Source organism: Haliotis rubra, unplaced genomic scaffold (genome assembly GCF_003918875.1).
Source record: "Haliotis rubra isolate DU_JTF1 unplaced genomic scaffold, ASM391887v1 Scf469, whole genome shotgun sequence".
NCBI classification, from domain to species: Eukaryota; Metazoa; Mollusca; class Gastropoda; order Lepetellida; family Haliotidae; genus Haliotis; species Haliotis rubra.
Window position 1 is genome coordinate 815,281 of NW_025767156.1, and position 72,089 is coordinate 887,369.

The window sequence follows — 72,089 nt, forward strand, 5'->3', positions numbered from 1 at the left end:
TTGCCTGACACGTTTATTGTTGTAAATGCCACGCACAAGTCGGAACATTAGATTACATTCTAAAAGTAGGGGGAGGGAGATCGGGAACAGTTTGTCTATTACATTCAAGGAATACCATGGGTTATTTGAACAATAAATTTCGAATTTCCAGTCAGAACTGAACTGGCAAGTCGGTTCATGAGAAGGCGGGAATAATGGTGTCTGTTTTTGGCTTCATGGCCGATAGTATTCAGGCAAATAGTTATCCAATACAACACACTCTAACTTGTAACCCACTCTGTTATATGAATATACTCCATGGCTTGAGATGAGTCAGTCCGGTACATACATATATCATATGGCTTCTAATTTACTGTGATGTCTAAACTTAAGCGCACGCATATCAGTACATAGAGGCGACAACCGGGTCTACGGAGTGAGAAACGAAGCATATCACCACAAGACTGACCCCATAGCCCCAATCGAGGAGTGAGCACCTTTCTCAGTGACAAGAGGGGCGGTGGAGTAGCCTAGTGGTTAAAGCGTTCGCTCGTCACGCCGAAGACCCGGGTTCGAATCCCCACATGGGTACATTGTGTGAAGCTCATTTCTGGTGTCCCGCGCCGTGATATTGCTGGAATATTGCTAAAAGCGGCGTAAAAACCAAACTCACTCACTCACTCAGTGACAAGAACTCATCCACATATTGTATAAGTTCCATGTTAGTTACAAGAGAGTAATGTTTACCTAGGTGTATCTCACGAAGTTCTTGCCTTATGACATCTCAGCCAACCAGATAAGGTCGAACTGAAGTGGCCAGAGATCAGCAGTGCTCATAGTGGGGAGATGTGGCGATATACAGATAAGACAGCAATATTGCTGTACCTATACCACAGTTAGATCGTGGGAGAGGTGACCCATATACAGGAATGAAACTGATCAGTACACTGTATAACATCCTGAATGGCGCCTACTCAAGAAATTAATTTGAATTTGTTCCCGGAATCTCTGAAACTGACATCTCACAAATTGAGTATACATTTATGCTTTTGCTGTCAAATTATCTGAGTCATTATGTTACGGTACAAAACATTTCAACAGACATCTTGGGAATCATAAAACGTTTCTCATAGAAACGATTCCTCTTCAGTCAGTAAATGAAAACCGTTGAAACAGCATAAACCTCAATTTCAGAAACCTTTATTTTATTCTTTTTTAAATCAGAAATAAAATATATACAAAGATCGTTTGACATGCTGAGTATAATACATTCTTCTTTGATATCTCAACACTTAAAGTACACCAATGAAAGATGTGAAACTTAATTATCTCTTCTTCTTTACATATTTGTCCAGATAACATTTAGACATTTCATTGAATGTCTGCGAGTAATTTTCAGTCATATTATCAGTTGACTAGACGGTTTAGTCATTTCATGGAACCACTGACCCTTTTTGAAATTTCACGAGCTGACTGAAAGTTTTAGACATTTTTACGTTGAAACGGCTTATACAATTTACCTGTAACGTATACATGTCTGGACTCATACTAGTGGTAGCCTAATCTGTCATACAGGTCCTGAAACAAATAGATCAATGCTGCCCATGCAAGTCTGAAATATACTTCAAGTCCAGATTACTTTATAGAGGAAGAAAGTCAGGAAGAAAGTCTCTGGGCTCCTTTTCATATATTTTATTAACATAATTTATCTGTAAAATATGTCCATGTCAGAGAGAAGATGCTAGTCTAGTATTAGCCAACCACGTAGCTCTTAATATGGATACCCCCATAAGGCAAGGTATACTAACCCCGGAGACTACGGTTATAACAACAATGCCCTAGACCAAACACAAATCGCTAAATCCATCAGCTCAGTATAAGCGTGTTCGTTATAAACGCTGTTTAGTGTAAGGGCACTTTAACGTTGGTGAGTGAGTGAGTTTAGTTTTACTCCGATTTTAGCAATATTCCAGCAATATCACGGCGGCACTTTAAGTACCCAAAGGCCTCTCAAAACTCTATAGTTCTATCCTGTAAAAATGCACCACACGTCTTCGCGAAATAGACGTTTCAGCATTTGCACAAACACACATTGTGAACTTATCAATAACGATTAACCTTCTTGGGTGTGGGCGTCTCTAGCCAGCGAGTTAGTGCATGACCCTAATTCTATAGAAAGAAACATGATCGTCATACATTAGATTCGACATTCAACAAGACTGCAATTGCCTCCGATGGCTGTCCCGGGCGGTTTTCATATAACTTCTACAGACATTGCCCAACGTAGGGACGCAGTTAGACAGGACAGATATATAATCATTGACCCACATCACCCTGCGCTCGGTCGAAGCTAATCATGATCCCTGTTCACGTATAAGTGAATTGTGTTCTGGCACAGGTAGGAGATTCTTTCTGGTGGAGCATCATGTCTTCATTAGATTTTGCCTGTAGCTTTGGGGAGTCTTCTTGCCTGAATCTGCGGAGAAAAACCAAAGGAAATATATTTAGCCCAGTGTCAAGTTAACCTGATCAACTGCCAATAATATGACCCATGTCTGCGACGTACGTTTGTTTCAGGTTTTAAATAGTTCACTGAAATCATTTTGTTGCGTGCTTATGACTGCAATGCAGTTTGTTCTCAGTGGTCCAGTTTACATGGTTTTAACTTGAAGTGACCAAGAAAATATTTCAGCTGTATCCATTTATGGTCACGTTCTCAACGGTTCACCGTCGCACATACCTGTGGAGATCCGGTTAAAAATTGGTCTTCAGTTACCCATGCTTGTCACAAGAGGACACAATGATTTGGTTGCTGCATATGAACTTATTGAATATATCTATGCCAATCACTGGTTCGGTTGTCTCAGACTCGAGTATTTACAGATCACCGTCATATAGCTAGAAAGTGTCTGACCCTGGCATTAAATATAAAAAAACTAATGAGCTGAAGCATACTCACTCTTGATTACGTTCCCAACGATTCCCAACAATTACATGTTCATACCCATATTGTAATAAACAGGGCCTCAAACTTATTGCTTGTCAGAAGGTCAGACTTGGTAACTTTCTTAACAAAATCCTTTTACAGCCTAAAAGTCTCCTCAACTGGTTAAAGCGTGGATGTACCTTTTAAGACAATTTTATAATGTCCACAACAAACGATTTCGCTGTTAGAGAGCTCCAATGCTCAGATCTTACCAGTGACTCCCAGTTAGTCTCCGTGAGCTGATGTGTGAGGTATGAACCAACGAAAGGTGACACAGATGATCATGTGTCATACTTAATACTACGCTCAGTTACTTGTTTACACGCTCACATTATTTTCTGACCGCAGTGAAATGGATTCAAATGTATAAATTCAAATGGAGTCTTCTCAATTACCAAACAGACACTGCATTGTGACAGTGTGACAGTTTGTTTGAGATTTGAAATCCGAAAATCGTCTGGATTTTTATCAGAGTAAGACCATGTTTCCAAACTCAGAAAAAATATTGACGGAAACGGAAACAGTATTTACTATACATAAACAGTTACCTAGTATGTTTATCAAAGTAAATGGTTTGTCGTTCTTTCAAACCGGTGTGGGTTCATGATAGCGTCCCAGTGTGCTTCTTGAGAGAATTCACGTACAGTACTATGAAGCAGTACTGATAAGTACAATTTAATATCTAAATCGTCAGTTATGCATCCCCCTACCCGTACCCCCTCCCCACCCCTCCACCCAAACACACACGCCAGAGGGGACTGTTCGCTGTTATGAAAGTGAGACCTAAACACCATTATTTCAAAAGTTTACAAAGTACTTCATACAGTAACCGAAAACAAATCATAATTGAACTTCTATATAACGGTACTTCGTTACACGCAGTTTCAATAGCATGGACACAAAAAGAAAAATGTCGTTATGTGCGAGTACGTTATAAACGCAGTCACCGTAATGCATGATGTTACCGGACAACACTGGAATTGATACACGTTTCATGGCGACAGTTCCTCTTCAGTCAGTAAATGAGAAGCGTTAAAACTGCATAAACCACAATTTAAGTAAAGAACCTTTATTAAAAAGACATTTCAGATATGCGATAAGCACCACCGGCATGCCAAACGTATCGTTTAGGGCGATGCTTAGGTGCGATTTATAAAGATGGCATTGCCCTTGGAAACCGTTCTTGTACCTCTCCGTATCTAATGTCACTTTCTGTCTCTTTAACAGGTTCCACGGCGACAGCACAGGATATGGTGCGACTCAGGAGGGATATATTCTCAAATTATAGTCGTGGAATTGTGCCTGTTCATAACCAAAGCGAATCAGCCCAAGTTCATATGGACTTTTTTCTCATTATGATCCACGAATTGGTAAGCTTGGCATCTTGTCTCAGATTAATGGCTATCCGATTGATAATTCATAGAACCGGCTTTCTCCCCGTGTTTTTACATTACCGTAAATCGTTTCTGTCACTGCTGATGATTCCACATCATTCAAAACAAACGTCACCAAAACCAGCCATCCTTGTTCCCTTAATATATTTTTCTGCTTCTATTCGCACCAGCGCAATTTATGGCGAATTATTCTATGCATGTAAAGCGTTTATGATTGAGGTGCCATGGTCAGGGAAACTTTTGTGGATTTTCCGTGATGATTTCAAATTGCAACTATGAGGGAGATATTACCGTGTCAACTAGTGATGCTGAGTGAGAATATTTTGCCTTCAATATTGACCAGTGGTGACATCGTTCTCGAAATCATCTTGAAAATGTCAACACTGACAATAATACCTAGTTTCAACAGGAGTTAATGCGATAACAAATTGTATTGACCACGTCATATCAATTTATAAACGAGGACAATCTGTCACCAATAACGTAGACACAACACGTTTTGGTATTCACTGCTCTTCATATTGAAATGAAAATGTATGTTTTCAGTCAGTCTCTATTAGTGCATGTAACGGATGTTTGCTGGTATGGCATTGTGGAGTTGAGCTACTTCTTTTGGACCAGTGAAGATCCGGGCTAAAATTGGTCTTCAGTAACCCATGCGTGTTACTAGGCGACTAACGTGATTGGGTGGTCAGACTAGCTGACTAGGTTCAAATATGCCATCGTATTCCAATTGTGTAGATGGATGCTTATGCTTGTTGGTCACTGGATTGTCTGGCCCAGACTCGATCATTTACAGACGGAGGCAATATAGCTGGAATATTGCTGAGTGCTGCTTTAAACACACAAACAAAACACCCACCTCACATACACATAATAGCCTATCTTCTTCTAAGCTGTCATTCACCTGATGTAGGAGTAAAAACACACTCCAAAACGCGTTATTCTTATTACATATAAATTGAAATCCATAAATTTCCATTTCATGTGTATCACTTCTAAATGTCATTTAAAGACGTTACTCCGATGATCATGTATCAATTTAATTCTGTTTGTAAGATGAAGCTGCGCAGTCCCAGATCATACAAGTAAAACCGTATATATTAGGATATGGCGTTGTTTTTACAGTAATGTGAGCAATTCAATTTTACCACAAGACAAGTATAGCTTACAGTAAAGGGGAGTGGGAGTGACATTGTTGTGTGATAGATTGTGAAGAAAAGAAGTCGTTGCGAACATATTTAACTATTAGCTCAAAAAAACTCCAATACAAGACATATTTTTCATTTAGCTTAATGTTTTTACCACAGAGGTTAAACATTAAAAAAATGTCCATTAATTATACTTTTATGCATTAGTTTTGACCAAGAGAATGGTTTTCGTAATGCCTCCCCGTTACAGAATATCAGAAGCGCATCCATCCAAACTGAATCCAGCACAGGTATCTCCTTTTCAAATTCTAGAAACATGGGTGTGTTTTGTTTGTTTGGCTTTTTTAAAAATAAAACTCTATCTCAGTAAAAGTTAATTATTCTGAATACAGATCGGCGGCCATAATGAATGTGTTGAAACGGTGATCTCTCGGTATCCCGTACCCTCGTCATTACCGGACTCCCTAATCTGGACAGATGTTATTAAGGACAACGTACCCGTGAGCGGTAGAGTTACCATTGTATTTGCATGGTAGTCTATATGCACTACTGCCTTTGTAAAACATGTCTCGTCACTATATGGCTGAAATATTGCCGAGGTGACGTTAAATTTTAACTCACTCACTCACTACTGCCTTAAAGTTCATTGCCCTTTCACGCCTGAGCAACCAGTGTGTTCCCCTTGTATTTATGCATAAACAAATGACTGTACATTCCCTTTACATTTTCAGGATATGAAAAATCAAGTGCTTACAGCAAGTGGATGGTTAAAAATAGTAAGTACGATTTTCAAATGATAGAGTTAGTATGTATATACTGTCTAAGTACTGTTCCAACAAGCATCCATGGGCCCTAGTATGGTGATCTACCTTCAGTTGTTGGCGATCTATAGCCGGTATTTTATATTGTATTGTCTTCTTTGATTAGAATATTTTAACTTTGCTCGCTAGTTTTATATTTATATCTGTGATTCTCTAGTCTTTTTACTGTCCATCGTCGACAGGTTTAAATCTTCAAAATGTTTCCACTTTTTATTGTATGGACTGTTTTCGTCACGATATGGCTGAGATATTGTTGAATATAACTCACTCACTCCAACAAGCATACAACGTGTTCTTTAAGCTTTGAAGTAAACATAAAACCGACAAAAAATCTATTGTCATACGGAAACTGAACTAATTTTTGTGTCAATTTTCGGATTCCAACTATATTGTGACCATGTGTACATGAATCACTATCAAATAGGCATGATACCAGGTGAGAGCATCCTGTCCCACACAAACACACGCATGTGCGCGTCATACTTTCATCTGAATAGACACAAGAACATATGTTACTAGTAAAAATGGAAATATCGTTGAACATCATCTCTCTCTCTCAAATCTGGTGAATATGAAAAGTTAAAACCTCTCAGCGAAATATATACACAGAACTTAGATAAGCACCCCCCGACATATCTCACGATTGAATGAGCCCCAATCGTAACCCTTGGAGCAAATCTGGGACATGATTGGTCGTCGTCATTTGTAACAAAGGTATCCTCCTGTACAGAACCTGGCCCAACTGGAATCTGCTTTACACGAGGAATGGCGTGGACTGCCCTTTCAGAGTATCAGGAGGCAGGCAGGGATATGAGGAGGAGCATGCTGACTGTTATACAGTCACATGGAGGTTATACTCGGTATTGACCTTGAATCGTGTAAGACACAGAAAGTGACATTTTGAATGTTCACATTCACCAATAAATTCAACATTAAACATTCCAGGGCCATACATATGGTTTTTTGGCAATTATCATCATAAAATCAACATGGATCCCAATCATGTTGTCGTCTTTTGATGAGTCAAAGGATCACATGGTTCAGAAAACCTCATGTTTTTCAATGGTGGACACCACGATAAGTACGTGTTGAAAACCTACCATTGCAAAAATACAGGGGTGCTTAATTAAGGTCTTTGTGTATATAAATACAATATTGCATGCAATTTAAATATACCAACAACCATCAGTATCTACTTCTGGGAGCACTTTAAAAGATCCATGTAAGATAATATTCAATTAGCTCTTTGGTGGGGATAGTTTTTCATCAGAAACTATCTGGTTCAACATTTCATTGTATTCACAACACAAATCAATACAAATAACAAATAAAATCGTCATTTTTACCCTGACAGTAAGAAATATCAACAATATAGCCTTACAACAGAGTTTGTGCGGTAGCCTTGTGGTTGACCCGTTCGCTTGTCAGGCCGAAGACCCAGGTTCGATTCCACCTTGGGTACAATGTGGGAAGCTAATTTCTGCTGTCCCCCGTTGTGATATAAAAGGAATATTGATAAAAGCGGCGTTATACCACACTCACTCACTCACCCACTCACGCACTAACAACAAAAAGATAGAGTTAAACTGGTCAACTTGACATGGTCGAACCTGCTGGCGAGGTACCAACTTTATGAATCATCACGATAATGTTTTTTAGGGGACGAGGGTCTGTCTAACAACTGACAGAAGTTTGTTTCATCCCACAATGAGCCTCTGGACTGTTCCATTAATGTCCTTGAGTACCAATGTGTAATATTCGCATTTCAAAACACAAAAGTAATTCTACTGATGCGTGTCTATCCATCACGCCATTGCGTCAGATCCACGACGTGTCCAACAAATGAAACGGAAGGATAAAGGAAACAGTTTCTTTGATGTTCGGAAACACATTCAGTACATGTGCATCCTATGCGTTATGACATTAATTTCATATATATTTCATCAGTTTGAATTTCACAAAGAGAATAGTTGGCTTATCTTGTTCCTTGCTCAAGGGCCCTGACAATGTAGATACATTTACGAATGAAAGCGACGAGTGAAACTGGAATATTCGTCTGGATTCGCGAAAAGATAAACACTTTCTTACGAGTGTGAGCGAGTAGACTAAAACGCCATTTTCAATTATATTCACATTAAGATGCATCGGCTTATTGTGGGAGTAAACCCGAAGTGATGCAGTTTCTGACGGTTACCGATCTATTTTGACTGGACAATAATAGATCTTATTGCACGCATTTACAGGGTGAAAAAATCCATACATAGATCTGTTCACCCAGCAGAAAATGGGTACCCGGTGGGATAAGTCATGTGACTATTAACCTTCTAGCGCCTCACGGGCAGCTTGGGTTATCCGGGGTAACAATGTGCTTTGATTGTTAGCGCTATGAGCATTCACCTAGTTTATGGCGTTTGACGCAATATAAATGCACATATTATCATTATTAAACAACGGAATAATTCTGTTTGAATAGGAAAATACTTCCAGTATTAATATTTTTAGGGAAAATATAAAAAAACTATTTCAGACAAATATAGTATGAATCACTAAATATAATATCTATGGTATATCAATATATGTCTGTTGTGAATGATGTCTTACTCTCATCAATAATGATTGTGTTTTAAGTTGCACGGTGATAAGTGCATACAGTATCACAGTTATTGCAAATAAACATGCAATATTTTCAGTTAGTAAATCCACAGCCAGCCCTGTGATAAGATCTCTGAATGAAAGCTCTGAAAATTAACCGTGACATGTAATTGAATTCGATATATATTTAAGGATTGAGATTGCCTCAGCGATGACAGATATTGAGCAACAGAATACAGCTATGTCACTGAACAAATATATTAATTAATCACCAATATAGATATGTATACATTTTAATCCTTTGTGGGTGGGTGTATATTTATTTGTTCCTTTCGTGAGTTTATATGTAAGTATGATCGTTAACGCTGCACGTAGCAATATTTCATACCGCTTGTAAGCAGCACGATTCGGTTCAGGATCAATTAAACGAGTGATTGATGATATCAAAACGATCCATTTCGTTTACACGTTACAAGGAATTCCCAAATCTGATCACCAAGTCCATTTAGTTGCATTTTACGATCTGCGTGGACTGTTTGGGGCAAATTACAACACATACATGACAATTAATGCAATATTTCGTAAACGCAGAGTGTTCGATTCGCTCCATGATTCGCTTTCATTCAAAATGAAATACTGTCGATAGGAGGTATTTGCGAAATGCGTATTGTATTCAGCACTATTGGTGGTACCGTTACAATTATATGCAAAGGCAAGTCAATTGTGCGACTGGAAAATGCACACATACCAAAAGTCAAACTAGCTAATTCCATGAGACACAATATTTTTCATTGGAAACTAAAATTTAGAAAAAGTCCCCTATGCCTACGATAGAACGTTTCGAAGGTTTCCCTGAGTTCCTGCAGGCTGTGATCCTGATCGGCATCTAAGCATGAGTCTTAGAAATCTACACTGAACCGCTGGATCCTAACAGGGTCGATACTGTTAAAACAGAAAGTAAGCCCACACACGAGCTGTCCATATTCATTCTGAAGACACATCTAATCAGCATCCCCGTTATGGCTAGCCAACACGGATTTTCTCCCTAACAACATGATGTGATTTACTTCATCCCCTTCAAATCCCGCTGCCTGTTTTAATACTCGTTGGGATAGGTCCTATCAGACGAATGCATGGATCAGAAGGTCGACTCTGTGACTTGTTTCGTTTTGTGTCATCCCTGATGGCGTGCTCATGACATCAACCACTGGTTCTTTCTAGCACTTTTATATTTTTGATATTTACAGGGCTAGATCATATGTCCACGGCAAACATATTCCTCAGTTTTCACTAAATAAGCATGAAAAGGATATCTTATTTAACACGAAACAATTCTTATCAAGTAAGGAAAATAAAAACTATTGTTATCCTATAGCTACCAAATAAAATATTTAGAGCAGATCACGAAAGTGACTTTTCATACTGGATTGATACCTGAAGAAATCGTACTCCACTTTCCAAGGACCATCATTGTGACTCAACTATGTGAAGATGGTCCTCGGTGTTTATCCAGCCATTATTGTAGATACTGCGCTCTAGCTGTACTTGAGATTGCTCCTTGATCCCGGTAATTACAGGGGGTAGGCACTGTTCAGAAAATTATCATCATTAGCATACGTTAATGTGAGTGCCGTAAGTTGAAACACTCAATCTTTTGCTCCTTCAAATAAACGACTTCCTCCTTTATAATCGTCGTTTTTATTTTGTTTCTTTTTGTCCGTCAAAAACTTCCTGGTCCTTAAAGAAAAACATCACTGCATGTCGTTGTCCTTCGTTTGATGATGAAAGAAGACGTTGCTTTGCAGATTCGAAGTACATTCTACCAGTTTTATATTGCCCTCCACATGAATACATCATAATATATTTTTTGATACTGATATTTTGTTAGTGGCTATTTCTACTCAATCGGCATGTATTAGAGGACGTATATTACCTTGTCATTAACGTTTCAGTATAGCAGTACATTGTTTTGTCTTCCACAGGAATACATCATATACCAATTGTGGATATTGATGTTTTGTTAAAAGATGTTTCTTCTGAATCGGCACGTAATAGAGGAGTATACTCCTTGTCGTTTTAATACAACAGTAAATTGTTTTGTAAAATATATTTTCGACTGTAATCGTGTAAACCAACATAGTCCAGATACTTAGCGACCTATGACCAAACCTGAGAATGTGATGCGTTAACTTAAAAGTGTCAAACATATTTCATAAAACATAATCCTAAGAAATACATGTATTCAATAAACGGGGGCCATGGTACAACCCCTACTGTACGATACTGCTTCGCTGGATCACTACAAAGATTTAAGCCCAACAGGTGTCATTATGGAGCAATGACATTGTGTGCATATCATTGTTTACAGCAGTAATCGCCAGGAACAGGTGTCCGGATTAGCAGTGAACGGCCTTGAGAGGTTTCAATCTAAACAGACAATTAAAAAACATGACAAAAGTCCTTGTTCTGACTGCATCATACACCTGCGTCTACGAATCGCTGTAAAGGTATACAAGGTGTTCTCGTTAAGGTTAGGACATCCGTCACAAACACATTCAAACCTTGTCAACAGTTCATCTCCAATAACAAGCGAACATGAGGCACACGTCAAAATAGGGAATAAGTTCAGATATACGTCAAATAGTCACACCTCTACCAAGAACGTTTACTATGGTATTGCATGTCCTGAACAAACAACCTTTACGTCGTATAACGTATGAAATCTCTGCCGACAGAGCATTCGATTTGACTTGTTAAAAGTTGGGAACTGTTGCCACCTAAGTCTGACTCTGGAATATTGCTCGACATTCAGGGCATAAAGGTCCGACAACGATCTTACATCAGCTTTTACAGAATGGTGGACTCGACAAGTCTTGACGCTAGCGACAAACATGATGGCAACTTGTGATGTACCTATTTCAGAGGGTAAGCCAGACACTCAATCTGAACAACAGTGTCTTTCAAGAAGACAACTCCGCCCACCTTCTGGCGTGTTGACTCTATTCATAAAATAAACAACTTGTAACAAATTCACCCCATTACTCTCAGACCAAACAGAATTACTTAATCGCTAACTGGCTGAGAACAATAGGATCTTCAACCCACAGACGTACTCCCCGGAGACTATTGATTGTGAGGACCTTTCCTGAGGACTCCCCCACAAATTCTTCAGTCCATCCTCGAATTATAACAGACAGCTCCATGCACCCTGAGGACTCTGAGGAAGGACATTGGTTATTGTTTTAGTCACGTCTCTTAGTGGCACCTTGAGTCGCTCCTCAATTAATTCCTCCCTCCGCCTTTGGCACCATGGATATATAGTCCCCTTTTCCAAAAGTCAATAACTGTCAACTGTTCTCTGTGCAAATTGGTACTGTCCTCAAGAAAAGTTTAAGATTGAAATTCGTGAACATGTGCCACCCCGAAGGCAATTTCTTCTTGCCGTTGGTATAGTGTTAGCGTTAGCGAATGGATGTATACTCCTTGCTTAAAAACTCGATTAATGTTGGGCTTTTTCCTCAGTATCCTAATATATCCTATTTATGTGTTGTTCGATATGGATTCGACACACCCGTATAATCTCATCGCCAGGTATTGCTAATTGGGAAGAAAAAACATTTCATTATTTTTGCAAATCACATACCAATCCTTCACAATGTCAATCTGGATAGGATTTACAGCCTCGTCAGTTCACCGTGATGGTCGACAACATCGTTGTGTCGTTATGGTGATTTTGTAGAACGACATCGACTTAAGTAGTTTTCTGATAACCACGGCTTTTCATGGTATATCAGAATGGCAGCGTCCATTCTTCTAACGGAGCTATCATTAAATTCTTGATAACATCGCCTACAGGCCTAGGCCATGCATGATGAAAACAAGTTTTGGTCAACTGAAATGTATTTTAAAGTCATGAGAAATTATCGGTCATGTTCAAGACTAACAACCTCCCATCTGTTATTCTTCATTTTAGTTTAATGACAATATGTTTGATGACAAAACCACGCACAAAGCTTGGGCTAGAATGAGTAGAAAACGTGTATTTTGACGCTTAAAAAATATCTGCTTATTTGTGCAATTCAGAGGCCCAAGATAATTTTGTCATAAAACGATCGTGCTGTCTTTCCGAAACAAATCAGATTTTGTCAAACCTTCTTGTACACATTGAAAAGTTCACATTTGTTTTCTATCAATGATTATTTCAAACATCAAATTTCAAAACGGACTCTTTTGAAGGTCATTCAAATGAAAACCAGTCTGACCTAAGTCTTATTATGTTCAATGGCTCAGAAAGTTTGCTAAAACCTACTCTTCCAACTGTCAATCACATATAATATATAAAAATATTTTATATATATTTTAGTGGCTCATAACACACAACGCAGGTTATAGAAAGGTCGAAATATATCAATATTTCAACAATGCCATTTCTATGTTGATCTTTAAGCATGTTATCCATCTTAAACATTAATAATACTATACGTAAGTAATGATTCAGGAATATCCTATTCTATGAACACATCAGGCTTTGAAGGAATCTATCACTCGCCTAATTCGATTAAAACATGTCAATATAAGGTATAAAGTATTAGAAGACACAATGTCTGTTATCCGAGACAGTTACCATCGAGCGGCGAAATAATAGCGAAGACAAAAACTTGTTTATGGGAAACATTTGGAGGACGCTGCTCCAGACTATTTGATTTACGTGCAAGACAGTGTCGTTCCGTGATGTATGACTCTCTCCCGAAAGTGAGGCGCAATTGTAATTTTCTTAATATTTCTGCTACTTGTGAGAAACGTTTAGAAGAAGCATCTTGGTGTAACCCAGTACGACGGAGGAGGAAGATAGCTTCAAGCCTTTTCAACAATAAATCTAAAATTGGAATCGTGATATCAAGGTTTCGCCAGAGACCCCTGGAATGACAGAAATGGAATTAGTTTTAACTCAAGGATAGACTTCTGTTTGTCAATCCGTTATTTACTGGAGATTGTTTTCTTTCAGCTCGTAAACCTGATTGATGACTTGAGTTATTATTTTATATATTTTTTTGCATTGGCTTATGAAGACTTTCCAAACTTTGTAACTATGGCACTGAGCTATTGTACTTATGGACAGGGGTGGCCACTTGTCTAAGGGGCTGCCATTCGTTCTGTTGGTTACGTTCCTTGGTAACCACAGAGACCTCTGGGTTTGAATCCCGGGTTGAGCTGATTATGCGTTTGTGAGCACCATACTCTTTGATATTGATCCAAATTGTATACCTGCAACACTCCACACTTCCAGCCCCACATCAGACTGACACGCCATGTGAAAACGTAAAAGCTGTACAATACTGGTTTCTTATCTAGTTGAAACAATGAAATTTTGAACATTAATAGATAAATCTTAACATGCGTTGTGTTGCATTTACTACCTTATGTCTACTTACAGGAATGGCTAGACCAGTTCCTTACCTGGAACGAGACTGACTATGGTGGCATTGATGAAGTCATCGTGTTCCAGAGAGAAGTCTGGCTTCCAGATTTATTTGTAGAGAACACGTAAGTATCCTGCTCACTGTGGGCGTCACTACACGCCGATGTGTCAAGCATCGCAAAAATACGATAGGACACACAGTTTAAATGTGCATGAAATTATTTATATTGTAAACATGTATCGATTAAGAAATAAGTATTTTCTATTTTACTCTCATAACAAAATGGATTACGTCCCCCTTCACAAAACAGTTGCCACATGTTCCTCCGTCCGATTGCATGGATCCAAACGAACAAGCCTACCTTGGAACCATGCTGCAATATATCTTAAGAAGCTTAACGCAACGTTATTCATTCACTATAGGTACAACACAGTATGGCTGATAACAATACCTTCTTGTTCATCGGACCTACTGGACTGTGGAGATATTAAAAATAAACAACACAAATGAAAGGGCAAAATTTATTAACGTCAACTTCTTTGTTATGAGGAACAGGAGTATATTCTTACTCCTCCATCAGGTGAATGATGAAGCAGTAAGAATATACTCCGAAACTTAGTGTTCCTCATAATAGTGAGTGAGTGAGTGAGTTAAAATTTAAAGTCACATCGGCAATATTTCAGCCATATTGTGACTAAAACTAATTCTAAATTCATAATGCATACATATAATATATAAAACCCTGTCAACGAAGGACAGTAAAATTACTAGGTTATCACAATTTAGGTAAAACTAGTTAGCATATATCTTTAAAAGTAGAATTATATTTGGACAATACAATATAAAAATGGGCCAACAACTGAAGGTAGATCACCATACTAGGAACCATGGGGACTTACATTACTTTTGCTATCTGCATGGACCCTAGCTGGGTTTACACCATCCCTTCAGCCGCTGGCGATTGTAGGAAAATTTAGCCAACAGTTAAAATAACAAAAATACTACGTTTAAAATGTGATAATTTATATTTTACTTTGAAAGTTTTGGGGCTTACGTACCCTCTCTTCCTCATAATAAAGAAGTTGACATCCATAAATTTACACCTTTTAGGCATACAACTTCTATAATCCGTTCAAAGACATTAAACGCAAGCGTGTGTCTCTGTCACTGAAACAAATGTAGTTTTTATTAATTTTATATATATATTGCATGGTTTTCGTAGCCTTTGACAGAACGTTTTCTACGTATACAGGCGCGTGTCGAGAGTCAGGTGAGATGAAACGTGATCGCGGTCATGAATAAGAACTAAAGAAGTCACTTGCATGCGTCATTGTGGGTGTGTGCGTGCGGTTGGGGACGGGAGGGAGGAGTGTTGTTTATTTCACTTATTATTTTTATTTTGTTTGTTTTCTTTGTTTGTGGTGTTTATGTTGGGTTTTATATATATGTGTGTACAAATGTAGTCCGAAACAGTGAAATAGGACATCCGGGTATACACATCCCTATTTTAATAGTGACGAACATATTGTCGTAAATTCGACACATCCGAGTTCCAGACAAGGGGTTCGACTGAAAAACGTGACACACATATTGTCATAAGTTCGACACATCCGAGTTCCAGACAAGGGGTTCGACTGTATATAAATGTAGATAGTGATACGGTGTACAAATAATCTGTCACACTTTCAAATGAATCATTTAGAGATGTATCCATAATGTTTCTAAAAATGCTGTGTCACTAACTACCGGTTAAAATATGTAAGGCCAGACCAGTATTTCTTTTGCAGGTTAAGTTTGTAAGCTTAATGGATTATCAGGTAATATCGAATCAATAAGTTCGTTAGACATACAGTCTACTGAAAGGTCAAAGGACACTATCATGACACTTCTTATACAACGCTGAGATTGGCTGATTTGGTTAAAATTCCCATGCGCGTCGATATAAATTACTAAATAATTGGTCGCATATCAAAATAATATTCAGCCCAAAGCGTTATGAAATACACTCATAGTGTTGTATGTAAATAGAGTCGTAATGGTGACCATTAAGTGTAATTGAAATGAATTACTTGCCATTTATTGCCGGACATGGAGTCCAGATAACGGAGCAAAACAATCGCAGAACATAGACATGAGTCAACCGATTTGTAAAATGTCTGGTATTTTGGCACACGCCATTTCTATAGATTACGAAACAGTCCATTCGACAAAAATTACTACCTCGTGAAATCAGTAATTAAGACAGAGTGTAAATTGCATTCGCTTGTGCCGCAAGTAGATAATGGCTGGCCTTTGTTATTGTGGTCAAAGTGACACCAATGACCGCTGGAATGAATTGGTCAGTTAATGGTCTCGACCACTAGAAAGACCATTGTATAATTACCGTCTATTGAATACTGGGTCATTGCTTCCGTTTGTAGGGTCGTCATTTCCCGTTGTTCTATACAGTCTTGTTATGGATGCAACCACATTACGTCCAGCGGACAATAATTCATTGCCGCAATGGCATCAGTGAGCCATTAATATGACCAGTCTACACTATGTAGAGTCACGGAAAGCCCCACTGTCATAAACATGGATGCGATGAAGCCGAGGATTTGCTCACATAATTGCATCTTAAGATTCCGTACACGATTCACTATGATTCCATTTTACGTTATAGAATAACGGCAACATTTTCACAGAAATATGTTTAATTACACGCAAAACTATAAATAAACCCATTCTTGTGTTAAAAGTACATACTCACGTTTACATATATGAATAGGTGATAAATATTACCATTTATGTATTCATTCAAGAAATTGGTACACGATTCACCATGATGCCATTTTATGATGCCATAAAAGAAAATATCGGCTTCATTTTCAAAAAGAATATACTTAATTGTGCACGTTCAACTGGCTGCAAAACTAAACATAAACCCATGCTTGTGTTAAAAGTAAATGTTCTAGTTTACATAGATGACTAAGTGATAACTATTACCGTGTATAGAAACATTGCAGAGATTGGTAATCATGACTAGTTATACACACATACTTACATACATAACACTTTCAATAGTATCAGTTAGCTTGTATCTCTTTAGTATAAGGTGTATAAATGAATCTCTACATAATTCCATATTAAGGCTCCCTTTAATAAGTGAATTAGTTGCATTAAGCAACATTTTGAACTTATATAATTTATTTGAAGCCACAGTGTTTTGGTCATATCATGGCTTGTTATAAATAGCTTGTCGTAGGAGTACATTCTTGATTCGGACAAGAGCACGCATAACTTCGGTGCTAGATGGACTAATACAGCTTCAAGCTTCGAGTCCACATCCTTGAAATGTGTTTATACATGTACCAAATATTTGAGATTGTTTAAACATCCACAGTAGAAATCTGGTGTATGTGCTCTAGGGAAAAGATGTGTGTGTGTTCTGCGTACAATACATATGAAAACTTAATTTCAATTCTTGTATGCCGATATAAAGTTTGAAATATCTGTGAAACTGAAATTCAACCCTAACAGTTGACATTAGTAACGTCCTTTCACGCTGACAGTTGAAAGATACAAAGTTCTTGACTATTTATCTATGTTACTGCCTTGTATACTTCCGTTTACATATGTAAATGTATTGTCGATGTCCGTTCATATGTACAACATTCTCATCCACAGAGTTCACATATATAACTCTCATGTCCGTCAAGATATATGTTATTACTTCCTTGTTCATGACATATATACATTTTGTGTCCAAGACATAAAAAACCTATCTGTCCCATGACTTATATAACGTAATTGTCCGTACACTGGACATATATCACCTCCTTGTTTGATGACAAATATAATATCCTTGACCGTTTACATATATAACTTTCTTGTCCTTGACACAAATACATTCTCCTTGTCCTGACCTTGCTGCGTCCAGTGATATTTGTAACTTCCTTGTCCTTCCAGTTGACATGTATAACTTCCTTGTCCATCCAGTTGACATGTATAACTTCTTGGTCCATAAAGTTGACTAATATAACTTCCTTGTCTACTGACATATATAGAATGCATTTATACTTAACATATATGAATTTCCCATATGTAAAAACCTCCTTTCCAAATAGTTGACATAGATAACTCCCTTGTCTTTTGACATATATAATGTCCTTGTACATACAGTTGACTCATAAAAGGTCCTTGTTCCAATGACATTAAATCCATAAGTAGACTATGTCACTATGTTACTTTGTACGTATCAACGTTGGCATCCGCGACGGAGTAATGATATATATTTACATTTAAACATATTACATTGAGAAAAAACAAATGGATAAGGAACAAATGACACAAACACATACATACATACATACATACATACATACATACATACATACATACATACCATACATACATACAGACAGACAGACAGACAGACAGACAGACAGACAGACAGACAGACAGACAGACATACATACATACATACATACATACATACATACATACAGTCAAATCCCGATGAGTCGAATCGCTGGGGACCAAGTAATACATTCGACTTATCGATGTATTCGAGACATAGGTATGTCTATGAGGGTAGAAAAAAAGATGATCCAGTCCTAATTCCTCCACCTAAGCATTTGTTTACCTAATGATTTCCCTATCACTAATAGGGGCACCTTATCAGTTCCAGTCTGATTAGCACAGACAGTGATTTCCGTAAAATCACTAATCTGCCTTTTGAACTTTTGTACATACATACATACATACATACATACACAGTACGGCACACGGTATAATTAGATTCATACTGCGTACATTTCCTACAAATATTTCATGCATTAAAGTCAGTTTATAAAAATATATTAGTGATTAAGATATTTGGAAGTTTTAGTGAAGCTCAAGCAACTCATGTTACTGCATCACGACTGCATTATGGGTACACGCCATAGCTCTATTAATACACGTTGGTATAAGCGATGGAAGAATGATATATTATGATCGTTAAGCACAAATGCCAAAGAAGTAATTTGTCCTGGATTATGTCCCGATATAGTTTACGAAAACCATAATACGTTCATGTCTCCAATATACACATCCATTATCCCGCGTTATATATCTTCATGATAATGTCACGTATTTCCAGTCATGTCTCAAATGTTACATATTGATATTGCTGATAAATTTCAGCTTTGGGAATTTGAGACCAGGTTGCATCGATATATCAAACCAGTCTGCATTTTGTGAATAGCCTTTCGAAAGTTTAAATCTATTTACATTTATCCAATTAAAAAAAATGCCGATTTTTAACCATTTACAAAATAGTAATAGACTGAAGTGTTAAAGAAAGTAGCCACATGTTTTGTATGAATGCAAACGAAAAAGGTAATTTCTATTGCTGTAAATCGATGAATATATTGAAGTATTCTCTCACAGAATGATCACACTAAAACTGTCTTCTTTGATTGGCATTCTAGAAGTTGAGTAGATGAAGAATGAGGAATATCTTTATGGATATACAACTTCTTTATTCAGTATAGGCGACGTTTCGTCTAAGCGATGCTTGACAACCACATTAGAATAGTCCTCATTCTTCACTAAAACTGTCCTTTGTACAGTGATATCATGTAAAAAAGTGATAGAAAGCATTTTTAAATCATGTATTAGATTGAAGCCTTTTATATCATTCCAGAGCACAGAATTACCGTGAACTTGGGAACGATGCCATGCTGATAAGCGTCCACCGTGATGGCCTCATAGTCTGGGAGCCCGGAATCGTTGTTGAAACAAGCTGTGCGGTTAATATAGGAAAATACCCATTCGACTCTCAAATTTGTGATATTCGATTCTTGACTTGGATGCATACAAACAGAACACTACGGGTAGACCCAGGTCACGATGAAATTCACCTTGAAGCTACCCTGCCAAATGGCGAATGGGATATCACTAATACAAGAGCAGAACGCTATGCATACCCATCGACGTACCGTAATGGTACAGAACATACTGGCGTTACATTCCAAGTGCACCTCCGTAGGAAGAGGACCTTCTATATATTGAATACGATTATCCCAGTGGTAATGTTGTCCCTGCTGAATGTACTGGTATTCATTTTACCTGCTGATTGCGGAGAACGTATGGCGTTGGCCGTCACCGTGCTGCTGTCGTTTACCGTCTACCTGGGGATAATAAGTGACGTTATGCCAAAGACATCGGAAAGTTTGTCACTTCTGGGTACGTATAAACAACTTATGCTTATGCTTCAGTGTTGTTATGTTTGATGTCTGTCTGCAGTATCTGAGCTATATTTGTAATATGTCACTGACGGCCAAACGTGATTAGTGAACTATCTACGTCAAAGAACGTTGTACATAATACGATGACACACTCTGAAGTGCCGGGCATCCAGATACCAATGTTAGGCAGTTCTTAAACATGAATATAATATAATTTGTTCATTGGTCACGAGGGGGGCATGGGTTGATGTACCCTCGATGTTTGTTTAACATAAACAAACATCGAGGGTACATCAACCCACGGGCCCCGAGGGACCAGTGAACAACGTATTTATCTTACCGAACACCTTAATGTTAATTTTGAATTGTTTAAAGCACGGGCACAAATCTTTTTGTAGCCATCGTTAGATTTTGCTGAAAAGAAAAGACAGATTTAGAGTTATCTCCCTTCCACCGATTTGCAATCGCAAAACATCGGTAATTTCCGTACATCATACGTGATTCAATGTTATTCAAGCTAAAGAATGACTACCACGAAGTACCAAATGAGTTACCATTGAAAGCGGGGTACATTGAAATGTTACTCGCTTGTAAGCGGGGTACATTGAAAATAATAGAAGAGCGCTCAGCCAATCAGAAAGTGACATTTATGTGCGAGGTAAGATAAGTATGTAAGATAAGTATGTATTTATGTATGTATGTATGTATGTATGTATGTATGTATGTATGTATGTATGTATGTATGTATGTATGTATGTATGTATGTATGTGTGTGTGTGTGTGTGTGTGTGTGTGTGTATGTATGTATGTATGTATGTATGTATGTATGTATGTATGTATGCATGCATGCATGCATGGATGCATGGATGTATGTATGTATGCATGCATGTATGTATGTATGTATGTCAGCAGCCATATAGCTGGAATATTGCGTCCAGCGTTAAATATCAAACCAACAAACGTAATCGGGACTCATTATTTTATAATGCGATGACACATAATCTACTTTTGATACCCATGTAAGACAGCTCTTAAGTATATACAACACGAGGCACCAAAGAACAACTTTAACCAGGGTCACCCGTGAAGATCAGGTTAGAATTGATCTTCAGTAACCCATGCTTGTCGTAAGAGGCGACTGACGGGATCGGGTGGTCAGACTCTCTGACTTGGTTGACACATGTCATCGGTTCCCAATTGCGCAGATCGATGCCCATGCTGTTGATCACTGGCCTGCCTGGTCCAGACTCGGTTATTTACAGACCGGCGCCATTTAGCTGGAATATTGCTGAGTGTGGCGTAAAACTAAACTCACTCTTACTCACTCTAACCAGGTTCCTGGACAGCGGAGATTTCAAATTAACGAGACTCAGCTGTACAGAGGGAAACCCCGTTAATTTGAAAGCCATTGTTTCGGTCGACTGCAGTATTACGGATGGGATTTGTCCTCACCGAAATATGCAAATTTAAAATATTTAATGGTAACTGCATTGTGCAGATTAACGACATTTCAGTGTATAAAATGTATAATTTGATACCTGATCGTAAGATGATGCTGTTTGCCGCATCAGCAACTATCGCCGGTCATACTCTCATTACGTCAGTTAAACCTACGGGTATTAAATCTCTGGTGCTGACACCACCAGGGCCTTAATTGGGACAAGGCAGCCTTCGAACCCCAGGGCACTGGAGAGATTTAACTCCCGTCAGGCATTGCGACAAGTTAAACATGGAGATGACACAACTTTATGGCTTATCAACTTATTTATTTTCACAATAACGACGTTTCGGTATAGATTCGTATACCGTTTTCAAGCATATGGGGGAAAACGATATAAGAATCTGTACCGAAACGTTGATCATCCTTAACATTTTGTCATCTCTATACCACCAACTTCTAGAATGTCACTCAAACAAATGAGACCGCCTCCGTGGTGTAGTGGTTAGAGCGTCCGCCCGGAGAGCGGATGGTCGCGGGTTCGATCCCCGACCGCGTTATACCAAAAGACGTTAAAATAAGGTACTTGTTGGTCCCTGCGTGGCGCTCGGCATTACTGGGTACAACAAGGACTGGTCGGCTCGGAGTCAGTATACTGTGTCTGAGTGGGGTATTCATGCTTCACTGCGGCGTGGTATCTCAGTGAGCTAGCACTATAAAAACAGCTTAAGTGTGGGCTAGTACAAGCAGCCGCACATACACATACACACGCATGCACGTCGTCATATGAGCGAAATATTCTCAAGCACGACGTTAAACCCAATTTCACCTCACCTCACCTCAAACAAATGAAATGACATGTTAGACTTTTCTATTTCAATTACGTAGTCATTATGTATCCAATAACCTATAACCTGGAAATATGTATTGTAAGCTGATATTTTCTTCTGAATCCTAGTTCTGAGCTCACACGAGGTAGTATCAAGAATATGTTAAGATATAACATTTCATCTCGCTGCCTTGCTATTGTCAGCGATATTGACTAACTCAGGTATGCATTTACGGTTGATGTGCGATTGACAATTGTCATTTTATATATTTCAGCTGTATATTTGACTTCACTCCTCTCAATGAGTACATTGTCAGTGTTATGTGCGGGGGTAGTGCTGAACATTCATCATAAGGATCCCAAGACGCCGATCCCGGCATCAGTAAAGTATATCCTTGGTGGACAGCATCGACGGTCAGTCATCCGAGATAAGATGATAGAAGCAGATGCACAGCTTAATGAAGGGATTATCATACACACCCACAGGCGTTACACAGAGGATATGAACGACTGCAAGTGCAAAGAAAACGGTGAAAGTGAACCCAACAATAGTGAAAAAGTTCTTCCACACGAATGTCAAAGACTCGTCAAAGAAGTTGAGGAGATGAAGTCACACGAGATATCATGGCACGACATTGGGAAGTCCTTGGACGGAGCATTATTCTGGCTGTTCTTTATCGTTACAAACACAATAACATGTATAATATTAACGCTGTTTGTTAGCTAGTTGTTTTTGGATTATTTTTCTGTTGAATTTATTCCATGCAATATTCCACACTTGAGCTTGTGTTTCAATACGATGGAAGGTCTGTGGTATGTGCTGACAGAGCTTTCTCAGAAAAGGAGGACTGGATATGGGATCGCATAGGACTTCTGTGGAACACTTTGTGAATATTTACCTTCCTGTATATAGCAGAAGGGGCTCAAGACCTGCGGATGTTTTGGAGGTTCCATTGGTAAGTTAGAAGGAGAATCGCCACACTGATGAAGTGATTCAACAATCCACATTTGAAACGCAAGTGATACCTACAAGACATTAAGAGCGTTTTGGGCTAGCCAGATCCCTAGGATGATGGAGGATTCAATGTACATACAGTCGCAAATAGGGCCAGGTGACTTGAGACCATTATAATTACGAGGTATCTAGTTTCACTACAGTTGATCAATAAAACCATTTCTCTTATAAAATACAATGTTACAGTTCGATGAAACATTTCAGGTTAAATGTTCTCATTATTGAAATATAAATGATGTTTTTAGCAAGCTGTTCCAGTTAAATTGATTTCTTATGAATCCGGGAAAATTATTGCGTGATAAATATGTGTGTCTTCTGCAATTATCTATCAGTCAGTAATAAATAACATGTTGGTTTAATAAACCTGCAAGCATAATGTTTCATAAATATTACACTGATAACGTCTACAGAACGGATAAAAGTGTGTAGCCATGTGTATATTATAAGTTGTTCACTGGTCACGCGGGGGGGATGGGTTGAAGGGCGAGTGGCGAGTGGAACGAAGGGCGAGTGGAACATAAAAAAACATCGAGGGTACATCAACCCATGGGCCCCTCGTGACCAGTGAACAACGTATTTATCTTACCGAACACCTTTATGTTAATTTTGAATTGTTTGAAGCACGGGTTTAGAGTTATCTCCCTTTCCATCGATTTGCATTCAGCGGGGTACATTGAAAATAATAGAAAAGTGCTCAGCCAATCAGAAAGCGACATTTATGTGTGCGGTAAGATAAATAATAATGATGTTAACACATTTACCAGTTACACTTACTACGACTTCAAGAGCAGTTTCTGTAAAAGATAATTTAGAAGCACATTTGATTCCTTTTATTGGTCTTATTGGACTTTTACAGTGAATCATTGTCACTCGTTTACAATAACTTCTTCGTCCTCCCAACAAGATCTTCTCATCAATCAATCAATCGTTTGAAGCATGTTTGTGAAAAACGGTTTATCTTAGAGGGTGTTGAAGCTGCAATCCATTAAGAGGATTGTACATTGTATTGATACAGAAGGCCACAATAGCTGCAAGTTCACTTCAACGGTAGTCGTGTATAGCTGCCAAAGGTTCAGTTCTGTTCTCAAATTCGATAAATTGCGAAAAACGAGTATCTTTCAAACTTTGATAAGAAAAGTAGATTTCTTTCTTTTTTCAAGAATCTCATTACATATCGACTGCTTTCTCCAATATCCCTAACAACACAGTTTGAAATCGACAATGCCGGAACATCAAGGCAATAGACAAGAACAGATCATTTTATGAAGCCATTGAAACTACAATGAAGAATCAACATAGTAAAAAGTATTTTGTCAGTACCTTCGGTGTTTTTCTCTGACCCTTTCAAACTCATAGACAGAATAAAAGCAATCTCTGAGGTTTCTGTATAAAATCTATGAAAGTCATGTAAGTCGAGCCACTAAGGTTTGCTTCTGAAAGAAGGCCACCCCTGGTTGAATACCTTGGATTGATGAATTGCATTGAAAAGTGTTATTGAATGTTTCTAACGTCCAGGGAAAATCTTAATTGAACGTTTTTACAGCCAATAAAGAATGTCTAAAAGAGCAAATACTGTTTTTACGGGAGCGCGCAGGATTGATCGGTGGGCTTCGTGTTCATGAATTGACTTAGGAGACTGCGTTTGAAGGCGGACGATTTGTTAGGAAGTGATTCTTCTTATTCCCGTGATTATGTCTACGGATTAAACAGTCATTAGTTTCGAGGATGCAGAGTTTAACGCAACATTTTCTTGTACTGATTAAACATCATGAGATCATCAAAGTATTTTATCATTTTAGGTGATAAATATTTGAATTCTTTGATTACAGTTTGATGATCATAGAAATTTTTACATTTTCTATTTCAACATTACTTTGACTTTAAATGTTATTTTTAACACCTACATTTTTATGTTCACATAATTATTATCCATTCACATTTTGTCTTACTCTTTCAGGCGCACAAATCTGCATTTCATAGCCAGTATGCTCTGTTACCATGATCACTTAAGATGAACGCGTTCTTGTCGAAGGATATCTTTATATATCCGAAGCAATAAATGCAAGCATGAGGGTGGATTAAGCCTTCAGCTACCTCAACAATGACCTCTATTTTATACAACAATCACAGCACACAACCTGTATATTATATTTTGCACAATGGCATCAAACGTCTTAAAACTGGAAATACGTTGTAATTTGGGGGGTTAAAAGACTGGATTTTCCTTTGTTGAAAGTTTTTACAATGCTGATTTTCCATGAATTCTAAAGGAGTCGACATTATTAAACGTAAAATGTGAAAGGTCTGCCAATTTTAAGTTCAAAACACTTAACTCCATTCTCCGAGTGTTTTAACTTTACAATTTTCCTGAGGGGTTTGTCCGATCAGGCCAAATTAGGCAAATATAATTCCTATCAAACAAACCTTCTCCATGCATTATTTATTAAATAAGTTTTATTATTGGTAGTAATTTATACGACTAAAAGAACACGACCCATACATCAAAAAGCACCATTCCATTGACAAGTGACTTCGAAGTACTAGAATGGTGCTTGCTGATGGCTTTAAGTGTATATATGAATAATATTTGTGTTTGATCATTTACAATATAAACCAGGCAAAACTAACACTGATCTAAGAACTAACAGCAATCTGAAGAAATATTTTGAAACAGTTAGAGTAAAATGGTAGTTCAATTTGGGATTAAAACAATGTCATGTCGAAATTGTGATTGTAGTGCCAAAACAACAGCAAGTATAATCCTGCCAATAGTTGAGGGAAGGTAGGTTTTAAGTTTCTGGCTGCTTATACTAGTGAGCCATTCATTCCACCTTTTCTATTATATTTGCTATACACCTTTCTGTTAGGGCTGATCCTGTTTACAAACACAAACTCCTTATATAGCCGGAAACGGAGAATGGACTCCTTCAAAAAAGATTCCTTTGATTTATGAAAAGGAGTCGTCGTTTTTGTTTACATATTTATCGCGTAGATTCTTATAAATAGTACACTGCGAGTATTATTTTACCGCTTTTAGCTATATTTCAGCCACACCCAAACTATTCTTCACAAACAATACCCATGTGGGATCTTTAGCCAAAAGTACTACATGTGTATATACCGACAAATTTGCCATAGACACGCTTTTCTTGTGCAAGCTTGAGCGACTATGCTTGTTTATGATACATTTTATTTCATTGGAACACACCAAAATAATGTGGAAGTTTACGAGAGTGTATGAGTGAGTGTGATTCCGTGATACCTTTAGCAATATTCTGGCAATAACATGACCTGAAACATAACCAGATGGCTTCATACATTTAAAAGAATCGAAATGATTAATTTGTGAAGAGCAAACGCTTTCATATAACCATTGCCACTATAATTATTAAAAAATAGCGTATGACACTGACACATTTTCTATGAAACCTTGTATAACATAACACGTCTCTCCTCTCTAATTTAGCTACATTGCAATGTATTTCAAAGCATCTGAACATAAGCAGAAATATGGGAAAGGATTTGGGTTTTTTTATTTGATCATACAAATATTTTTCAGTATACGGACTAGTAAGGAGTATGATTTTTTGTTCCATTGGATTCTTGCTATGGAAGTGATTAAACGTATAACTCAAAGACCATAGGCTTTACGTTAAGATAGGACACCATTTGGTCCAACCGTGCACATAACTCGACACTGTTAAACTACAGAGAATAATCTACAGTGATAAGATGAAGATGCAATGCAGATTCCAGTTACATGGTGAATGATGTGTAAAATGTTCTCCTTTACTAACCATTGTCTGCAGATTACATCAAAGTGTCCCGAGAACGATCTTTACACGGCTATAGAGCCATCAAGAACCAACGCTGGTTTCAGATGCAGCCTTTATAGGAGTGCTGATTAATGTACAGAAAAAGGACGCCATCATGACGCCCAGATAAAACTGCAGAATCACGCATGGAGTTACTTTAATTGCGAACAGCGGAGACAATCGGCCAATCATGAAGTCGAGTTGAGATCACATGACCTGTGCATATCACCATGGCATAAATGACCAGTGATTAAACACAATCTACTTCGTGGATACTTTCATGTGCTGTTTGATCATTTTGTAATTTTGGTTACCATAAAAGGCATTATTTCGAATTTCTCATTACAAAGATCCAGACAGGCACATTGATAGCAATTTTAACGTTTTAGGTGTAACCCTGCTTCCCAAATCTCTAAATTCCTGTCTATCGTGAGAGTGCATTTATAATGCAGTTACAGAAACAGATTTTGTCTGATTACGCACAATATGAACTCTCGTTTAAGGACAACTTCATATTATATTAACGCAGATTAAATACGTTTAAATTGCAAAAACAGGTATATTTCCTAATTACAACTGTGAGACTAAACGAGAAGAATCAAAACCAGCTTGCAGAATGTACTTTTGTGGCTGACAAATTCTGTTTTCAATTGTTTAAAGTACATGTATTTGGTTTCAAGCAGGGTATTAAATGGCGGTGTCTTACTGTCTAGTAAAGCAATGTTATTTAGACGAACGTAAGATTTGTTTGTTTATTTTGTAGATACTAAAATGCTAAAGGTAAAAGTATCATATCCAGACAAGAATATCCATAAAGATTTATGCTGTTCATATTTCACAGTAACTTCGTATCACAAGACACGATGTAATCTTAACGCAACCTTAAGGATTCTCACATAACCTACATTTCTACTACGTTATGTACTTTGGGCGAGCTACAGCCAAATGATATACAATATAAATTTTCACAAATGCTAGTCTTATGTTTGTGTTAAACCTTTCGTTGATCTTTGGCAAACAGATACATTTAATGAGAATTTTATGTTTGAATATTAATTTTAAGCTACCACAATATTTCTGTCAACAACAGTGACATCTGAAATCAAGCAGGATTAGAAAGCAGGTGTTTGTCGACGATTGTTTCGGGGAAGCCAAATACTGAAACTAATCAGTTACTCTTAAGGTAATTTTAATGTCAACAATTGTATGTAAGGTTGTTCATCAACATCGAAATGTGTGTTTCTGTAGTTCCAAGAACGGGTTTACACAGTGCACCAGTTGCATAGGAAACAACGTCACCTTATCTGAAAATACCTCTGAAAATACTGTACATGGGTTTTATATTGATGTGAATACTTGGACGTGCACTTGGTAATGGTTTTCATAATTTTTCATTAACTACATGCTATCACCATATCAAATTGTTTGTAAATAAACATCATGACATCATGAATGTGTTGTTTGTTGTGTAAAGACATTTCCTTTCCAATATGCTTCATTGTATTGGAGTGCATTATGTTTGGTGAGCGTTTCAGGAAAGCTATGAACATTAATGAATATATGTTGGGGTACATTCATGAGCTACCACGGAAATATATTTTCACAATTACGTAATAACGTGAGTATTGAGTAATCAGCCTTATCCCAGCAATCTGAAACTCATCGAGTCTGGGCCAGCACATCTGTTGCTGCATCAGAAGCAACGCTCCAAGCAGCAAGCCACAGGGCTACCAGATACATTTTAATCGATTCTAGACTGTACCCTTAAAGTCTCTTTACAGTAAAGAGTCTGCTGGTCTGACAGGCCCGTGACAAGTTCGATGTCCGATGTCACATTCGAAATGATCCCAATGATTCATAAACTGGAAGTAGGAGTGACGAAAATTACAGCTTTTCCCATGTTATACGTCACATAAATGGAAATTATTTCAGGTCATTGATGACTATGGAGTTGGGCGTGTCAAAAACATACGATCTCGAGTTCGAATCCCTGATTTGCCATCTTTATGTTCCATGCAATTACCATATTTGTTGCCATCCAAGACCTGCGTCGCTTTGAGCTGTACTCCAACATGAAGCTGACACACCGTGATATTACTGAGATATTGTTCAAATGGCGTTAAATCCTGCTCACTCAGTCACGTAATATAGCAACTCGTTTCCATTACTCGGATCAAGCTAAGGATACATCTGTAACGTTAACCTACTAACTACTCCAGCCTGGAACATTATATTTTTGGTAAGTTTTTCAAGAAAGCTGTCAACAATGAAGGATTTATATTAGTTATACGGACAGAGTCGTTATCTGAAAAGGACAACGATGGAAATATAGTTTCACAATAGCGTAAAAAGCTATGCAATGACTATATTTTTGGTTTACGGTGCAGTCAGCTTTATCACAGCATTCTGCAAATGATATGTAAGACTAATAAGATATTGTTTAAATGGCGTTAAGTCAAACTCATTCAGTCACGTAATATGAGAACTAGTTTCGTTTATTTGAATAAAGAATAGTGGAATGTCAGCCCGCTGAGTGTTACAGTCTAGAATGATCATCCGGTACTCAATTGGAGTGTAAAACGCCAACGATAGAGTAACATCAGTGTCGGTTTTCTAGCGAAACAGGATTCCATTGGGCGTATAAGGAATAGTATTGAACACCATATGGATGGCCCAACAAACACTTGTGTTCGCGAGATGTGCAAGTTCTGACCCCTAACACACGCCTACCACAACATGCAGGAATCTATCTTCTTGATCGTGACGGTCGTGAAAGAGGTTACAGAGCCGAACCGTCATGGGCAGCTATTTTTTTAAATATTATCACAGCTCAGATCCACAAAATTCAGCCAACGATGCTGCAGTTCCTGGGTCCGAATGGTATAGCAGACCTCCTCCTGGTTAAAAACTTCACCAGAAATGACGACATCATCATTCGCATGCAGTTTTGGAGGAGGAGAAAATCTAATGGAACCTTTTGTGGGCTTGAACAACAAGTTGGTGTGTAACGGCGTGTCAAACGCTTATATCAAGAACGGCCCACGTCAAAACGGTTGTATACGTTCAGCAATTGAGTCCTATCCTGGAGCACGGATATGATGCTGACATACCAAAATCATAATAAGTACGAATCAGGAAATATTCGAACACACGAACAGCATATCCAACTACAAGAAAGGGAGACAACCATGCGTGTCAGGATGAAGAACGCTCAAAGTGACCTTCTGGATAGCGGCCTTTCAGCAATTTGTTCCATTCAATGCACGACAAATTATGATTGTTTTGTTGTTGACAAACTAAGATAATAATAATTCAGGATTCGATCTCACGATCAGCAGATCCTGCACCGAGAATTGGATGCAACCAAGTACATCGATAACAGCTCCATATACTTGGCAACCCGTGTCCTCAAATTCAATAGATACAATGCTAGCTAACAATGACGACGGTGAATCCAGACAGAATCTTATACAGCTTAGACAAGCCAACGTTGCTAAGTCAACGATCCACATAGAAACCTATACGGAATCACTATGAATGATGCATCAGCACTTGTATGCACGAATCCATGTATATATATATATATAAGAAGAAGTTTCTGAAATAATCACACGACACGGATCTTCTCCAACATGTTTCACTTTTATCTTCAGGGAGAAAAGTGAAACATGTTGGAGAAGAACTTCTCCCTGAAGATAAATTTAAAACATGTTGGAGAAGATCCATGTCGTGTGATAATTTCAGAAACTTCTTCTTATATATGTACTACAGTACGTTCGGTATTCTCATCACTTTCTTTATATAAATATATATATATGCACGCAGAGATACTCAAACCGTACATAGTAAAAGAAGTCAATACTATGAATCGTTGTGAGGAGAAGAAAATCTTTCAAAGTTTGGTGACAGTATTCAATGGCCAGATATATCTTCGTACGTATCTGAGAAGCATCAAATTTAGTAACGGTGTGCTCAGATGAAACATTAAACACAGTGTTAGAGCGTATACAAGCGTCGACTGGGCTTTTAATCATCATTACTTTCTCTGTAAGTTAAGTCAAAATGATCAACCTAAGAACTGTGTCTGAAGTTCAGATTCAAATGTATGGAGGGTTTCCAGTTAAAGAATTTAATGATTTCAAATAGTTTCCATGGAGAAAATTAAAACCGGTATTCGGTTGTGACTGAAGATGATACCAAACATGACCAACTGCAATAGCAAATCCAATGACGGTACTGTAACATGAATCTGCGTGCTATTATGAACGCTGAGTATAATTATTCTATTTGCTAGCTATTGTTCATCGCCTTGAACAAGGGAATACATGTCTTGTGGTTATCTTGAGGCTTGGCTACAATAAGTATGGTAATAGTCCGCTTATATGGAGCTCATATCCAGGCACATCGCCTGCTCACGGTGCTACGTACATTACTATCCCCGGTCATAGGACACTATCCTACTTTCCGATACTTTTCCTACTCCCTGGGGAGCATACAGCCATGCTGCCTGTTAGGCGCAATGAACTAAACACTCACATTGCCAGCACATCCTCACGGGTACCCATTTTTCAACTGAGTGAACTGAGACAATGTGGATCTAATTATCTTGTCCAAGGATACAACGCAAATGTGCCCACCTCGGGACCCTAACCATGTGCCTCCACCGGGGATCGAACCCGGGCCTTCAGCGTTACCCCCTTACCACTGCCCTACTGCACTAATGGCGGAACCTCTTTTGTGTCTCTTGAGTCATTTTGAGATATTTGCTGAATACATTTCTCTCGCGTGATAGGGAGCAAAGGTAATTTTTCGACGATAATTCGAAAACCGGGTATAAGTTGTGAATGAGTGAGTGTTGCGTAAGGCCGCAAATATTTTATAGTTACCTGTGCATAATCGAACCTGGAGCAGGCATACCATTGTCGGTCCACAGTCAATTTATTCCCGAACTGGGCCGCTCAATCCTCGTTACTTGGATCCTACTGGGCTCAAGAGAGATTCGAGGTACCCATCCAAGCAGCATTTAAATGTAATAATAGAAGCCAGTGATGTACGGATGGTGTAAATACTACAATAATCATCATTTTTGGCAATATTGGTTTTCTGTTGTTGGTTTGTTTTGGTTATATTTTTTGTTGGTTGTTTAACGCCGTACTCAGCAATGTTCTGGCTATATGGTGGCGGTCTGTAAATAATCGAGTCTGAACCAGACAATCCAGTGATCAGCAACATAAGCGTCGATCTACGGAACTGGGATACAACGACATGTGTCAACCAAGTCAGCAAGTCTTACCTCCCGATCCCGTCAGTCGCCTCTTATAACAAACGTGGGCTGCTGAAGACCAGTGCTACCCCGGATCTTCACGGGTTATTAACTTTCTAGTTAAGTTTCTACCATACCACCATGTCAGTGATAAACGTCTGATTCTTGCATCACTTAAACATTTCCTCTAACACTGAGATGTCACACCGTAATATACCTGAATTTATATTCCAAACCCCAATACACCCCCAGTAACCATAAATATTGCGTGGGGTGAGTGAGTATATACTCATTTGTAAACCTTTGCAAACAGCTTCAAATGAAATACATCAAATGAAAGCCTTTTCCCAGTGATTCCTAAACAAGTACTACAGTCCGTTTGGAAGGAGGGTAACGTTTCTTTTGGCGTTTTGTGTATGTCATACAGTCATTATCGTACATCGACATTACACGATATTCCATGGAAAAGAATTTGTGGTTCTTATCTATTCACACATACTACACGAATTTGGCATCGAACCCGAATCTTTGGGTTGTTGGGTAAAGGCATTAACGCTGTGTTATCCTCCTAAAATTAGGACGTGTCAGAATATCTTGAAGTTGGCTTTTTTCCAGCTTTGGAGGATTGACATTTAAAGAAAACTATACTAATTTGAACTTCATTCTGAATTGAAATTCACTTGAAGAATTTCCAGTGTTACAAATAAATGTGTTCATTAGTTGCCAGAAGTTCCACTAAACCTCACGTACAGTCTTCCGACTATCAGCGAGTTTGATAGATGCTGCCTTGGAAGTGTGTGATTAAAATCAATCGTGCACTGAGCTCATCTGGTATAACTTTTACTTCCAAGGTCGTTTCCTCATTTTTTCATTAATTAGAACGCTTCTCTTTCACCATCTTCCGATAAAAGGGGAAGTGTTTAACAAGATCGGGTCAACTGTACAAACAGGATACAGTCAAGTTGTGGTTGGGGATTGGCGAACCCGGACTGCTCTTGGAAATCTTCAGGAAGAAAACATCAATTGATGGATTACTACAGAAACTGCCGACTTTCACTTCAACGACATGGATCAATTTGATCATCGGTTTATCCTGTCAATTTCCTATTTTTGCGAGATGTGATTGTTTGATTGTTTGTTGTTTTACGCCGCACTCAGCAATATTCCTGCTACATGGCGGCGGTCTGTAAATACTTGAATCTGGACCAGACAATTCAGTGATCAACACCATGAGCATGGATGCTGTGGGATCGATGACATGTGTCAACAAAGTGATATTCCAGCTATATGGCGCCGGTCTGTAAATAACTGAGTCTGGATCAGACAAACCAATGATCAACAGCATGGGCATCGATCTGCGCAACTGGGAACCGATGACATGTGTCATCCAAGTCAGCGAGTCTGACCACCCGATCCCGTTAGTCGCATCTTACAAGCATGAGTTGCTGAAGACCAATTCTATTCTGGATCTTACGGTATACTCTTGCATATAACTGAAAGATATATTGTACTTGCTACTGTGGAAATCTGAACTCGAAGATATCACTTAATGCTACGATGAAAACTGCTGAAACTATTTAAATGATGGTCAAAGCTATATAACGTTACGACATTGAACCAGGTTCAATTTCCACAAGGATGCAAAGCGTGTAGCCCATGCTTGTTGCTGGATGACGATGATGAGCCGGAGATGGACGTGACAAAAATTGATAGAACAAAATCAGCGGCGAGGAACCAACTCGCTCACAGTTGTTTCGTGGCGACAGTGAGTGAGTTTAGTTTAATGTCGCTTTAATTTGTGTTGTAGTTTGGGTTTTTTTTTGTTCTTTATTATTCAGTAATCCAATATTACACTCTAGTGCATGGTTGTTATAGTTGTTTCACGAAGTGTCAGATAAACGTCGAGGGAAAGTCGATGTCGTCATTGACATTTATCACATTGTTTAATCTTGTAAGTACAGTTGGGTGCTGAGACAAAGTCCTCTTCTCTAATGCAGCAAACAAAAGTACAATCCGTTGGTTTTGTTCATCAGCAACAGTCAGCAATGGTTTTGTTTTATTATTTGAAAGGTTAGGTTTGCTGCCTGCTACTGGAATAATGTCATAGAACCAGGGTAATCGTTTTACTATCATTTCATTTATCTTCTCCGATAGCCGCAAACCAATATTGTTGTTTAAATCTCTAATCACATACCTATCATATAAGCAAATTGAAACGATTCTGTTGTAATGTGCAGCTGGCATAAATTAAACATGCAATATAAATGCCTTGTAAAAGAATATGCCTTCAGTTATTATTCCAGTTTTATTTAGAAAACGTATGCTGACCAATCGGTGCTGCCTTCTAGATATGAATAGATACCATCGTGATGTTCATGTGGTGATGATGACCATTGTCCCTGTCATAACCATATCAGCTGACCTCAGCATCCGGTTCCCGGAAGTCGGTTCACCAAGGTTGCTGACTAGCCGAGATGTAACATCAGTAGCCCGGATGGACCTCCAAGGGCAGGTAACTTTTAGGGATACGATGACATGTTTCAGTCATGTCAGCGAGTCAGCTGCCAAGGTAAGTCAATCTGCCCAACCTCATTGTGCAGTATGGGTTGGTAAAGACCATTTTTAACCAGGATCTTCATGGAATTCGAGAGAAGATGGCAAGTTTTCCACCTGAGGGCTTCTGGTGGGAACCGTCCTGAATAACAAATTATTATGTCGTTTTGGCTAGTGAGGTTGTTCTTATTTGTTTATGGGTACCAGATTAGATGAGATGAAAACGATAACGTAACTGTGTTTTCCATACGCCCAGGGAAGCTGGAAACGTACTCAAATCAATGACAGGCGCTCGAGAATGAATCTTTAGAAATTGTTGCATATTATATGTACATATATGTACACTAATGTACATGACATCAACATTATGCAATCTTGTCAAACGCAAACCATGTTTGGGTGTTGGGCTAGCCTAGTTGTTAAAGCGTTTGTAGTTCATAAGAGGTGAGGTGAAATTGGGTTTTACGTCGTGCTTGAGAATATTTCGCTCATATGACGACGTGCATGCGTGTGTTTGTGTATGTGCGGCTGCTTGTACTAGCCCAGACTGAAGCTGGTTTTATAGTGCTAGCCCACTGAGATACCATGCCGCAGTGAAGCATGAATACCCCACTCAGACACATTATACTCCCCGACTCCGAGCCGACCAGTCCTTGTTTTACCCATTAATGCCGAGCGCCAGGCAGGGACCAACAAGTACCATATTTTAACGTCTTTTGGTATGACGCGGTCGGGGATCGAACCCGCGACCTTCCGCTCTCCCGGCGGACGCTCTAACCACTACACCACAGAGCTGGTCCGTAGTTCATAAGAGCATAGTTAGATTCCCAATATGGGTACAATGTGTGATGCCTTTTTCTGATATACGCCGGAGAGATATTGCTGGACTATTGCTAAAAACGGCGTAAAACTCTGTTTATTCACTCACCAAAAGCATGTTTTTCCACTTCGGAAATGACATTGAAAAAGGTGTCTGAACTCTGAAAAAAGCATCAAATATACTCATGCCAATAATGGTTGTCACCCCCTTCAATTTTGTTATTGGAGAGGGGGTGTGGGTGTGGGTATGGGTGTGTGGGGTTGGGGTGGGGGAGTTGGTGACAACCATTATTGGCATGAGTATATATGAATTCATACGTGGTGAAGCGGACGTCAAATCTCCTGTTTGTATCAGGACATTATTGTTTTTCATAACATTGGACAAAACAATCGGAATCATGTAAAACCTGTCAAATACTGTCCTTTTCAATGCTTTAATGTATCGTAAAGCATCGAGATGACCTCGTGGCACAAGCGAAATTATGAAAAAACGAACCAACAAGACAAGCTTAATACAACCTGTAGTCCACGACAAACGCGGTGAAAGGGAAACTACTCTGCTTCGGCATTTAAGTTTCTTCCAACTAAAGCTTCCCTGTCAGAAAAGCCGTTCAATCCTTGTGAATAATTATTTACATGCTTTTAATGTTAAATGAAGTTTATAACTTGACAAGTTGGTAACAATTCTCAATAAACAGAAGCGACAACATTCGTTCCGTAATGGTGGGATTTTACGTTTCAGAATATGTCATGTGCATATGTTTTCAATCATTATAAAACAGTGATGCTACAAGGAGTTCACGAGTAGGTGAGCTATCTTATACATGTGTATAAAAACGTTCTAATTTATTTAGCTAATATAACGTCATATGCCACTGATCAGTGTCACAAAGAAAGAAAACTAACAAAACAATTGGTTCAGAAATCCATCAACAACGGGACAGGTAATGGGCACATTTTCAACTTTGCCTCTGGCACTTTGTCACATCTGTTGAACTGCTCGCATTCATCAAATGTATTACTAACATGGTTCATCATTTTAGGCGGTAAGTCTTTATGTTTGGCTGCAAGCACTGTCAGCCATTTCGGAACGCAGTGTTCGGAACCGAGGCGATGTATGCTCAAAATGATGACATTGCATACCACAGTGAGGAAGCTGATAAAGCTTTGTAAGGATGCCAGCAACACTGAAGCATGAACATTTGTTGTGATATGCAGTTACGTTATATGAGCAAATAATGACAAGTAATGCGACATGGAAGCAGACATTGAAAATCTCTCCTTGGCAATTTTACTGACAATAATTATAAGAGATTCTGTACATTTTTTTTGCGTAAGTGAAAAGTAAATTGAGAAATATATACCAAGTATATCTGGTATACAAGAAAACCTCGTAAGCCCGTAAAATAACTGCAAGTGAAGTAACGTGGTGGTCTGATTAATTGAAATAATCGAAGACTGGTCGCAAAGACTAAACGACCAAGCAATCGATCATGTTTTCTCATAATCGAAAACAAACAATTTTGGAACACTTGTTTGCAATAACAATATATTTCACAAGGTTGGTTTTGTCTGTTACATTTCATAAGCACTACAAGCTCGAGCCTTGTTATGACTGAATTTATCTTAATGACTCCAAGGAAATTTATGTTGCTTTAAAGCTGTGGAATTTGTAAATGCATTTTGTGCAATTTGCAAAAAGAACCAAAAAAACCCCGAAAGAACTACATGTTGTTGTTTTTTCTATATATTTGTGCATTAACAAACATAAACAGGAGAAATAAATAAATGACGCTAACCAATTATTTTCGATGATTGATCGGTTGTAATGAACCAATCATCAATTCTGAGATTTAAGCAATTCCCAACACTAAAGTGAACCCTTCTGAAGCGCTCATTAAATCTCCAACAAATCGTCATCAACCGCTTTTTCCGATTTTGTGGGACGGCTGACGATTTCACTGAGCTGTATACCACTACCAGACCGAAAACACACTCACTTGCCTTTACAGTTTCCAGCGTTAATGTAAACTTTCGCCCCTTGCTGTTGTGACTGGATAATTAAACCCAAAGGGGAATTTTTTCAAATGAGCCAATGTACTTATTTTTTGATCATGCTGGCAATCACATGTAGGATAGCTGATTAGAGTATTGCCACAATGTGTGAAGCCCATTTCTGGTGTCCCCCGTCGTGATATTGCTGTAACATTGCTAAAAGCGGCATAAAACCAAACTCACTCACTCACTGATTAGAGTAACGGGTAATGTGATGGTGATGATGGACAGCGGGTACTTCGTCACAGGTAAAATGGGATCTAATATCGTCCGGTAATACTTCACACTTCAGTAACAGTCAGACAGCTAACTCCTTCATGATGAAGGACATATTTACATCATTGCACATACATTTGTCCGATACATTTCCCTATTTCAACATGAACAAATGACTCGAGTGTGTTTGTGGTGGGTGTCTGTGGAATGAGCTGCATGTCCTCTATTTGCATGATATATTTGGAATCGTACATCTACTCATTGTTATTATTGAAATGGTCATGTCGAGAATGCGTCGTATGCTACTGGGCCAGAACTCTGTATGATCTCTAATAGTGGGAAACGAAACGGCTGCTCTGTACCCTTGAGACGCAAATTGTAGTGTTGGTATTTTGGTATTAATTTCGTATACGAATATCCTTAGAGGCAATCAATATATATGCAGTTGTTGAGATACGTTTCGGTAATGCCTGATAAGTGGACTGTTCACTAATTTGACTAATATATGGAAGTATTCTGTTAGGAGGATTGTTTTAAATGCTGATTTATTTACTGCATCCCATCTATTAGAATACGTGTATAACTTAGTTATGTGTTTTCAGATTTGCGAGTCTTATTGAGTATTTGATGCCGTGGAATTTCATTTTGAACCAACATCATTAAATTTATCAGATTTCATATGTTGATATTTCCGTGCATGAAATGCGAAATAAGGCCTGCAAATAAAATACGTAATCAGTACGTTCCAGCTGAATTTTTACATAATTGAGACACAGACATGACGTCACTCTAGAAGCATAAATTAAATGCAATGTCTTTTTCCTTAGAGCTGAAAAGAAACAAGTGTTCGTTCCCAGAGGATGCGTACGTGGTCTAATTACGTTAACAACGTTTTTTAAACCATCAGTTTTCAGGCACATGCACATTTCGATAAAGTAGATATGTCTTTACCATGCTGAGGGTGAATTAAAATTAAGAAAAAATATCATTCTGTCAAAAATCTTTCGAAATGCAAACTTTACAAAACTGGTGTCATACACTGGTATATCTCTGCCGAAAAGTGTTTGCAAAGGGTGTAATATCATAATTTCTTATTTTGATATCGAGCAGATTTTCAAATCTCGACACTGTTTGGTTTTTGTATTGAAATTATTGTCCATGCCAGCAGCAGTGATTAGGCTCGTTGACTGTGTTGATGCTGGTCACGGTATCAAACTTCCGACTGACTGCTGACATATACATTGAATTTTGATAGCACCGACAAACTACTAACAAACAAACCAAACATCCGTGACACAAACTCTCAGTGAAATTACCATTTTGATAAGAGCGGTACATTTGAATTATCGATCGCCAGCTGTATAAATCTGACTGATGACTACACTTAAGACTCGCTACACTTTTATGTTATTATACCCTACTGTGCCATAATGATGAATGTTCATAGAAACCATCAGTGATCCAAGCATCATTTGTCTACACTCTTCCATACTTTAGGCTGTATTTTGTTGACATTACTCTGGTATTGTCCTCATATAAATAATGGAAATGTGGAGTGAGAAACGGGGGAGCAGCATCAATATTTATAACTACCAGTACTGCCTAAAGAAAACAGTTGGGTACTTCCACCAGGATGACCACAAACAATGGTGAATCAGGGGATGGACATACGTATACCAAACATGAATTTTGTATGAGAAGTTTTTCCAGCATTCATATCCAGCAAATGGCGCTATATACACAGGAGAATTATACACAAGTTTACTATGACAAAACAAACTTTACGCCGCTTTTAGCATTATTCCAGCAATATCACGGTGAGGGACACCAGAAATGGGCTTCACACATTGTACCCGTGTGGGGAATCGAACCCGGGCATTCGGCGTGACGAACGAACGCTTTAACCATTAGGCTACCCCGCCGCCCCAGAAACTCTTAAGTGTGATCCCCAATGAATGTGCAATGACAGTATATTTTCATATATAATAATAATAATACAGTGTATGAATAATGAATGAGATATCTCAACATGAACTGTAATGAAAACATCAACACTTCAACAATGATGTCCAAGCACTTAAAAAAGATTCGGTTTGTCCTAGTAGCCGGGTGAAGTACATGTGGTTGTGAACACGGGAAAGACCATGACAATTCATCAGAAGCAGCTGGCGTTCTATATCTGACCAGGCCATACACCTGGAGTGGGCTCGATTGGGCATTCCACTGAGAGCAGTCAGCTGAGCTTTCTAAATTAACCCACATACAAACCTGTGTTATTTTTAAGCCGATAACACTTACATCACCGAAACTAATTGTGATATCTATTCAGTATTGGTAGATCACGTGTTTTTTTTATCGAAGCGAAATACAATTTACATGCAAAACGTTTAGAATACATTTGTGTTGTAACAACAACAGTTTTGACTTAACTGCATGTTACGCTGGAGTGTTCAAACAGAAAGCAGGTACTGAGATCTGTTGATAGTAATCAAAGGTATTGCAATGACCAAAACTTGAATCTATTGTTAGTTTGCCCAAGATTGCTATCAGCAGGACGAATGAAGAAAGGTTATCTCAATTTTTAAATGGATAAAGTTACCAAAGTTTCATTTTCTGAATTTGTGCTGAATATTAAACTAGCAAAGACGGTCAGTATATATGATTATGTGATCTAAGATCAAAGCGAATCAATGTGTTCCTAAATATATATACAATGCAACAACTATTGTAATAGTTCTCAAATGGCATTAATTCTTAAAAGTGTCAGTCAAGAAAGACATAAGATAAAACAAGAAAAAATTGTGTCCAGGGACACGGATGCCCCCGCTGCTGTAGGAAGAGTTCACACATTCAGGGTCCCACTGAAGTACTTCAAAACACTAAAAACAATGTGTTGAGGGGTTAGATAACACAACCTATTATCATATAAAGATCAATAATTGAACAAAATTCACGAACAAGTTCAATAAACATCTATGCAACTATGAGATGCACACCTTTCGAGTTCCAATGAAACACACATATAAGCTTAATCAATTCTGTTGAGCAGTTTTTGTGAAGAAGTGGATAGGCCTAAGCCCCTATTTCACTATCATCAGAGAGAAATTCAACAACATTTATCTAAGTTCAAATGTCTCTAAACATACAAAAAAAAATATAAAATACAAATACAAAATATGAGATGCACACCTTTAGAGTCTCTATAAAAGACTTATGTAAGCTAAATGAGTTTTGTGCAGTGTTTTTTGAGGAGAAGTGGATAAAGTACACCCCTTGTTGTATGGGTTGAACAGGATGAATAGAACCAAATTCAACTAAGTTCAAACATCTGTAGAAGTGACAAAATTAAGAAATTGGATAAACAAGGTATGAGATGCACACCTTGAGAGTTCCAATGAAACACACGTAGAAGCTCAATCAATTCTGTTGAGCAGCTTTTGTGGAGAAGTGGAGAGACTTTATCCCCTATAACACTATATTCAGAGAGAAATTCAACAAAATTTATCTAAGTTCAAACGACATTACAATTGGAAAAATAAATAAAATACAAAATCAAAATATGTGATGCACGTCTTTAGAGTCCCTATAAAGCACATGTCTAATCTAAATGAATTCCATAATGTAGTTTTTGAGGAGAAGTGGATAACGTACACCCCCTGTTGGATGGAACGAACACTGGCCGAATAGAACAAAATTCAACTAAGTTCAAACATCTGTAAAAGTGACAAAATTAAGAAATTGCAGACAAAAAATATGAAATGCACACCTTTAGAGTCTCTACAAAAGACATGTAGAAGTTTATTCAATTCTGTTGAGTAGTTTTTGTGGAGAAGTGGATAGACTTCATCCCCTATTACACCTTCATCATAGAGAAATTCAGCAAAATGTACCTAAGTTCAAATGTCTCTAAACTTACAAAATAAACCAATAAAATAAAAAAACAAAATATGAGATGCACACCATTAGAGTCCAAGAAAGCCCATGTATAAGTTCATTTAATTCCACAGAGCGGTTATGGTGGAGAAGTGGATAGAATACATTCCCTGTTTCGTACGGACGGACGGACGGACAGACACCGAGGGTAACCCTATATGCCCCTGCCATATATGGCGGGGGCATAATTACATTCCACGCAACTATGAAAACATCATTGAGCCAAATATTACAGTCACAAGTGTCACAGCAAATAGAAAAACAACAAAACATATTTTGTTTAGCAGTCCAGCAACAGCAGGCCAGGTAATAGGCACATTTTCACCTTTGCCTCTAGTACTCCTTGCACTTCTGTTGAACAGCTCGCATTCCTCATTACCTTTAACATGGTTCATCATTTCTGGTGGTAAGTCTTTATGTTTGGCTGCAAGCACTGTCAGACATTTCGGAACGCAATGTTCGGGTCCGAGGCGATGTACGCTCAAAATGATGACATTGCATACCACAGTGAGGAAGCTGATAAAGCTTTGTAAGGATGCCAGCAACACTGAAACACAAACGTCTATATGCAGTTCATGAATACATCATCCTTCTCTCCGAAGCAGTTTCAATGACCGCAATTTTCGTGGATTCATTGCAGATAAGAATAATTAAAAGGTCTAATATAATCAAAGGAGACCATTATTTCTGGGTCTTTTCCTGGGAGGTATACTAAAGAGTGCATACGCGAGTGAGTGAGTTTAGTTTCACGTCGCTTTCACCAATATTCCAGCAATATCACGGCGGGAAACACCAGAAATGGACTTCAGTGCATAAGCAACAGACTACTATGAATTACAGATGAGCACAGAGCGCTGACATTTTAGTGTTTCGAAGAAGAACCTTGACTGAAGTGAACTATTGTTCTGGCCACCTTTCCGGAAATCAACTTGAGAGCTAACACGACCGTAATTCTTATAACAAATTAAGATAGAGGATAGAAATTTACGTACCATATAGCGAGACAGTGTCGGAAAGCTTTGGCAACGTCTCGTAGATGGCTGACATGAATACAAAGACTGACAGCAGGGATGTGATGGCCAGGGTGGTCTTCTCCCCGCTGTCTGCAGGAACCAGGAAACTAAGAGGACTCAGCAAGGGAAATACCAGGAGCGGTGACACCAGACACAGCCAGTAGAAAGTTGTCCTCCGCTTCAGAACAAAGAAGAATTGTAACCCCTCGAGCTTCTCATTTTCAAGAGAATTCACTTCGTTCAACGTCATGTTGACCCAAGCCTTGATCATTTGAAACTCTCCACTTTCAGCATACAAATCCAGAGAAACACCCTTTGTCGACGACGTACGTAGGTACAAGTGTGATGTCATCCACGTAATCATGTTGATGGAGCATACTTGTGTGTCAAAGGGGAAGTATGTAATGTCGATTTTGCAGGTTGTTGAAGACACGTACCCTGGCTCCCAAATGACAGTGCCGTTAGATTTGATAATCACCAAGTTTTTGCCGTCTCCAAAACGCTTCTTCACACGAACACTGTAACACCAAACACCATACTTCATATAAAGTATTATTGTAAGAATGATATTATGTATGTTTTATGAATCCCCGTCCAATAGTGATGGTATCATTTGTTGCGAAAGGATTTTGCATACCCGCCATTTGCGCCAACATGAATGTTGAGTTAGTGAGTGAGTGAGGGGAAATTACAAGGTATTATGCTGTCACTGATGTGTCAAATCTTGACACATCGTCCATGTGTCTTCTCCTAAAACGAATTGAAAGCTTTGTAAACGTATTTGTAATATATGCTAAAATTTGGTTTAGATTCTCAGTAAAGTAAATTTTCTAGTACCTTCGAGGTGAAGTCCCATCCGGGATTAGTACCAACCTATACTGTTTCAGTGTTACTGACATTTTGTGTCCACACAAAATGAATCCTGTCAGAGTTAGGCACCTAATTACCAGCACATAATGTCAGCTATCTAACGCACTCAGCCACTGCGTCTTCAACAAAAAATGAAGTCGGACAACTGGTAGTAGTTTAGATCACGAAGTTTGTGTACTCTAAAGGGTAAATGACATTGTGTATTCGTTCGCAAAAGCATTTAATGTCGAAATCCTGTGGTAACCCAAAAGTCCTTTGTAATTATACAAATTACCATTGGTATATTATATGTTGATAATATTCCAGATACATGGGACCCTTCCTTACAAGCGGACTGTAAGCGGATTCGTTTCGCAACGTTTCGCAAGGTTAAGTTCGTCCTCATTTTTCGTTCTCTCTGTGGTAAACTGCACTTGCATAGTTTGCACAACAATGTCTAAGGGGCACCATTGTTAATTCAAGAGTCATGTCTCTTGCTCGAGGTAGAATCCTATCTGTTAAGAAGCATTTTGTTCATGAATCAGCATGTCGACAGTTTTGCTTTATGGGTTCAATGCTTCACTATATTTTAACGTCAATTGATTTTCAAAAATATACGGAGTTATTGAAATCATAAGAACAACAACATTGCTACTCACTCATTGTCAATAATATAATCTGGTGTCCATATCATGTTTTCGGTGACAGTGAAGTATTTCACAGACCCATAGTCCTCGGGTTTCCACACCAGAAACTCATCCGTCCAGGTCTGGGTGGAAAATTGTTGAAATATATATATATCATTATGTTATTAATACTTCATAGAGAAAGCTTTTGTTGAAGAGATTACACGGTATCATAGACACAAGCTTAAGTCAATATAACCTGTTTGGCGTCGGTGGTAGGACAATAGGCCAGACAAAACACCCCTAGGCTAAATGCCCCCATGACAAAAAAACCTCAATGGGTAGAAAAAAAGGTCCTCAATGAAAATATGTAATATAATACCAACAAATCTTTTTGCAGCACATGAATTTATTCTCACATGAAAATATAATTTAAATATAATATAATATAAGTTTTAACATTTAAAAGAAAAACTTAATAAACACCATGCTCACTGACATGCCACAATGAGTACCTGACCAACAAAATCAAACATAAGAGGAAGTGACCAATTTAAGCCGATTCTCTGAAACAACATTTAGCAGACCAAAAATAACAACATCGTCACTGAGGAGCCTGGGTGCATATGGTTTTCACATATGCTGCTTACCTGTAACAACTTTTCAGCAGTGGGAGAAATTGCTTAGAAAACATCATGTTCTCTCACCTGTCAAATCAAAATCAACTCAAAGGGTTGTTTATCTTATGGGTGGAATTTTGCAAGGGCTTTTTGTCATGGGGGCATTTGGCCTAGGTTTGTTTGGTTTTTTGTTCGAAGGCATTTTGTCCCTGTGGGCTTATTGTCTGCCCACCTTGGCGTAGACACGTAAGTAAAATATACGGGTTTGTGGCAAATATCAAGAAATATAAATGTTATAGTGCTTAAAGGAGAATGCTAGACAATTGCAATACGTTGCTGGGTGAAAGATAAAGTCATCAGAAACATGTACCCCAATTTTTATTTCAAAAATAGGGTTTATTATGTTTTATCGCGAAAACAGTTTCTGTTATCTGAGCTTCGGCCATTATGCATATTCCGCTGGAACTAACGGGACCTTTCAGCTCGTGACGTCATATGTGACTAGCGTCCGCCATATTGCCAAATTACAAGCGCTACAGTAATACACATCGTGTTGTTTCTGTCGTTTTGTAAATGGTACGATGGTGTATTCCGTTGCCTGGGGATGCACGGAACCATCAAACAATGGAAAGAGCCACCATTTCTTCCGTTTTCCAAGTAACGAGACAGATTTAGGCAGGAGAAATGCTCCGATCATTCCGAGTCGGACGCATATGAAAGAGACATGCACACATGGGCATAGGCGGATCCATAGCGGGTGTGCAGGGTGCGAACCCTCCTTTGTTCTGAAAGTTTGTTCAATGACCATTGAAACTCGGGTGAAAATGAAGTGTGCACCCCAATTTTTTTTTCAATAGTGTGCCCCCTTTCTCAAAGAGCTGCATCCGCCTCTGCATGGGGTATGGAAATCTCAAAGCTAGGCTGACGAAGGAAGAGGTACCCACGAGATTCATTTATACTCAATCATTCCCTGTTACAACTTACTGTCAGTGGTATTTTTAACATCAATTAAATCAAGTCCGATTGCCAGTCGAATTGCCCCCCTGCTACAAATTGCCCCAGCAGATTTGGTCAAATTGCCCCAGGGTAGTCAGAATGCCCCAATTTATTTACAATGATTAAATATAGGCCATAAATGCATAGTTTTGTCAACTTTGATATTAAGTTCTTCATATAAAAGTATATACATAGTTATGAGTTTACTAATGGAACATTTATCAGAAATATTACTTCCTAATAACTTTCATATGAACATACTATCAAAGTTGACAAAAACATTTACGGCATATATTTAATCATTTTTAAATAAATCTGACCAAATCAGAATGAATGACCAAATTTGCTGGGGCATTTTGTAGCTGGGACAGTTCGACTGGTACCCATGAGATATGTATTATCAAAATCGGTAAGAGATTTCACATGAGCTTGAAAATGTTTCGCTCTTACGTTCTCTTCGGTTTGGAGCCCTAAATGCTGCAGTCTGCCCGAAACATTGCCGAATACAATGGAAAACCATGAAGTACTTGTTGCTTTCATTGTTTTCCATTTTGTCCTATACGCACGTTGGCATCAGACACACAATTTGTCAGTAGTGTGTGCGGTGAAAGTTGTTCTGTGTTCTCATTGGCTGACAGGATGTCATTCGAAGGATATAACCGAGTACCAATACTATTTCCATAACCAAACAATGGGGAAACATACGTTGTCCTGACTAGTATTATAAAATTCACCAGTTTTCGGGGAATAACTTATCTGCGTCGCGAATATTATCTCTGCTCGACCAGGCGAGATCTTGTATGGAGACTTGATACGTTAGTAATGAGAACTAGGATCCTAAATTTTGTCAACAAAATAATTTCAGTGTAATTTTTGTATCAGATAATTTCTATTTTCCCCCGTGTAAAGCATAATTATAGTGTTTGTAAATACCAGCCACCCTACAGTCACCCATTTGACACAAAAGGAACTGCAATCACATTTTTTTTAAAGTTCTTAGGGACTGGTCATATATTTATAGGGGGTGGGTTTGCTGGTTGGAACTGTATCACATTTTGCTGACAAATAGTATTCTTGTTAAATGATATGGTCTATTTTAAAATTTATTTTGACCTCAAGCAGTGCCTCCGTTTCGCTTGATTCTTCTTCTTCATCTTCACTGGAAGATTGTCTTGCAAGATGTAAAATCCAATGGTATTGATACGGTCTAACATCCATTTCAGAAATGATATCAGGAACATCTTTTACTGCTTCAGAATCCGTGGACACTGTTAAGTTGTGAGGTAAACTCAAAGAGGAAGCCATCAGCAACAGGCACATATGACGTCATGCCACGTTACACCCCCTCTGCTCATTAACTGTCGGTTGTTTCCGTAAAAGGCGGAAATACGAGTACGTTTTTTTGTGTTTTTATTGCTATTTTACAAACTTTTTGTTCAATTTTAATCACGGAAGGTAACTTTTAGAATATCCTTTGCAATATATCCAAAGTTTTGTTTTCGTTCGTATTCTCCTTTAATGACAGACACACATGTCGCACCGCAGCCCCCGAACTGCGTAATGGTAAGTGTGACGTGAAGAAATTGATCCATAACTCGTTAAGATTCTATACAATTTATCTGACAGGATATTATAAAAATTCTACTCACAATGGTGAAAAATCCCAGCGACTTCATAGTTTCTGTTTTCATGTCCTGCAAGAAACAATCATAAAATATACAATTTTCAACTACAGAGTGAAGTGTCAATATGATCATACGTGCAGTAGATTACCGACTGAAGTACGATAGTTGAGGAGAAGTTGATATTTGCAGATAATTATATGGCAGTTCTAACCCTTTTCCTAATCCCAATGTCGGCCCTAGAGTTAGAAATTAGGGCTGATGTAGAGAATCGAAGGTTAAGAGCAAGTTCAGCATATATCATAACATGACATTGTATCCATCCATTAAACATCCGTATATTCCAGATGCCTCCCGCCGAATGAGTCATAATAGTTCCTGACTACCTTCATACGGTGTTGGTTTTAAGTACCCTGATCTTATTATGTTTTTCTCGTTGAGTTCATGTTTTGCAAAGAAACCTCCGTGTCCGTTTCGGTTATAAATCAGTTTTGTTCTAGAGAGCATGTACCTTTATAGTTCTATTTGCATATGAATGCATGACATTTCTTTGTTGGGAAGGCATTGTCAGGGGAAAGGCAGTCGAACAGACGATGGGGCTGATGCCGATTTGTAATACAGAGCTAGCCAGTGCAACTCGATGTATCGACCAAGAAGGGTTGGTTTCTACGGTAGTCTAAGTTAACGCTCATCACGTACCGCACGTGTATTTGTTTCGGTAGAAACCAACCCTTCTTGTTCTCGGGGTTTCAATTAATGTGCATACCGCCTTGTAATACAAACCAATAATAGCGATTTGAAACTATGATCGTTTGTTAAACAACTTTTGTCCTAAGTTGAATAAAATTCTGAGATTTTAATGCTTAATTGGCAAGGTAAAATCATGAGGTTTCGCAATCTTAATTTCACTTTATGTTATTTACTTTTTTGTTTAAAGTGAACTTCATCGGTACGTTTTCACTGCAAAAAGACTATAGGGAACAATTGTTCGATGTGCGCTGTCAGGGTGTTATAAAAATAATGTCTTGTGGGTACGATTCAACGCTTCCTTACGGTTTCCAGCCAATGAACATGTTTTGAAGCCATCACATAACATTTGATTCAGGTCTATTTAAGCAGCCGGTCTGCCTCGTCAATTAAAGCGTGTTCCAACACAGGTTGAGATGTTTCTTATCACTACATTGTCTATCACATATACCATTAATGAGTCACTTTAGCAGTTAACATTAGAGATTTGACTGACTACCTCTTGGGCTCTTATCCATGCAGACATACTTCATCAATACTCTAAATTTATCAAAACATTTATCAGGCACTTTGGTCATTAAGAGTAATTGTCCTCAACAGAATCTGTCGCAGGTTTATTGTCATGCAAATGTCCATGTCCATTACGACCATCACCTTCATTTCAAAAATCAATAATAGATGTTTCGATCCATTGTCCTCGCACATGAACTCACATACAGATTGTCACTTACAATTATTCCCCGGCGAAGGTGACGCTATTAGGTTGATCATGCCAGTGATCATATGCATGTACCAAAGATTAAGGCATGGATGTCCAACTACAAATTATACTTACGCTTATAAGTATTATTTGACTGGGAAAGTCACTTAATATTCACGTATGTGTTCACAAGGTCCATAAGTGGCAACATGCTTCAAAACATCTTCATTGCTACTCATATGTAGATAGCTCATGCGCGGTCAATATAGGATATTTGAAAACAACAAACTGGAATGTGAACTAATCTTAATAAATGTAAGTGAGTGTTAAGAATAACAAAATGGTTGTGATGTTACGACTCTGAGATACTTTTCCGACGTACCAGATGTTCCATTTGCATCATACTGAACACTACGTTCACATGGGTTGGCCTGTTCTGGTCGTAGGAGGGCCTCACAAGAACACTGTAGTTGCTGAACAAAGTGTTCAGTAGCCGGTGTACATCTTCTGCAGACTTCGTAACTGTAATACAATAGCAGTTCAAAAAACCAAAGTTATCAAATAAATATAGATACTCTATATTTCCTTCTCTGGCACCGGTGACAGGAAGGTTGGGAAATAGACCTTCCCGCTAAATAGGTGCAAGGTCCCGATCTACTAAGTGTTCGTAACGTTACGACCTAACGTAACTATTAACGTGCTATTATGTATATCATTTGCTTACGAATGACGTAGTGCTACGAACGCTTTGTGGATAGGGTTTGGAATACACATTTTGTTTGTTCCATGTTCAACACTGAAAGTCTATTTTCAACATGACTTCACGACCATCGCTGAGTGAGTGAGCTAGTTTAGTTTTACGCCGCACTCAACAGTATTCCAGCTATATGGCGGTGGTATGTAAATAATCCAATCTGAACCAGACAATGTCGTGATCAACAACATGAGCATCGATCTACGCAATTGGGATACGATCATATGTGTCAACCAAGTCAGCGAGCCTGATCACCCGATCCTGTTAGTCACCTCTTACGACAAGCATGGGTTACTGAACATCAATTCTAACCCGGATCTTCACGGGTCGACAGTCGGTGAAGTGCATAGTCCAAGTCGGCGATTCCCGTCCGAAGAGTTATTTACCTCAAGACGTATCTTCCTTTTCTGTATTGTATCTAAATACCTTTGTCTGTTATGACAAAACTAGCCTTCACAGAAAATTAATTTAGAAAAAGCAACATGCTTGTGCTGGTACCAAACAAGGCAGAAAATATTTTCTTGACATTATGTCTTAAATATGGACATGAATTTCGATGGAAAATATATTGTTTTAGGTAAATTGTCAAAAGCAAAATGACTGTTTAAATAATTATTGACGATGTAATTTTCTAAGTAAATAGTACACTCTTCAAATAAAGAAAGACATTGGTGCTTTTGAGAAAATTGGATGCATGTAGCTACGGCAAAAACAATACAAATTTGCTATTTCATTCCAAAACGTCATCTTTGTGTAATTGTAAACAGCTTCAGCGCCAAAACGCGGCAATTTTAATCTTTTCCATTGTTTTATAAGAAAGATTCGCCAAAACGTCACCAAGAAAGCATGCAAAGCAAAATGCTAGTAAGCAGAAAAGCATCCAGTATCGATCATTATAAAAAGGCAGACGTTGCGTTTTATTTTGTCATTTGTTTTTGCCTGAAGTCGTGTCTCGAATGCCTTAAGGCTGGGGAGTTGCAGTCTGAAGTTGCCCGACATTTCAACATTCATCAGAGCACCATATATCGCTTTTGGGATCGTTTCCTGCTGACAAATTCCGTCCAAGATCGCCCAAGAAGCGGTCGTCCAAGGGTTACCACCCGCTACTTCCGGGTTGCTCACTTACGTCATCGTCTTGCCACAGCCGTGAAGACTGGACAACGCATCCATGGTTGAGAAGAATTTCCGACCAAACTGTCAGGAATCGATTGCGTGAAGTGGAGATTCGACCAAGAAGGACAGTTGTCGCCCCTGTTTTGAGAGGCTTCAATTGGCACCATCGCATGTGGTGGTGTCGTAGAGCCCGGAACTGGAATTTTAGAAATTCGAGGCGAGTCTGGTTCAGTGATATATCACGATTTCTTCTTCACAAGAGATGGCAGACAGTGTGTTTACCGTCGCAGAAATGAGCGTTTTGCCTCCAATTGCATTCGACGGGTCGACAGATTCTGTGGAGACAGTGTCATGGTGTAGGTGGTTGAAATATCACACAGCACACAAAGATCTGATATAGTGGTGGTTAAAGGAAACTTGACAGCAAAGCGGTAAATCAACGGGGTCCTTGCACGTCACAAGCTTCAAATGGACCAACAGAGGGAGTTGTTTCAGCATGACCACGCTACTTCACATATGTAACATTATGACAAATTAGACTAGTTATGTAAAGCTGTAAGCAGGGACTATTTTCTGTAGCCGCATAGCATGCAACGGCGTAAGTATATGTTTCGCACTAGACATGTGCGCCCGAATGCAGTGGTGAATAAAAGTGTCAACTGATCCTTGGAAGATGTTGTCTATCTCCCGATACAACAACTACACATAAAACATGACATGGTGGCAGCTAGCGGATGACGAACGCCACGCGACATTGCTCATAAGCGACCAGGTTTACCAGTATTTAGGACTATGCCAAATCAGAAACCGGAGGGCCAGCCAGATCGTCTGCTAGTTATCGAGATGGCGACATGTGTATAACACACTGACAGTTAAGTACCAGTGGATTTGGTCAACCTGTGCATCAGCTTGGGTCTAAACTGACGGTATCATTATACTGTGCACCAAATAACTCTCTGAAAAGTAAATCACATGAATATGTATGTCAACTTTTTCCTGTGATAAACTCTGTCTGTCAGCGGGAACGAGATATCACGTGATCAACAAAATGGCGGCTCCCATGTTCCCAAAACAAGTTTCTCGAACCACTGAAGAACCTCAAATCTGGTAAAGATAAGGAAATTTCATCAAACATATTGACATAATTCATGATAAAACAACTCGCATATGATATTCATGATGTCAGAGGCAAATATCAGTCCGAGGTTAAACTGGAAGAGTGACGATCTAGCGGAAGCTTTTCGTTCGTTCAAACAACGTTGTCAGTTGTATTTCTCTGTGAAAGACACTAAGAAAGATAAACAAGTTGATCATATCTTGCTGTTTTCTGACGATGAAGGAATCAAAATGTTTAATTCATGGACATTGACTGGAGAAGAGAAAAAAGATCTAAAAGACATTTTTGACAAATTCGAATCACAAATAGAGCCAGCAGTCAACTACAGATTACACAGATTTCATCTTCAGAAATTCAGACAAAATTCAGGTGAAAGTATTGACAACTTCATGAGTAGATGTAAAAATCAGGCAGCTTAATGCAAATTCAGTGCAAATGAACTGAATGAAAGACTAATAGAACAATTAATTATTGGCACAAATATTCCCAGTCTGCAGAAGGAATTGCTGAGTAAAGATGATAATTTAACTGTTGAACAAGCCATGACTTGTGCACGTGCTGAAGAAGCTTCAATACATCATATGAGCCAATTGAAGGATGTACAGTTGCCACAAGCAGATGTTCATGCTATAAGACATCAGGGCACATGTCAGAAATGTGGTGGCTCTCACGGCAAAAGACAAAAGTGTCCAGCGATGGGATCCAAGTGTGACAACTGTGGTAAATATAACCATTGGAGGTCTGTATGTAGATCACAGAGACCGTCACGCCAGAATAGAGAGAGAGGGCGCAGCTATACACCTCGATCACAATCGAGAAATCGTCACCACAGAAGTAAATCACGTTTCCGTCAGAATGACATGAGGCAAGCACCTCGGCAACAGTCTATCAATTCCACAAATGAGGAGTTAGTTGACAACTTAAACACAACAAGCAGTTTCGAATCCCTGACATTCGAGACAATACAAGTTGACAGCACTGATACTGATGATCGAGATGAAGTATTCGTAGTCATTGACACTCAGGTAAATGGAAAACCTGCCAAGCTTAAGGCTAAGGTTGATACAGGAGCACAAGGTAATTTAATGCCCTTGAGAGTGTACAAGAAGATGTACCCAGAGAACATAGATAAGGATGGAAAGCCATTTGCAACGTGTGTCACTCAGTCACACACACTACTGAGAGCATATAATGGCAGTAAGATACCCCAACATGGCAAAATAACAATTCCTTGCAGTTACAACGGACACTCCAGAGAAGCAGTTTTTCACATAGCTGATGCAGAGGGACCAATCATTGTAGGCCTACCAACATCCAGAAACTTAAGGCTTCTAACAATACACTGTGAAGTGACAGAACCTATCACACCTGCAAAAGTCAGCAGTAAACAAGACCTTCTTGACACATACCCTGATCGTTTCACTGGCATTGGCAAGTTCAAGGGGGATTTCCATATAACTCTGGACCCGTCCGTAGCACCAGTTATTCACACTCCGCGGAAATGTCCAGTACACCTAAAGGATGATGTCCTAAATGAACTGCAGGAAATGGTGAGACTGGGTATTATCGCCAAGGTGTCGGAACCTACAAGTTGGGTATCAAGCATTGTGTACAGCCGTAAGTCCAATGGGAGACTACGCATCTGTCTAGATCCCAAGGATCTCAACCGTGCCATACAGAGGCCACACCACAAAACTCCCACACTTGAGGAGATAACACATGAATTTGCTGGTGCAACTGTATTCTCCAAGTTGGATGCCCGCCATGGGTACTGGTCTGTTGTGCTCGACCAAGAGTCAAGTCTCTTAACCACTTTCAATAGTCCATTTGGACGTTACAGATTTTGCCATCTCCCCTTCGGTCTGAGTCTTAGCCAAGACGTGTTTCAAGAAAGGATGGACCATATATTGGAGAAATGCCCAGGAACAACAGGAATATCAGACGATGTTGGTGTGTTTGGTAAGGCAGATAAAGAACATGATGAAACTCTACACAGGCTGATGACCGTAGCACGTGAAAACGGGTTAGTGTTGAACCCAACAAAGTGTGAAATAAAGGTAAAGAAGGTCAAGTTCTTTGGTCTCGAGTTTGATGAAAATGGAGTGCATCCTGACCCTGAGAAGGTCAAGGCCATCCAAGAAATTCAGCCACCCCAAGATGCAAAGAAGCTCCAAGAATTCCTTGGAATCGCAACAAATATGAGTCCATTCATTCCACACCTGTCACAGCTGACAGCTCCATTACGAGATCTGATCAGGAAGGACAGTGAGTATGTTTGGTCAGAATCTCACAAAGATTCATTTGATAGAATCAAGAATCTCATATGCAACAAGGTGACTCTGAACTATTTCGACCCAAAACGTGACACAGGTTTGAGAGTCGATGCATCCACTAGAGGCTTGGGTGCAGTGCTCCTGCAGGGGGATCAGCCAGTGGCATTTGCGTCCAAGTCGCTCAGCGAAACCGAAATGAGATACGCAAACATTGAACGAGAAATGTTGGCCGTTGTCTTCGGATGCGAAAGGTTCCATACTTACTTGTATGGAAAGAAGTTTGTAGTTGAATCGGATCACAAACCCCTTGAGATGATCCACCTGAAACATCTCTCAGCAGCACCACAGAGACTGCAGCGTATGCTGTTGAGAATTCAGCCATACAACTTGTCTATCAAATATCGCCCAGGTAAAGACATGCTCCTGGCCGATGCACTCTCTCGTTCACCATGGTGCGAAAATAAACGTATTGACTTTGAAGTGAGAGTGGACTTTGCACAATTCTCCCAAAAGAAAATTGAATCCTTAAAAATGGACACTGATAGAGACACAGAACTCCAGGTCCTGAAACAGTACATTAGTGATGGGTGGCCAGAACGTCAAAAGCAGGTAGCAGCCCCACTGAGACCATACTGGGCATACCGTGACGAAATGTCAATTGAAGATGGTATTCTGCTAAAGGGAGAATGTGTAGTTGTTCCCAAGACCATGAGGAATGAAATCCTCGATAGGCTGCATGACGCTCATCAAGGCATTGAGAAAACCCGACTTCGTGCAAAAACCTGTGTGTTTTGGCATAGGATGAATAGTGACATTGAAAATATGGTCAAACAGTGTCATGTGTGTCAGGAATTTCAGAACACACAAAACCATGAACCGTTACTACAACACGAATTGCCAACTAGGCCCTGGCAAGTTGTAGGTACTGACTTGTTTTATCAAGACGGTCAAGAATACCTCATAGTATGCGACTACTATGCTAAGTTTCCAATCGTGAGGAAAGTCTACGGAAATGGAGGAAGCAAAGCAGTTGTACATCTGTTAAAGCAGATATTCTCGGAACAAGGTGTGCCAGACACAGTGATAAGTGATAATGGGCCACACTATTCATCTGCAGTCTTCCACAATTTCGTCAGTTCGTGGGACTTCAGACACATCACATCAAGTCCGCACTATCCCCGCTCCAATGGATTCATTGAACGCCAAATCCAAACTGTAAAGAACGTGCTTACAAAATCGAAACACACCAACACAGATGCAGATATGGCATTACTGATATTGCGCACAGCTCCAATTGACCACCATCTTCAATCACCTTCTGAATTACTTAACTCCAGGAAGATGAGAGCTAATTTGCCGATGAGGGTGAGGAATCACATCAGTGACAAAGACGTTATCCATCAACATCTTGAAAAGCGTCAAGAGCTCCAGAAGCACTATCACGACAATAAAGCAGGCCATAAGCTAGCTTCTCTGTTACCTAATCAGAATGTTCGGTACCAGGATCACCGAACTGGTCGATGGTATCCAGCCGAGGTCACCAATGGTTGTGACACACCACGGTCATATCTCCTGGAAACAGGAGAGGGTTCATCAATACGACGAAACAGACATCAAATACGGGAGATTCCAGAAAGATCACAAGCGATACCTCCAAATGTTGAGCCTAAGTTTGTTGTTCCAGCTCAACCTCAGAGTGAAGCTCTACAAGTACCCAAATCAGCTCTGAAAACCAGCACTGACAGTAAACCAAAACATGTGAGCTTTGAGCCGAACACACAGCCCAGCTCAAAGGATACAACACAGAACTCTCCGGACAAATGAAGCAAAAACAGTAGGCCACTGATGCAACACACCAGAAGTGGCCGAGTAATCCAACGACCACAACGTTTCAGTGAATGACTGAACTCTCAAGTGCATTGTGTTAAATTGTGTTATCGTTGAAGATACACAGCAACTGACTGACTATTGATTACGATAGCATTGAGACATTGCTTTTACGTTGTTATATAGGTTAGGAAACCTGTTATCGATTTCTTTCTTTTTGGTTCAACAGACCTCTTTAAGTTGAAATTGTTATGAGTTACTCTGAAGGAATTTAGTATTTTAAACGTGGGGTACTAATAAGTTCAACTGAAGAAAAGTCCAGTTTCCAGCCTTTAAAAGAAAGGGGATGTAACATTATGACAAATTAGACTAGTTATGTAAAGCCGTAAGCAGGGACTATTTTCTGTAGCCGCATAGCATGCAACGGCGTAGGTATATGTTTCGCACTAGACATGTGCGCCCGAATGCAGTGGTGAATAAAAGTGTCAACTGATCCTTGGAAGATGTTGTCTATCTCCCGATACAACAACTACACATAAAACATGACAACATACAGCACGCGTCACGGTAAGGTGCCTTGCCAATTCTAACGTCAATGTCTTGCCATGGCCTTCCCGATGACCAGATCTAAACCCGAGAGAACACCTATGGGATGAACTCGATCGACGTGTACTTCAACGTCAAAACACGCCTCACTCATTTTATCTATTCAATTCAAACACAACTCAAAAAAATCCTTTCATCTTTTCTCTTCCTCTTCAAATTATCCTGTTTGTGAAATTGGTTCATACATGCATGCGCTGAGTATATTGTGAATTGGATTCCCAATGTAATGTGAACTGCTCTGATGTTACCGAAGTCCCTGTAGACATCTCATATACATAGAGATCATGATCCCGCTGAAAGCATTTAACATATCAATCAATAAAGAATAATTCCGAAAGTAAACATTGTGGTTGTGATGAGAAATTGATTTGGACGTGTTAACGTAAATATGTTATTTAAAATATTAAAAAGCGCTTAAATTGGCGCTTGACATTTTTGTAGGGGGCAGGTTAGGATTTCTGTCAGACTGATCGACCTGTTCTCACGTTTTTAACCAATACTTCCATCAATTTGTAATAATGCAGCTATTGGTCATATCAAATATACTATTACTGAAGTTATGCGATTTTAATTTAAATGAATTAAATGTATAAGATAAGAATAGAAACGACAATGTTTAAGTTTCAAATCAACGTTATAGTAGAATCAATTGAACGAGGCTATCTTGAGTTAAGTGATAAATAGATCAAAATACTATTACTAAGAAACCCTCAGAATGATTGCTCTGTTTGACATTAACAGCAGGAAACCGCCCATTCAATAATAATTAACTTGTATGAAAGAAAGCCATAATACGTTGTGAATGGAATATAATCATTTGCTAAATCCAAAACTTGTTCCCAAATAATGTCAACCCAAAATGGAATACCCCTACTTATTTTAAATAGTATGTATTCTTGACAAAGACATTACTCCTGACATTAATCTGAGCAGAGACAAAAAATATATTTCCCCGCCTTTGATATTCTTTGGGGTTTATTCTGTTGTGACATGGAATCCCCTTCCGCTGAGTTGTAAAAATGGCCTGTTTTATAAAATGTCCAATGCTATTTCTACTGGATTACAATGGGAGTTTCGAATTAAAGAAATGTTTTGAATTCGAAACTTACCTGCAAACTTGAACCAGGTAATGAGGACGATAAGCCTGCAAACAGATCGTATATCCATGATCTCCTTATCGTCTTGCCACTTTGATATCTTCTGTCGGTGTGAATATTCGCGCGCGGCGCCCCGGCCTGTTGGTACGGGCATGAATAATTGCTATGAGTTGGGAAAACATTTCAAATCAACCTAAAGTGTATTCATCTCAGTTTTTACTGACATTTTAGGTTATACTGACATCTCAGTTTTTACAGACATTTTAGGTTATACTGACATCATAATAAAAATGCGATTCATTAATTCTGCAGAGGATAGCTGGCTAGGGAGGTGTTGTGTTGTAAAAAGGCTACGGTGGATTAATCCCCAGAGGGTCGTTGGCTGGAGAGGTGTCACGTGAGCATAATATTGATGAACGAGAGTGTATTACTTACGGGCCACCACTGTGGTGCTGTGGGATTACTATTAATTGAACAAACGCTTACATTTTAAGCAAACGTATGACTCATTAACCTTTCATACCTTATTACTTTGTAGCCAGCTGTACCATGACGGATCCGCAGAATCATCAATTATCCATACGAGATGGTTGTCCTTCTGAGGGCACCATTGTGTCTGCATCTCTTTGGTATTGTGGTGATGGGATGGGGAGGTTGGAAACAGAGGTGCCGTGTCGGTAGTCATGGCTCCAGGATGATGTGTAAACAACGCTGCCTTTGCTCACTACGCGAAGAACACGTTACATGCATCTGAAGCTATTAACAAACAATGGCACTGGTGGCAAATTGGATGTGCACAGAGACAAGAAAGCATTGTCGAAATACAAAGAGAGCATTAGCCTGCATGTGCTTAAAGTGACGTGTGCGTTTGCGTGTGCATGTATGTCTAATTGGTACAAGTAATAGAAGGAGCAATTCCAGTATTCAAGTAATATTTGTGTGATAACGAAGGGTGTATTTTGGTGTTTACAGAAATACCCGTCCGTGCAGAGGGTGTTTGTCGTGAACACTTATCTTTATTCTAATGTTTGGTATTATCATTTATATTCCATAATCACGTAGTGTTTTAAGAATGTATTCTTTGTATTTCCACACCATGATTCCCGACTGCACAGCAATGGTGGGTCTTATCTGTTCTTGTTTTTAACAGGGCGGTGGGGTAGCCTAGTGGTTAAAGGGTTCTCTCGTCACGCCGAAGACCCGGGTTCGATTCCCCACATGGGTACAATGCGTGAAGCCCATTTCTGGTGTCCCCCGCCGTGATGTTGCAGGAATATTACTAAAAGCGGAGTAAAAACCAAACTCACTCACTCACTCACTCTTATTTTGAACAAAATGACATCAACACAAATTATTGATAATCCACATCATGCTATGCCAGACATGTTCACTTTAAGGAACACACTTGTACATTTGTAAGGTACTGTGCACGCACCTTACACTACCCCTCGCTCAAATCAATTACCCATTTCAGGTGTCCTCCGCCGTGATATTGCGAGAATATTCCTATAGCGGCGTAGAACAAAACTCACTCACTCATTTACTCAAATCAATTATCGATCAATAGGCAATTTTGTTTAAATCCCTAAACCATTGCTTATTCCAACCAGCGAAACGCTTGCTGTTTTAATAGTCTGGAGAAATGGAAGAGTCTAACAAATGTCAGAAGTAGGTCTCTTGACTAATCGAGGCGAAATGCATAAGTCATGTAAATATATCGATTAGACAATGGTAAGAGTGTTACCTTTCAACCTACACAGCCCACAAGAGAATGGCTTCTAAACACACAACAGTAATGTAATTATTCCTTTGTCAGTTGGTGTCAAGAACGGGGTTCCTTACTTTCTACTGAGGTTGCCAGTACGTTAATGCAGTCAGACACAGGTTCGTTGTGTTTGTATTTTACTCTGAGGGGGTTTTCTCCACAAACAGAAAAATGTTTTCAAAAACTGTTTGTACAGGGCGAGAGCCACATTCACAACTAACTAGCAGAGTTTTCACCTTATACAGTCAAAACATCTGGGGAACTCTCCCCTCACTTAAACATCATGTTTACAAGCGGGTGTTTTAGGTCTATTTTTATTGTGAAAAGTCAATGATTTGTTATGCTAGTCAGCTTGTTCACTGCCCTAAATATGGGTGATGTGTTAAGATGGAAGGGTATTTTATCTAGCATGTATGATAGCGAAGTGCTAGCTGTTTTAAACTTGGCCAGGTTAAGGGAATTCATGGATTCTGAACAGTACACGCTTCTTCGTATTCAGATTATAGAAGCATATAATGACTGAAGTAATGCCGAATATATCAAGCACCAACAACAATCTTATTGGCATATTGTAATTTATCAAATCAGATCGCCGACTATTTTCAGTGCGGGATAGGTCAAGGCAAATGTCGTCAATTAACGGCGAACGGGCACGGAACAGACCAGGCTCTGATAAATATATATGGGTAAACTAATTTTGGCTGTCAGGTTTAATTTGTAGGAAGGAAGGGCGACGTGCTTGCTGACAGGTACCATCATGTTTTGGTGCGTGGTGTTTGTGTACACAATAAAAAATAACTTTGGCAAGTTACAAATTCAGAGCTGGGAATCGCAAAGTCACGATATTTAGATCTTCCAAAGACGCTTCCTCTCACAGTACGACTTTGACTTTTGTTATATGTGTCTAATTTCTTAGATAGTTGATGATGTGTGCATTTTATAGCGGTATTCAAGTGAGCAACTTTGAATTCGTCCCGGAATGTACCAGATGCGTTGACTTCATTACACCCCTTTCCTTTCACATAGTGCCAAGACCTCAGCAATCAAAATAATGGCCTATACCTTGACGATACGTTTTTGCTTTACAAAACCCAGCCGTACTGCCAAGACTGTTACTGAACTGAATGATATTGTATCTGGTATACATCAGAATGATCATTGTATTAAGCTGGCGTGTTTTATTGGTTCGTTCTGATCCATACAGAATGGCATCTTCTACATCAGTACTATACTCAACTGATTATTATGATCATCCTGGAAAGGAATATTGATATCATGAAATAATATTTCCCCAAATCCCAGACCCGACACATCCCTCTCAGAATATTGCAAGGGGTGGTGGAGTAGCCTAATGGTTAAAACGTTCGCTCATCATGCAGAAAATCCGGGTTCGATTCCCTACATAGGTACAATGTTTCGTGATATTTGATGGAATATTGCTAAAGAATCGAAAAAACCATTCTCACTATGATATTTTAAGATCGGTCATGTGGCCGATTAAAGCTAGTGGTGAAGCACACAATCCCGAATACGCATTATGTTACAGTTATGTCATCTGTAAGTCGAATGTAGTCCATCGAATTGTAATACGAGCAAAAAACACTTTTCATGTCATAAGAAAGTTTCCACTGTACGACTCCGACTAGACCGTCAGCATGGGTTTATGAATAGCTGTGAAATATACTCATGCCAATAATGGTTGTCACCCCCTTCTATGTTTTTGATTGGAGAGGGGGTGATGGGGGGGGGGGGGTGACAACCATTATTGGCATGAGTATATTTTATGGTGTTCGGCATCCTGACGAACGAATGGTCCCCATATCGAACACATGGAAGGGCAAGTAAGATGTTCAATTGAAAATAAAACGTACAACTTTATGGATGACAACTTCTTGTTTATTGCATAGAGCGACGTTTTGATGTAGATTGTTCCATCGCTATCCCATCACAATGGATACATGTATCAATGTCAAAACAATAAAAGGTATTTTTTATAGTATTAATTATCATTTCAAAATTTGGGTTTTAAAAGAAATATATAGAATTGTTTGAAAACATTTGAATAATGTTTTGTAAATAGATCAATCATTATTTCATTGGTTATTGGCTGTATCATCAAAGGGGGTTGAAGTATTGTAAAATATTGCCCTCCTGAGAGTGTACGTAAGTCCCCAAATCTTCAAAGTAAATATAATATCTCCACTCGTTTTAATCGTAGATTATGTGTCATTTTAATGTATGGCTAGGTTTGTCTGAATCGCTAATAGCTGAACAGATCGTGTAAATATCGATTGGATCCATTTAGGAAGCAAATGTACCGTAAGTACCCATGGTGTCTAGTATGGTGATCTACATTCAGTTGTTAGCAACCTATAGCCTTTTTATATTGCACTGTATTGTATTGTATTGTATTGTATTGTATTGTTCTCTTTAATAATATCTAGTTTTACTTTAATATCTGTGATACTGGTAGTTTTATTGTTTCTTCCTCAACAGGCTTTTAATGTCTAATTGTATTGATCTATAATATAACAAGTAATTGTTTTTGTCACGATATGGCTGAATTATTGTCGATGTGACGATAAATATTAACTCACTCACTCACTCACTTACTTACTCACTCACTTACAAGCGAATAGTTTACTTTTTTTGACTCACCAACTTCTAGAATGCCGATCAAACCATTTGTTGAATTGAGTCCATCTGGCACAAGTCAAAATAGGACATTCCTCTCTCCTCTTGTAGATCATGAATCCTGTTAAGAGTAATTAAGGTGTTCATGTTAACCCTGCTCAAACACCAATTACAATGGAAAGAGCATGCACTTAATGGAAAAGGACGTCATATTTTGCAGCTTCATGACGAACTATGTTCTGTTTCCAAACATATTGCCTTTCTAGACAAATTACCCCAAATACCAAGTCCCTAATCTAGCACGGTTATGTCTCAATAGGCAAATCTAAAAGTCTTTGCCTCGTCAAGGGTACAATTTGGACTTCCTGTAACTGCGGTTTCCCGACCATCCAAATCATTCACAGAGACCTACTGTAATTGTTGTAGTAAATTAAGTCTCCAGGGGAGATTCCCCTGCGTTTTCCACACTTCCTTCTCAATTGTAGTCTCAACAGTAAAGAGTTTCTGAAGGACACATAGCTACCTTCAAACCAGATGCCAGACAAAAACAGCGTTTCTCCCCCTACATTCGCAATCGGTGTCATATGTGACCCATGAAGATTCGTGTCGTCAGCTACCCATGTTTGTCGTAAGAAGAGATTATTGTCACATACTAGAATAAAAATAAATATATCTATTATATGTCCCTGCAAATAGAAGCTAGAAGACCCTCGTGATCTCTATAAATAGCAGTGTCTGGGGGCAAAGATTAAAGGGACTATCGCTATGCTTATCAACGTGCACATTACCTGTGTAATTATAGTTAAATGTTCTTAATTGTTACCGAAGTGGTCATTTGGCGTCACGTTGCCGGCCAATGAGAGCTGGTGTTAATACAAATGTCATGTGAATGTTTACTGCACTGACATTATTAATTATTTTGTAATTACTTACCAATTAATGGCCATATTAACAGAGTCTGTTGCCTCTTTTGACGTGTACTTCATTTCGAAATGTCAATAGCCTTTGACATCTACGAAAACATTTGATTAATGGCCTATAGCATTCTGCACGTCACAGTGGACATTTCACAACAAATTCTGTAGTTGGGTTGATCCAGTTAAACATATACGACGTGGTAGCAACCCTTTCACCGCCTTGGCAATAATTTCAAGTTAAATGTTAGTTAATACAGATATTAACCTCCTTTGCTTCTATGTATCAAAATGTGATACATAGGTAAGAAACAGATACCGATTTATGATCCATCCAATACATCAGGATCCTCTGTGTTTTTCTCCTATAGTCATTTGTCTTTTCTCCTATACTCCTTTGTGTTTTTCATCTTCTTTTTTCATGATCGTTACAGTGGGATGGGAAGGGGATCCTATTGGAATACCATTTTCCTAGTTCGTATGTAAGTCCCCATGGTCCCTGGTATGGTGATCTACCTTCAGTTATTGGCGATTTATAACTCATTTTTATACTGTATTGTTTTTCCGCTATAGTTAAAACGTTTTAGATTTAATTACTAGTTTTACATACATATCTGTGATATTCTAGTTGTTTTACTGTCCTTCGTCGGCAGGTTTTCTATAATATACATATATTTCATTTCAATATCAAATGTTGTCATCACGATATGGCTGAAATATTGCCGATGTGACGTTAAATATTAACTCACTCACTAGTTCGTATGTTTGTTGTTAAACACTGCCCTCATTAGTGTTCAATAGTGAGAGTATACGATGACGTGCAGCATCCAAGTTAGCAAGCCTGACGCATCGATTCTGTTCATACTTACGAGTGAGTGAGTGAGTATGGTTTTACGCCGCTTTTAGCATTTGCTATTTGTATGGAATTGTAGTAAATAGAAAATGTATCCACTTCACGTGGTCCCCATTTTGCATCAATCCGTTGAACAACATTCCTGGCAATTGACCAGCCATCATTGTCAGTCATTCTACTCAGCATGTCTGCTACCTGATACTAACAACGAGGAATCCACTGCAAAGTCAAATGTACCTGGTTGACAGAACCTCTATTTCTATGACAGAACATAATTCAAATATGTGCATGGCTACATCTTGTATGTGCTGTCTCATGCTACCATTTTCAACAATGGATGCAATATTCTGATTATCAGTAAACCAAGTAATTCTGTGCTATTTCAAGGATGGCATGAAACTTTTCAAAACCCAATAAACCGCCTCAAGCTCTCTCAACGTGGAACTACGATTAGCCTCCTCGGCTGACTACTTGCCGTGCTCAGCTCTACACAGTACCCACCAAACCCTATATCACTGGCATTACTGAAAATCAACGTTGAACCAAGTTACTGAGTGATCAAAGCCCTGCTGTTCAACCTTGTGATGTTGCCTCTCAAAAAAACCGAACTGGTCCACACTCTGCCACGATAGATGAACCCTGCTATTCCATGATGGAACACACACAATATCAATACTTAGATATCTTGTCATAAGTTGACAAATGTGCTGTGCTGGTTGATTGTCGACTGGTAGAGTGACTGAAGAGGTAGGGACAATCTCGTCTAAAATGGCTGAATTCGCCACAGTTGAAACAGGCCCCACTCCTGGGACTTCTGACACGAAAGGGCTGACTGGTTGATTTAAACTTCTTGAAGTGGGACGCACGCTTTCACTCTGCGATCGCGACTCGATCGATTTGTTGAATACGGTTTACTGCAAAACTAGTTCCTCTGACAAATCTTTTTACAAGCCTTAGTGTCTGCCTTTTCAACCCTCTTATCATCATCAAAATTATCTGCTTAATCATTGGAAACATAGTTCCGGACAGTTTCCCACCTTTCATCGAAGGAATCGGCAGGTTGATAAGTGTATTTCTACGTTTTAACTTCTCCGTCATAAGTGAATCTTCGTCCGCTTCACTGTCTGCATTCTGAGTAAACAATCCAAAACGTCCGAGTTGAAGCTAAACTGTATCCTGTTTATATATCTTTTCTCCAGGTATACTCAGTATCAGTTTCTTAATGTCTTTCGATGTCTGGATAAACTCATTTTTCAACTTGGAAATGTTGTGGTCAATCGAGGGGCGGTGGGGAAGCCTAGTGGTTAAAGCGTTGGCTCGTCACCCCGAAGACCCGGGTTCGAATCCCCACATGGGTACAATGAGTGAAGCCCATTTCTGGTGTCCCCCGCCGTGATGTTGCTGGAATATTGCTAAAAGTGGCGTAAAACCAAACTCAGTCAGTATGGTCAATTGAACTTCGAATCTAATACATGACGATCCTTTGTGTTTTGCTTCTACAATCCTTAAGTGTGTTTTTCTCCTATAATCCTTTGTGTTTCTCTCCTACAATCCTTAAGTGTGTTTTGCTCCTACGATCCTTTGTGTTTTGCTCCTATAATCCTTTCTGTTTTGCTCCTACAATCCTTAAGTGTGTTTTTCTCCTATAATCCTTTGTGTTTTGCTCCTACAATCCTTTGTGGTTTTCATCTTCTTTTTTCATGATCGTTACCGTGGGACGGGAAGGAGATGCTATGGGAATAATACTCTCTTAGTTCTTAGTTCGTATGTTAACCCGTGACGCTCCGGCTTAGAATTGATCTTCAGTAGCCCATACTTGTCGTAAGAGGCGACTAACGGGATCGAGGTGATCAGGCTCACTGACTTATTTCAGACTTGTCATCGTATACTAATTGCGTAAATCGATGCTCATGTTGTTGATCACTGGACTGTCTGGTCCAGACTCGATTATTTACAGACTGTCACCATATAGCTGGAATATTGCTAGCTAGAGTGTGGCGTTAAACTAAACTCATTCACTCACTAATTCGTACGTTTGTTGTTAAACGCTGCACTAATTAGTATTCAATACTGAGTGTACATCTACGCATTTGGTATACGATGGCGTGCAGCAAGACTGACCAACGGATCAATTATGTTCATACTTACAAGAAGAATGAGTTCTTCAAGGCCAATTCTATACTGGAATGTCACGGGTTCTCTCTTAGGTGTGTACATCTCAAACTGATTTATACAGATGACCTTACATAAACACAGACACTCAACATTACAGACAAAATCCAAACAAGCAAATAAATACATTCAGACAGAACTCGCCAAAGAATTACATCGATGCATACTTATAGAACAGTATGTACAAAATGCAATGTGTTACGATAACAAGTGTGGTATATAGGCTCTTAATATCTTTTTACATCTAGGACTGTTCTCAGACGTAGAAATATATTATATGACACCATTCTGAAACCAGCCATTAGTCCATGTAATATCAAGCTAACAACTAGTTACATAAAACTAGTTAACATCAAAGTGCTAAAATTGTTCGTACTTCACAATAAGAAGAAGATAAGAGTCATTACATCAGCCATCAACATTTCAGATTGCCTCCTGACAACAGAGCGTTCGAGCAAAGGGAACGACAATAACATTGACGGATTTTCATCGAGAGATCATTAACGCTCCGAACACAAGTGTGATGATCGTGGTACACACTAATGAGAACCACATGCACAATTTGCCTAGGAATGTTGCAACCATCGCCCATGTCGTGACAGCTGTATCACTAATCTTCCTTGTCTCTGGAGCATTGCCCTCAACTTTTGAGTAATTAGATGCTGGTTTGTCATGCTGGACAATTTTGCAAAGCCATGTGGGAATTTTATCGTGAGAGGTAAGCCTGTGTAGAAACAATATTATGACGTTGCAGCACACCGTTAGCAGACTGATGAACACTTGGACAGATGTCAGTAGCACTGAAACATAATTGGAAAGACAATATTCAAAGTTCAAATTCAGTCATATGAAATCTACCAAATGTACTGTATTCTAGGATAAACGTATGCTTTCACAGATTAACAGGCAAAAACATATTCTATTTTTGTTTCCTGTTAATGGGATTGAAAAGATAATAAAAACAGACTCACTGTTTATCGAGCTTGATGACAGTCGACAATAAATATAATTGGTCTGATGCCATCTTTACAAAAAATTGAAGGTTTTCAAATATCATTGAATGTTAATAAATGTCATGTTTCAGTTCTCTTTCATCACGATCGTACAAATGAAATCATAAGGGAGAATATTTGCCTTACCGAACAATGATAGATGGTTTGACAGCTTTGGCAACGTTTCATAGATTGACGACATGAACACAAAGATGGAAAGTAGGGATGTGATGGCCAGAGTAGTCTTCTCCCCGCTGTCTGCAGGAACCAGGAAACTGAGAGGACTCAGCAAGGGGAATACCAGGAGCGGTGACACTAGACACAACCAGTAGAAGGTCGTCCTCCGCTTCAGAACAACGAAAAATGCTAAGCCTTCTAACGTTTCATTTTTTATGTACGTCATTGGAAAGAGAGTGTGTTGAACCCAAGAGTCTGTTATCTCAAACTCCCCATTTTCTGTGTATGCATCCAAAGAAATGCCTCTCGGTGAATAGATTTGTAGGCTAACGTTCGATGTCATCCACGAAGTTATATTCACAGAGCACTTCTGTGTGTCAAAAGGGAAGTATTTAATGTCAACAGCACATATAGTGGTAGCGATGAACCCAGGCTCCCATAACACATGACCACTAGACTCAATGACCACCAAACTGCTGCCATCTCCCATCTTCTTTTTGGATGTAATGCTGCAATGAAGAATGACAGAATTACTTACAGAGTTTAAATGATTGTGTCTGTTGTTTAACGCCACATTCAGCAATATTCCTCGTATATGACAGCGGTTCCATAAATAATCGAGTCTGGACCACACAATCCAGTGATCAACAGCATGAGCATCGATCTACGCAATGGCATGTGTTAACCAAGTCAGCGATCTTTGACAAACCCGATCAGGCCCTTTAGTCACCTCTTATGAAAAGCTTGGGTTCCTGAAAAACAATTCTAGCACGGATTTTCACGGGTGGAGTTTAAATCAACATTTATGGGTGAATGAACATAATCTGAATATACCTCCAGTAACGTCACTGTGAAAACCGAGAATTGAATTTCCAGATTGAATTCTTATGGGACGATTGAATTGATTACTTACTGAACGAGTGCTAATTTTCTGAAGCAACTTTTAGCAAAATGTAAAGTGATAACAAAGGTAAAAGAGCATCTCTATGGTTCTGTCCTGGACTTGTTTACACACATATGTAAACATTGCAAATATATCGTAATTCATTTCAGAATGATTCCCTTACTCATTGTTGATGACATAGTCTGGCTTCCATATTCTATTTTCGAGGACAGTGATGTATTTTACTCCATTATAGTCGGAAGAGTTCCACTGCAGAAATTCGTCAATCCAATTCTGAAATTAAGAGCCAAATATAATGAAGTAATTAACTACCTGAGATAAATATAAACGATAAAACCCTTTCCACATCCATAGCAAATCCGATTGTACAATTCTGACTGAATCATAAGTACGTGTTTACATGACGCCGCATTCAGGAGAATTACAGCAGTACGACGTGATCTGTAAACAATCAAATCTGGACCAGACAATGCAGTGATTGCCACCATGAAATGTGTTTATATACCGCAAAAATGTGACGTGTCCTGCCCCACCGGTCTCACATATGAAATTTGGGAAATTAGACATAGTCCACGCCCATCAAATTCGACCCACATATGTTTAACATGGTTCGGATCTGGCGACAATATTGACAAACCAGCGAGTCTGGTCATCCTATTCTGGTACTCGTCTACTAAAGCACGGGTCTATGACCCGAATGTTCACGCTGTTCGAGAATAATATATCAGTTCATTGAATGTCATTTGGGGCTTCAAAGTAAGTTCTTCATATCAGATCTCGACATAAAAGTGTTCACAGGTATGCACATAACAAACATTGTACAGAATTCATTGAGTAAGTGAGTTTAGTTTTACGCCGCACTCAGCAATATTCCACCTATATGGAAGCGGTCTGTAAATAATTGAGTCTGGACCAGACAATCCAGTGATCAACAGCATGAGCATCGATCTGCGCAATTGGGAACTGATGACATGTGTCAACCAAGTCAGCGAGCCTAACCACCTGATCCCGTTAGTCGCCTCTTACGACAAGCGTAGTTGCCTTTTGAGGCAAGCATGGGTTGCTGAAGACCTATTCTTCCCCGGATATCCACGGGTCCATTGTACAGAACTAAGCTGATGTCCTAAACATGCAAATAGCACTAAAAATCGGTAATAATTAAGATTAGGGTTGAGTGTTCAAATAAGCGTAACTACTTACGATGCTAAAATGGCCCAGAGACTTCATGGCCTGCTTCTTCATGTCCTAGAACATAAAGTGAGTGAATATAGCAATATTCCAGCAATATCACGGCGGGGGACACCACAAATGGCTTCATTGCAACTTTAGTGTTCTGCGTGACCAGCGGATGTTTTAACTGTTAAGAGTCATGTTTAGTTTGAACTCAAAAGCTTCAGCAAAACATGTTTATGACGAACACCTACACAACGAACTAATCACCATGACGAACGTCGTTGACTGTTCTATATATACTGAACATCACTGAAAACGCACAAGTCTAAAATTGTCCATATTTTCATCAAGATGGATTTCAGCATGACAATGATCAATGAATATAACTAACATGAAGTCGAAGGGCATGTCCAGTTAAAACAATGCTTTAGAAACAAATTCCTGTCCACAGTATGACTCTTAATTCCAAAAAGCATCAACATGCAGCTGCGCCATGAAAAAAGTGCGATTTTCATTCTGAAATCATACTGGCTGTGACATTAAAAGTGGGTGTATGAGAACCGATTCTCATTGCTTCACTAACGATTGTGAAACGAGGTCATAGATGCCGAGGTTAACACCTCACGAAAGAGAGCGTACACTAGGCATGATTCAGTTTGGCACCAGCAGCAGGGATATTGCTCGACAACTTGGACTTGGCCACTCCACCATCGTTAGGCTTCATAGACGACATCAGTAGACAGGCAGCACCCGTGACCTTCAATGACCTTGGGAACAACGTGTTACGACGCTCCATCAGGATCGCCATTTTGACGTTGTCCATATCAGTGATTGAACACTGCTGACTGCCAGGACTGCTGCACTAGTTCAAGGCTGAGGTGGGGGTCAGCAGCGCTGACTCCATGCGACGCCGTCTACACGCTTCAGGGCTCCATGCTCAACGTCCTTACGTTGGACCAATTCTGACTGACAGACACCGCAATGAGTGTATACAATGGGCTATCAGGCATTTTCAGTAAAGTTTACAACAATGGCATGGTGTGGTAGTCACTGACGAGTCACGTCTTCATCTACGTAATGCTGACGGCCGATTACGTGTTTGGCGTCGACGTGGTGAACGTTATGCTGATGAGTGTGTGGTTCAGACACACCTTTGGGTGGGGGGAGTGTCATGGTCTGGGGTGGAATAAATTACAGTCACGGGACTGCCTTCATGTCGGTCAAGGGAGAGTTAATGCCCATAATTACTGTGAGCATATTCTTCAGAATCACATCGTATCTGTCTTCAACCACCACCATGATGTCCATACTTTTCAACAGGACAACGCACGGGCACACACAACAAGACTTTACATGCAGTATCTGGCCCAGCAACACATCCAGGTTATTCATTGACCAGCACAGTCGCCAGATGTATCCCCCATGGGGCACTTGTGGGACGAACTTGGTCAAAGTCTTTCGCGGCGACAACAGATGCGAAACATCCGGGAACTTGAGGCTGCACTACCGCAGAAGTGGAATGCCATCCTCAAGAACTCTATTCGGACCCTTATTGACTCAATGAGGAGACGTTGAACTGCATGTGTCAATGGAAATAGCGGTCACACGCGATATTGACTTTTCGATATGACCCCACGTGTGTTTGATCCTTTCTGACTGTGGAACATTTCAATGAATGAGCGTCTTTTCTGTGTTGTTGTTTTTGTCAGTCGTCCATCTGTTATTATCCACTCAAAACAATATCAATTCCTTACACGTGCTTTTAATAATCTGAACTCTTATAAGTGGTGTGTTTTCAATGATGTTCAGTATTTTCTGATATGGCTACAGTGGAAAAAGAATCTTAATGATGTAAAAAAACCCAGCAGATAATCTGTAAACATGTAGCTAACATATTTCGTCAACCCTCATGTGCTAAACCTATGGTTTATTGTATTCCCTCCATTCCGAAAAGGAAATCGTTCATTGATCTTTGACATTTGATGTTCCAATTCTTCCCGATGTATGTACAACAACCAACACATGTACTTCTTGGGTAGCAACAAATTAAATGT

At 39.0% G+C, this 72,089-nt stretch overlaps 2 protein-coding genes and 1 long non-coding RNA gene across 3 annotated transcripts in view; 1 reads left to right on the forward strand and 2 right to left on the reverse strand.

Moving 5' to 3' along the window:
* Positions 1 to 4,198: 4,198 nt before the first annotated feature.
* On the forward strand, positions 4,199 to 23,549 carry LOC124290532 (acetylcholine receptor subunit alpha-L1-like). Its single transcript, XM_046727283.1, has 5 exons — positions 4,199 to 4,335; positions 6,242 to 6,286; positions 14,358 to 14,467; positions 20,012 to 20,553; positions 23,098 to 23,549. The coding sequence occupies exons 1-5, from the start codon at positions 4,216 to 4,218 to the stop codon at positions 23,547 to 23,549; spliced, it is 1,269 nt and encodes a 422-aa protein (XP_046583239.1). The 5' UTR covers positions 4,199 to 4,215.
* Positions 23,550 to 37,205: 13,656 nt separating this feature from the next.
* On the reverse strand, positions 37,206 to 58,540 carry LOC124290533 (neuronal acetylcholine receptor subunit alpha-3-like). Its single transcript, XM_046727284.1, has 7 exons — positions 58,464 to 58,540; positions 50,047 to 50,186; positions 48,245 to 48,289; positions 45,013 to 45,122; positions 43,484 to 44,022; positions 42,817 to 43,038; positions 37,206 to 37,474 (listed from the first exon to the last, which is right to left on the reverse strand). The coding sequence occupies exons 1-7, from the start codon at positions 58,519 to 58,521 to the stop codon at positions 37,206 to 37,208; spliced, it is 1,383 nt and encodes a 460-aa protein (XP_046583240.1). The 5' UTR covers positions 58,522 to 58,540.
* Positions 58,541 to 68,428: 9,888 nt separating this feature from the next.
* LOC124290538 overlaps positions 68,429 to 72,089 on the reverse strand; it is a 3,810-nt gene continuing 149 nt past the window's right edge. Inside the window, exons 2-4 of the long non-coding RNA XR_006901967.1 lie at positions 70,063 to 70,107; positions 69,026 to 69,135; positions 68,429 to 68,467 (exon numbers count right to left, since the gene is read on the reverse strand). This is a non-coding gene — a long non-coding RNA (uncharacterized LOC124290538). The remainder of the gene's footprint in view (positions 68,468 to 69,025; positions 69,136 to 70,062; positions 70,108 to 72,089) is intronic.

Excerpts from the sequence above, each read along its gene's own strand:
- LOC124290532 (XM_046727283.1), top strand. The coding sequence starts at position 4,216 with ATGGTGCGACTCAGGAGGGATATATTCTCAAATTATAGTCGTGGAATT. Across the intron at positions 6,287-14,357 it reads CAAGTGGATGGTTAAAAATA|GAATGGCTAGACCAGTTCCT; the intron begins GTAAGTACGATT and ends GTCTACTTACAG. Across the intron at positions 20,554-23,097 it reads GGAAAGTTTGTCACTTCTGG|CTGTATATTTGACTTCACTC; the intron begins GTACGTATAAAC and ends TATATATTTCAG.
- LOC124290533 (XM_046727284.1), bottom strand. The coding sequence starts at position 58,521 with ATGGATATACGATCTGTTTGCAGGCTTATCGTCCTCATTACCTGGTTC. Across the intron at positions 44,023-45,012 it reads GATTATATTATTGACAATGA|TGTTCGTGTGAAGAAGCGTT; the intron begins GTGAGTAGCAAT and ends TTGGTGTTACAG. Across the intron at positions 37,475-42,816 it reads AAGGAGTACTAGAGGCAAAG|TGTTGCTGGCATCCTTACAA; the intron begins GTGAAAATGTGC and ends TTCATGCTTCAG.